The sequence below is a fragment of the Ranitomeya variabilis genome, chromosome 5 (assembly GCF_051348905.1).
Source record: "Ranitomeya variabilis isolate aRanVar5 chromosome 5, aRanVar5.hap1, whole genome shotgun sequence".
NCBI classification, from domain to species: domain Eukaryota; kingdom Metazoa; phylum Chordata; class Amphibia; order Anura; family Dendrobatidae; genus Ranitomeya; species Ranitomeya variabilis.
Genome location: NC_135236.1, coordinates 492,657,845 through 492,729,933, shown reverse-complemented (window position 1 = coordinate 492,729,933; position 72,089 = coordinate 492,657,845).

Genomic DNA, 72,089 nt, shown 5'->3' with positions numbered 1-72,089 from the left:
GGGCCGATGAACCGAGGCTTAAACTTAGGAGAAGAAACCCTCATAGGGACAAAACGAGAAGACAACCACACCAAGTCCCCAACACGAAGACGAGGACCAACACGACGACGGCGGTTAGCAAAATGCCGAGTCTTCTCCTGGGACAACTCCAAATTGTCCACCACCTGTTCCCAAATCCGATGCAACCTTACCACCACAGTATCCACTCCAGGACAATCCGAAGACTCCACCTGACCAGAAGAAAAGCGAGGATGAAACCCCGAATTGCAAAAGAAAGGAGAAACCAAAGTGGCAGAACTAGCCCGATTATTGAGGGCAAACTCCGCCAACGGCAAAAAGGCAACCCAGTCATCCTGATCCACAGACACAAAACACCTCAAATAAGTCTCCAAGGTCTGATTAGTTCGCTCAGTCTGGCCATTAGTCTGAGGATGGAACGCAGACGAAAAAGACAAATCAATGCCCATCCTAGCACAGAACGCCCGCCAAAATCTAGACACGAACTGGGTCCCCCTGTCAGAAACGATATTCTCCGGAATACCATGCAAGCGAACCACATTTTGAAAAAACAGAGGAACCAACTCGGAAGAGGACGGCAACTTAGGCAAGGGCACCAAATGAACCATCTTTGAAAAACGGTCACACACCACCCAGATGACAGACATTTTCTGAGAAACAGCGAGATCAGAAATAAAATCCATAGAGATGTGAGTCCAAGGCCTCTTTGGAATAGGCAAAGATAACAACAATCCGCTGGCCCGAGAACAACAAGGTTTGGCCCGAGCACAAACATCACAAGACTGCACAAAAACTCGTACATCTCGAGACAGAGAAGGCCACCAGAAGGACCTAGCCACCAAATCCCTGGTACCAAAGATCCCGGGATGACCTGCCAACGCAGAAGAATGAACCTCCAAGATGACTCTACTGGTCCAATCATCAGGAACAAACAGTCTACCAGGCGGGCAACGATCAGGTCTATCCGCCTGAAACTCCTGCAAAGCCCGTCGCAGGTCTGGGGAAACAGCAGATAATATCACCCCATCCTTAAGGATACCTGTAGGTTCAGAATCACCAGGGAAATCAGGCTCAAAACTCCTAGAAAGGGTATCCGCCTTCACATTTTTAGAACCTGGTAAGTATGAGACCACAAAATTAAACCGAGAGAAAAACAGCGACCAGCGCGCCTGTCTAGGATTCAGGCGCCTGGCAGACTCAAGATAAATCAAATTCTTGTGATCGGTCAATACCACCACCTGATGTCTAGCCCCCTCAAGCCAATGACGCCACTCCTCAAAAGCCCACTTCATAGCCAAAAGCTCCCGATTACCAATATCATAATTTCGCTCGGCGGGCGAAAATTTTCGAGAAAAGAACGCACAAGGTCTCATCACGGAGCAGTCGGAACTTTTCTGCGACAAGACCGCCCCAGCTCCGATCTTGGAAGCATCGACCTCAACCTGAAAAGGAAGAGTAACATCAGGCTGACGCAACACAGGGGCGGAAGAAAAGCGGCGCTTAAGCTCCCGAAAGGCCTCCATAGGAGCAGGGGACCAATCAGCAACATCAGCACCCTTTTTGGTCAAATCAGTCAAAGGTTTAGCAACATCAGAAAAACCAGTTAAAAATCGACGATAAAAATTAGCAAAGCCCAAAAATTTCTGAAGGCTCTTAAGCGAAGAAGGTTGCGTCCAATCACAAATAGCCCGAACCTTGACAGGATCCATCTCAATGGAAGAGGGGGAAAAAATGTACCCCAAAAAAGAAATATTTTGAACCCCAAAAATACACTTAGAACCCTTCACACACAAGGAATTAGCCCGCAAAACCTGAAAAACCCTCCTGACCTGTTGGACATGAGAATCCCAGTCATCCAAAAAAATCAAAATATCATCCAGATACACGATCATGAATTTATCCAAATATTCCCGGAAAATGTCATGCATAAAGGACTGAAAGACTGAAGGGGCATTTGAAAGACCAAAAAGCATTACTAAATACTCAAAATGGCCCTCGGGCGTATTAAATGCGGTTTTCCACTCATCCCCCTGCTTAATTCGCACCAAATTATACGCCCCACGGAGATCAATCTTAGAGAACCACTTAGCCCCTTTTATTCGAGCAAACAAATCAGTCAGCAGTGGCAGAGGATACTGATATCTGACTGTAATTTTATTCAAGAGTCGATAATCAATACACGGCCTCAAAGAGCCATCTTTTTTAGATACAAAGAAAAAACCGGCTCCTAAGGGAGATGAAGAAGGACGAATATGTCCCTTTTCCAGGGACTCTTTAATATATTCTCGCATAGCAGCATGTTCAGGTACAGACAGATTAAATAAACGACCCTTTGGAAATTTACTGCCCGGAATCAGATCTATGGTACAATCGCAATCTCTGTGAGGAGGTAGTGAACCAAGCTTAGGCTCCTCAAAAACATCACGATAATCAGATAAAAATTCCGGAATCTCAGAGGGAATAGATGACGAAATGGAAACCAAAGGTACGTCCCCATGAGCCCCCTGACATCCCCAGCTTAACACAGACATTGCTTTCCAGTCAAGAACTGGGTTATGAGATTGTAACCATGGCAATCCGAGCACCAAAACATCATGTAGATTGTACAACACAAGGAAGCGAATCGTCTCCTGATGGTCTGGATTCATACGCATAGTCACTTGTGTCCAGTATTGTGGTTTATTACTAGCCAATGGTGTAGAGTCAATACCCTTCAGAGGTTTAGGAACTTCCAGAGGCTCTAGATCAAACCCACAGCGCCTGGCAAAGGACCAATCCATGAGACTCAAAGCGGCGCCAGAGTCGACATAGGCATCCGCGGTAATTGACGATAATGAACAAATCAAGGTCACAGACAAAATAAACTTAGACTGTAAAGTGCCAATTGAAATAGACTTATCAACCTTTTTTGTACGTTTAGAGCATGCTGATATAACATGAGTTGAATCACCACAATAGAAGCACAACCCATTTTTTCGCCTAAAATTCTGCCGTTCGCTTCTGGACAGAATTCTATCACATTGCATATTTTCTGGAGCCTTCTCAGAAGACACCGCCAAATGGTGCACAGGTTTGCGCTCCCGCAAACGCCGATCAATCTGAATAGCCATTGTCATGGACTCATTCAGACCTGTAGGTGCAGGGAACCCCACCATAACATCTTTAATGGCATCAGAGAGACCCTCTCTGAAATTCGCCGCCAGGGCGCACTCATTCCACTGAGTAAGCACAGACCATTTATGAAATTTTTGGTAGTATATTTCAGCTTCATCTTGCCCTTGAGATAGGGCCATCAAGGTTTTTTCAGCCTGAATCTCTAAATTAGGTTCCTCATAAAGCAACCCCAAAGCCAGAAAAAACGCATCCACATTGAGCAACGCAGGATCCCCGGGTGCCAATGCAAATGCCCAGTCTTGAGGGTCACCCCGCAGCAAGGAAATTACTATCCTAACCTGCTGTGCGGGATCTCCAGCGGAGCGAGATCTCAGGGAAAGAAATAATTCACAATTATATTTGAAATTCAGGAAACGAGATCTATCCCCGGAGAAAAATTCTGGTATAGGAATTCTAGGTTCAGGTATAGGAGCATGAACAACAAAATCCTGTAAATTTTGAACCTTCGTAGCAAGACTATTCAAACCTGTAGCCAAACTCTGAGGATCCATTTTAATCAGGTGAGATCAGAGCCATTCAAGGATTAGAAGGAGAGAGAGAGGCAAAGGCTGCAATTAGAGCAGAAATGCAACTGAGTCAACTATAGAGCAAGCTCAGAAGAAAAAAAAAAAAATAAATCTGCAGACTTCTTTTTCTCTCCTTTCTTCTGCCAACGGTTTTAACCCTTGGCCGGCCATACTGTCATGGTTCCCAATGGCAAGGGAACGTCAGAGAACTTAAATAACAGACTAGCTCTTGGGTGATGGAATCTCAAGCTGACCGTGAGCTAAACCTACCACACAACTAACAGTGGCCGGGTGACGTACCTACGTTTTATCCCTAGACGCCCAGCACCAGCCGGAGAACTAACTAACCCTAATAGAGGAAAAAACAGACCTGGCTTACCTCTAGGGAAATTCCCCCAAAAAGGAGACAGAAGCCCCCCACATATATTGACGGTGAGTTCAGAGGAAAAGACATACGCAGTATGAAGGTAGGTTCAGCAAAGCGAGGTCCGCTTACTAGATAGTAAGAAGATACAATAGGGAACTTCACGGTCAGCTGAAAACCCTATTAAAATACCATCCAGAAATTACTTTAAGACTCATGTGTCAACTCATGACACCGGAGTGGTAATTTCGGCCCACAAGAGCTTCCAGCTACAGAAACATAACATAACTGTGAACTGGAACAAAAATGCAAAACAAACTTAGGACTAAGAGTCCAACTTAGCTGATGATAGTCTAGAAGCAGGAACATGCAACAGAAAGGCTCTGGTTACATTGATGGCCGGCACTAGAATAACTGAGCAGCAAGGCTAAATAGGATACTCCCACATCCTGAAGGAAACAGGTGAACAGAGAAAGTGAAGCACACAAGTCCAGTACCACCAGCGACCACCGGGGGAGCCCAAAAACCAAATTCACAACAGGAGAGGCATGCACAGCCATATCAAATTAGAGTGCAACGCAAGTCATGAAGATCAGTAAAGAAACAAAAAAAGGCAATACACATGGCAGTGTGCTCGCCTATTTAAAATGTCTAGATGTTTATTATAAATAGTATATCATAGACAAATACTGGACAACCATTAAAAACAATTAAAACCTATCAAGATTTCATTGATGAAGCTGCTAATAGTGGCGATACGTGTGGGATTCGTACACATGGCATTATAACTATATTCTTCTGATACCTTTCTCTTTATCCTCTCTGTTGTTTGGACATCACATTATTGGTTTTGCATGCTTCGTTGTTAATCCTAGTTCATTATTCTGATGGCAAATTCCATCTTTTTATGAGTATTTAATATATTTATATACTTACCAATGCTACATGTGTAGTGTCAAATTGATTTGCTATATTGTTATACTTATTATTCAGGTCTTTGCATGGTTATTTGTTTATTGCCATCCTATTCTACTTCTAGTATTATTATGCCCAAACTGTATGGGATATATTCTGTGTATTAGCTATTATATACATCATACATTTTTTTTCTACAGTTTTACAAATGGGTTAGTTTATAAGTCTACATCAGATTTTTGTATTTGAACATATCGATATATCATGTCATGATGGTTAGATTTTTTTCAGGTTTTAATTGATTTTATTGGTTGTTCAGTATTTGTCTGTTATACTATTTACAATAAACATGCAGAGATTTTATATACATTAGGTGTGCGCACGGTCATGTGTATTGTCTTTTTTAATTTTCTTTCATGGTCCCATTTAATCACCTTAACCAAAGTAACCCATTTCAGTAAACTACTGAGCCACAGGTCTTGGGACAAACATGGACAAATTCTAAGGACAACATGGTATCCAAGAGTTTGTGTGGTCTACAACTTTGTGACTGAACTGTTGTTGCTTCTCGATTTCCCCCTAATAGCATTTACAGTTGATTGGAAAAAATCTATCAGGTCAGAACTTTCACAAATGACTTCTAGTATTTCAAATAGGTCCAGAACTGGGAGATGCATTTTTATATACATATTGTTACAAATTTATCACAGTATCCAATTTTGCTACATTTCAAAAAGTTCCAGACATGTTTTAATTGTGGCCCAGATTATTTTATTCTTTGTGAAATCTCATTATGTGACACTGTACTTTCTGTAGTACATTTTCTGTGTGAACTCAACGACAGACCCTCCATGTCCGAAAATGGTGTAATATAGATATATTGAACGCAAAGACACTAATAACTAGCGGATCTGTATTTACGGACGTGGTAATTAGTATGTAATGTCAATGATCGCTGCCATTGTGCACATGTAAAATGTATGTATTGTAAAATGTGCATTAAAGTCCTTATTTGTCCCGTATACACTGAAAGTAGTAAGTCCAAACAGCTTATGCAAATTCGAATTTAATCCTCAGAAAGAACTCTCAGAAAAATGAATGTTTCACAAGATTAAAACACACTCTTTTCAGCAAAGGAGGAAATGCAAGGCCAAGTTGTTTCAGCAATTACAGAAGATTTTTAGGTTAGAGCCAAGAGGTTTTTGGTAAATTCATTTTAATCCAGTCCAAAAGAAAAATATATATATTGTGGAAAATTTGCACAAGGCAAGAGGTGAAGTGATGGTTGACTGTGCGGATATCAGGTGCACAAGTGTATACGCCAAGCTCGCAGGTACAGAGGCAGCTGTGACAATTGGTTTCCATTCTGAAATACGACTGATTAAAAGACTGAAGCTTTGCTTTTAGACTGACTCTGCTCAAAATGTGGAGCATAGAAGGATAACAGCATTACTATATATTGTTATGCAGCAAAACCCTCATATTTTTTTGCTGTCCTGCCCAAGTCGACCTGTAGAATCTCTAAAAGTTTAAAGATTCAGGAAGTATTAAGCGTATTATACCCTTTTTAGCAAGTGCCAAATACTTTGGTCAGGTTCTATTTTATCATGTTACATAAGAACAAAGAACTTAAAGGGATTTCCTGGTTTCAGTAAACTATTGTCCCGAGATGCAGTTCAATGTTAAAAAACTAACCGCGCTTTACTTACCATCTCCGGATCTAGTGTTGAGTCTTCACCACTGCCCCGGTCTCTGCTGTTTGTTTGCAGCACAAACATTCCTGAAGTTTGACCTCCTACTGGAGGATGGGAAAGCAAATCCTTTTTCCTCATTCAGATTGTTCAAGATGTTGGTATGTTGAGATCCAAATAGCTTTCTGGAAGGAAGAGAAAGGAACAAAAATTAAGTTTTGAGGGAACATCTAACAACTGCTTAATCCACAGAGCTCTGTGGACTGAGTTCATAAGAGCCAAGGATCTAGAATAGAGCCTGAGCACATCCAAGGGGACATCACAAAGAAATTCACTAGCAGATTTCATGATGGGGATTTCTGAGAAACTTTACTTCCTATCCACCCCATTTTGCAGATAATTCGTTAGATCGTTTAACCAAATACTGAGTATTCTTCCTACAGGAATTATTGCCATGGCTGCCTTAGAAGCTAACGTAGAATATGATTTCTTAAGTAAGGAGTCTGCTTTCCTGTCCATTGGGTCTTTCAAGAGGGGATAATTCATCACAAGGAAAAATAGATTTCTTAGATGCTAGATCCACCTTGGGAAGAAAAAGGAGAGCGCTCCTAAGTGCAATACCCCAGTAGTGAATGAAGGTAGGTGAATACTAGAAACTCACTTGAGGCAGTTGTGAAAAGCACAACACTGATATACATGTATGGATTAGCTGCTCTAGACTACCACAACGGATTACTGAAGATGCCAACAGAGTCCAGTAAGTCAAAGAAAATAAAAACAAAAACGTGGTTTCAGGAACGCTGCCAACCAAAATCCAAATGTGTAAAGAAAAAAAATGTTTCTTTATTCATGGAACGAGTTTCAGAGGGCAGTAACAATCAGAATAACTATCATGACCATTTATAGAGGTCAGTCCTTAATGGGACAACATGATTGGAAATGGGAAATTCAGATAATTATAGTGAACAACAAGGGAAATGACTCCACAATTACAAAACTTGTGTATAAACAACATGCAGAAAAACATAAATTACTTTCAATCATAAAATGTATGTAAAAAACATAAAGAAAACATACACTCACTGGCCACTTTATTAGGTACACCTGTCCAACTTCTTGTTAACACTTAATTTCTAATCAGCCAATCACATGGCGGCAACTCAGTGCATTTAGGCATGTAGACATGGTCAAGACAATCTCCTGCAGTTCAAACCGAGCATCAGTATGGGGAAGAAAGGTGATTTGAGTGCCTTTGAACGTGGCATGGTTGTTGGTGCCAGAAGGGCTGGTCTGAGTATTTCAGAAACTGCTGATCTACTGGGATTTTCACGCACAACCATCTCTAGGGTTTACAGAGAATGGTCCGAAAAAGAAAAAAAATCCAGTGAGCGGCAGTTCTGTGGGCGGAAATGCCTTGTTGATGCCAGAGGTCAGAGGAGAATGGGCAGACTGGTTCGAGCTGATAGAAAGGCAACAGTGACTCAAATCGCCACCCGTTACAACCAAGGTAGGCCTAAGAGCATCTCTGAACGCACAGTGCGTCGAACTTTGAGGCAGATGGGCTACAGCAGCAGAAGACCACACCGGGTACCACTCCTTTCAGCTAAGAACAGGAAACTGAGGCTACAATTTGTACAAGCTCATCGAAATTGGACAGTAGAAGATTGGAAAAACGTTGCTTGGTCTGATGAGTCTCGATTTCTGCTGCGACATTCGGATGGTAGGGTCAGAATTTGGCGTAAACAACATGAAAGCATGGATCCATCCTGCCTTGTATGGAGCATCTTTGGGATGTGCAGCCGACAAATCTGCGGCAACTGTGTGATGCCATCATGTCAATATGGACCAAAATCTCTGAGGAATGCTTCCAGCACCTTGTTGAATCTATGCCACGAAGAATTGAGGCAGTTCTGAAGGCAAAAGGGGGTCCAACCCGTTACTAGCATGGTGTACCTAATAAAGTGGCCGGTGAGTGTATATTAAAACAATTAGATAAGGAAAAATTCAGACAAATGCTGAATTAACCTAGAATGTAAAAAAAAGGGGAAAGCGAAAAAGGGAGAGGAGGAGGGAAAAAATACAAGAATGCAGTAAAATAAAAATAGTAATGATAAGAATGAATTAGGAAAATGTAATAACCTTTTTGGATATGTATTAGGGATGAGCGATCGTGTTCGGTGATATTCGGTTATCACTAGAGTATCACAGTGTTCGGATGTGTTCGTTATTCAGTGAGCAATGGCCAGTGCTCCATGTAAAACTCTAATCCCCAACATGCATCTTTGGCACCAATTAGGCAATAAGCATGTGGGGATTGCCTGTGAGTCACTGTAATGCCGTAGCCATCTTGGTTGTGGCATTACTGTTATTGACTGGCTGTTTGACTTCAGCAAGGATTATAAAAGGACAAGTTGGGCACACTGACGACATTGCACAGCTCTGTGACACTTTGAATTGGAGGAAGTGATTGCTTGTCTAGGCCTCTGTGCAGGGCCGCCATCAGGACATTACAGCCGTGACTGGCGTATGGGGCCCTGTGGGCAGAGGGGCCCGCATCGGGCCCCGTCTCATCTGCTCACCGGGCCCCTACCGGCAGCCGCAGGCTGAACCGGACCCTTGGCGGCGGTCGGCGCTGCAGCTGTTTAAAGCTATTGACGTGCGGGCCCGCGCCCGCACGTCAATAGTTAACAGCCGCCAGCCAATCTGAGGCTGGCAGCTGACATCAGCCGCAGCGTGCATGTCGCCGGCGTCTGACGTCATTGTCAGTCACCGGCGAATGCGTTCTTCAGCTGCGTGCAGAGAGCAGGAGCATGGCCAGGTAAGCAGAACTTTGTTTTTTTCTTTTCTATTGAGAGCGGCGATCCGGGGGGCCCAGGGCAGAAAGCTGGACACGGGGCAGAAAGCTGGACACGGGGCAGAAAGCTGGACATGGGGCAGAAAGCTGGACACGGGGCAGAAAGCTGGACACGGGGGCAGAAGGCTGGACACGGGGGCAGAAGGCTGGACACAGGCAGGGCCGCCATCAGGGCATTACAGCCGTGACTGGCGTATGGAGCCCGGTGGGCAGAGGGGGCCCGCATCGGGCCCCGTCTCATCTGCTCACCGGGCCCCTACCGACAGCCGCAGGCTGAACCGGGCCCTTGGCGGCGGTCGGCGCTGCAGCTGTTTAAAGCTATTGACGTGCGGGCCCGCGCCCACACGTCAATAGTTAACAGCCGCCAGCCAATCTGAGGCTGGCAGCTGACGTCAGCCCGCAGCGTGCATGTCGCCGGCGTCTGACGTCATTGTCAGTCGCCGGCGAATGCGCGCTTCAGCTGCGTGCAGAGAGCAGGAGCGTGGCCAGGTAAGCAGAACTTTTTTTTTTTTTTTTCTATTGAGAGCGGCGATCCGGGGGGCCCAGGACAGAAAGCTGGACACAGGGGGCAGAAAGCTGGACACAGGGGCAGAACGGTGGACATGGGCAGAAAGCTGGACACAGGGGCAGAAAGCTGGACACAGGGGGCAGAAAGCTGGACACAGGGGGTAGAATGTTGGACACAGGGGGCAGAATGCTGGACACTGGGGCAGAATGCTGGACACTGGGGCAGAATGCTGGACATTGGGGCAGAATGCTGGACACTGGGGCAGGATGACAGAATGGAGACACTGGAGGCAGGATTGGAGACAGATGGGGCAGGATCATGGGGCAGGATGGATACGATGGAGACAGATGGGGCAGGATGGGGAGATCATATGGGGCAGAATGGATACTCATGAGGGCAGGATGGGAGAACATATGGCTGATGCCAGGAATGAGACACACGGGGGCTAGGATGGCGAATATTATTACCATAGGGACTAATTTAGGGATATTATTACTGCAGTGATGTATTTATTTTATTTTTTGAGTACACTGTTTTAAATGAGGGGGCGGTCCTGTTACCGTGTAGAGTGATACTATGTCGCCTTCTTCATGTGGTGTAATGTAGAAGTTGGGAAAATTAAGTAATGTGTTCTGCAAGCGGAGCTCGAGATAACTGTGTTATTATCTGCAGAGACGAGTCCTGGCTGGATGAAGTGATGGCGGTCTGTGCTGGATGAAAGATGAAGGACTTCACCTAGAGACGTCACTGGTGAGTCAGTGTTACCTATACACTGACACTATACACTGTATACTATATACAGAGCTCCTGTATATAATGTCACCAGTGATCGCTGTATTATCTGTACACAGACACTGTATACTAAGTACAGATCTCCTGTGTATAATGGCACTTATGGTGATAGTATTGTGGGTTTTTTTTTATTATTGATCAGTATTGTAGTATTCAGTCACTATGTGGTGGTAATATGTGGTCTGGTCATGGTGTTGTGGTATTTTTTCCTTGTATTTGATATTATTCGATCACTGGTGGTAATATGTCATCTGGTCATGGTGTGGCGGTATTTGTGCCTTGTAGATAGTATTATAGGTCACTGTGGTGATAATATGGTGTCTGGTCATGGTGTTGTGGTATTTGTTCCTTGTATGTGGTATTATAGGTCATTTTAAAAATTGAAAAATAAATAAAAATATACCTAAATTGTATTTTAACAAATATTTAATAGGTTACAGTAGAGTAGGGCCCAGCCAAAAGTGTCTACCTTGTCATTTTGGTGGCTTAAAAAAACTTTTGGCCAAAACAAAAGCTGCCGGCTATATGTGTGATCTGGTGATGGGAACTGTCAGTGTGTGATAGATGAGAAGTGGAATTTTTCCAAGAGAGAGCGGTGGGACTGTGGACAGTTTGAGGGGTGGAGCGTGGAGGCGGGGCTGGGGTGGAGCCTGGGCGGAGTCTCAAGGGGGCCCCGAAAATTTTGCCAGTATGGGGCCCCGAAATTTCTAGTGGCAGCCCTGCCTCTGTGCACATTATCGCGAATCAGAGGCCTGTAGTGCTGATACTGGTGCTGAAGCTGAGCCAACATAGCAACAGCCCTTCTAAGGGCTAATCATTTGCTTTGCTGCTGGTAACACATACAATCTGCATTTAGCCAAGGGAGAGAGTATCGCAGGAGCAGGGAGAGTGGCAGAATCTAGTCTGTAGACATGGATTAGGCAAATATATAGCTGCATATTTTTTTGTGGGGGCTGAAAAAAAGGAATATATTTTTATTCATCAAGTATTATGTGTTTTGAGGTCCTTTTTTGTGTTAAATAACAAACCCCAAAGTCGTTTAGGGTATGTGCACACGTTGCGGATTGGTGTGTGGATTTTTCCCGCACTGTTTTTGCAGAATCCGCAGGTAAACTGCACTGCGGATTCCCCCGCGGATTTACTGCAGATTTACCGCGGTTTTTCTGCAGATTCCACCTGCGGTTTTACACCTGCGGATTCCTATTGAGGAGCAGGTGTAAACCGCTGCGGAATCCTCACAAAGAATTGACATGCTGCGGAAAAAAACAGCGCTGCGTTTCCGCGCGTTTTTTTCCACAGCATGTGCACTGCAGATTTTGTTTACATGGTACTGTACAACACATGGAAAACAGCTGCAGATCTGCAGCGCCAAATCCGCTGCGGATCCGCAGCAAAATCCGCAACGTGTGTGCAGCGCCCCGGAGTCCTGGTTGCTGCAGTACTAGTATTCCTCCACCAGGGGGAGTGATATTACGTCTGATGGCAATAAAGGAGATCTTCTGTCCAGGTATCACAGACACACCACACACTTCACACTCCAGTCCACCAGGGGGAGCAAAGGTTCTATCCACTAGGCCACTCCTCACAGTTAGGTAAAACTGGTGGGTTGGTTAGAAAGATAGGGAGTTCCTGGCTGGAGACTGAGAGAGAAAGGTCTCCAGACCGAGCTGGCTGGAGTGATCTCTGTCATGATCTCTGCAGGCAGAGATCATAGCAAGCCTATAGAGGGACAAGCTCTCGGAAGATGGAACTATACTGACCATGAACTAAGCCTGCCGCGCAACTAGAAATAGCCAGGTAGCATTTCCTATTTATCGCTAGATGCCCAGCTCTGGCCTAAGACCTAAATAGCTAGCAGAGGGAAATATAAGACCTGGCTCACCTCTAGAGAAATATTCCAAAGAAGACAGTAGCCCCCCACATATAATGACGGTGAGTTCAGATGAAACAACAAACGCAGCAGGAAAATAGTCTTAGCAAATTTGAGGTCCGCTTACTAGATAGCAGAAGACAGATAGTATACTTTCATGGTCAGCAGAAAAACACTAACAAAACACCATCCAGAGATTACCTTAAACTCTGGCATTAACTCATAACGCCAGAGTAGCAATCCCTGATCAACGAGAGCTTTCCAGACACAGTAACAAAACTTCAGCTGTGAACTGGAACAAATAGGCAAAACAAAACATGGACAAAAGTCCAACTTATCTAGTAGTAGTCTAGAAGCAGGAACAAGCACTGAGAGGCATCAGATAACATTGTTGACCGGCAAGAAACCACCAGAGAAATGAGCTTAAATAGCGACACCCACTACTGATGGAACCAGGTGAAACAGGAAAGAGGATGACAAGTCCAATTCCACAAGCGGCCACCGGGGGAGCCCAGAATCCAAATTCACAACAGTACCCCCCCCTCAAGGAGGGGGCACCGAACCCTCACCAGATCCACCAGGGCGACCAGGATGAGCCCTATGGAAGGCACGAACAAGATCAGAAGCATGAACATCAGATGCATTGACCCAAGAATTATCCTCCTGGCCGTAACCCTTCCAGTTGACCAGATACTGGAGTCTCCGTCTGGAAACACGAGAGTCCAAAATTTTCTCCACAACGTACTCCAACTCACCCTCAACCAACACCGGAGCAGGAGGCTCAACTGAAGGTACCACAGGTACCTCATACCTGCGCAATAACGACCGATGAAAAACGTTATGAATGGAAAAGGACGCAGGGAGGTCCAAACGGAAAGAAACAGGATTAAGAATCTCCAATATTCTATAAGGGCCGATGAACCGAGGTTTAAACTTAGGAGAAGAGACCCTCATAGGGACAAAACGAGAAGACAACCACACCAAATCTCCAACACAAAGCCGAGAACCAACACGACGATGACGGTTGGCAAAACGCTGAGTCTTCTCCTGGGACAACTTCAAATTGTCCATAACCTGCCCCCAGATGTGATGCAATCTCTCCACCACCGCATCCACTCCAGGACAATCCGAGGATTCCACCTGACCGGAGGAAAATCGAGGGTGAAACCCCGAATTACAGAAAAACGGGGACACCAAGGTGGAAGAGCTGGCCCGATTATTGAGGGCGAACTCTGCCAATGGCAAAAAAGCAACCCAATCATCCTGGTCAGCAGAGACAAAACACCTCAGATATGTCTCCAGGGTCTGATTAGTCCGCTCGGTCTGGCCATTAGTCTGAGGGTGAAAAGCAGATGAAAAAGACAAATCTATGCCCATCCTAGCACAGAATGCCCGCCAAAATCTAGACACAAATTGGGTACCTCTGTCAGAAACAATATTCTCAGGAATACCGTGCAATCGGACAACATTCTGAAAAAACAGAGGAACCAACTCAGAAGAAGAAGGCAACTTGGGCAGAGGAACCAAATGGACCATTTTAGAGAAACGGTCACAGACCACCCAGATGACAGACATCTTCTGGGAAACAGGCAGATCTGAAATAAAATCCATCGAGATGTGTGTCCAAGGCCTCTTAGGAATAGGCAAGGGCAACAGCAGTCCGCTAGCCCGAGAACTACAAGACTTGGCCCGAGCACAAACGTCACATGACTGCACAAAGACTCGCACATCTCGTGACAGGGAAGGCCACCAGAAGGATCTTGCTACCAAATCCCTGGTACCAAAAATTCCGGGATGACCTGCCAATGCAGAAGAATGTACCTCAGAGATGACTCTGCTGGTCCAATCATCCGGAACAAACAGTCTATCAGGCGGACAACGATCCGGTCTATCCGCCTGAAACTCTTGCAAGGACCGCCGCAGATCAGGAGAAACGGCCGACAAAATTACTCCCTCCCTAAGGATACCTGTGGGTTCAGAATTACCAGGAGAGTCCGGGTCAAAACTCCTAGAAAGGGCATCTGCCTTAACATTCTTAGAACCCGGTAGGTATGACACCACAAAATTAAAGCGAGAAAAAAATAAAGACCAGCGCGCCTGTCTAGGATTCAGGCGTCTGGCAGTCTCAAGATAAATCAAATTTTTGTGGTCAGTCAATACCACCACCTGATGCCTAGCCCCCTCGAGCCAATGGCGCCACTCCTCAAACGCCCACTTCATGGCCAAAAGCTCCCGATTCCCAACATCATAATTCCGCTCTGCGGGCGAAAATTTGCGAGAAAAGAAGGCACAAGGCCTAATGACGGAGCAGTCGGAACCTTTCTGCGACAACACTGCCCCAGCTCCGATCTCCGAAGCGTCAACCTCAACCTGAAAAGGCAGATTCACATCAGGCTGACGCAACACAGGGGCAGAGGCAAAACGGCGCTTAAGCTCCTGAAAGGCCTCTACAGCATGAGGGGACCAATTAGCAACATCAGCGCCTTGTCTGGTCAAATCAGTCAGTGGTTTAACGACATCCGAAAAACCAGCAATAAATCGGCGGTAAAAGTTGGCAAAGCCCAAAAATCTCTGAAGACCCTTAAGAGAGGAGGGCTGAGTCCAGTCACAAATAGCTTGCACCTTGACGGGATCCATCTCAATGGAAGAGGGAGAAAAAATATACCCCAAAAAGGAAATTTTCTGGACCCCAAAAACGCACTTAGACCCCTTCACACATAAAGAATTAGACCGCAGAACCTGAAAAACTCTCCTGACCTGCTGGACATGAGAGTCCCAGTCATCAGAAAAAATCAGAATATCATCCAGATATATTATCATAAATTTATCCAGAAAATCGCGGAAAATATCATGCATAAAAGACTGGAAAACTGAAGGGGCATTAGAAAGACCAAAAGGCATGACCAAATACTCAAAGTGGCCCTCGGGCGTATTAAATGCGGTCTTCCACTCATCCCCCTGCCTGATCCGCACCAAATTATACGCCCCACGAAGATCAATTTTAGAGAACCACTTAGCACCCTCTATACGAGCAAACAAATCAGTAAGCAATGGCAATGGGTATTGATACTTAACAGTGATCTTATTCAGAAGCCGATAATCAATACATGGTCTCAAAGAGCCGTCTTTTTTTGAGACAAAGAAAAACCCAGCTCCCAAGGGAGAAGAAGATGGACGAATATGTCCCTTTTCCAAAGACTCCTTTATATATTCCCGCATAGCAGCATGTTCCGGCACAGACAGATTAAACAAACGACCCTTGGGATATTTACAACCCGGTATCAAATCTATGGCACAATCGCACTCACGGTGCGGAGGTAACGACCCAAGCTTGGGTTCGTCAAAGACATCTTGATAATCAGAGAGGAACTCAGGGACTTCAGAGGGAATGGACGACGAAATAGAAACCAAAGGTAAGTCCCCATGAATACCCTTACATCCCCAGCTCAACACAGACATTGCTCTCCAGTCCAAGACTGGGTTGTGAGACTGCAACCATGGCAATCCCAGTACCAAATCGTCATGTAAATTATACAGCACCAGGAAACGAATAATCTCCTGGTGATCCGGATTGATACGCATGGTTACTTGTGTCCAGTATTGTGGTTTATTATTAGCCAATGGGGTGGAGTCAATCCCCTTCAGAGGAATAAGAGTCTCCAAAGGCTCTAAATCAAAACCACAACGATTGGCAAAGGACCAATCCATAAGACTCAGAGCGGCGCCAGAGTCAACATAGGCGTCCGTGGCAATGGATGACAAAGAGCAAATCAGGGTTACAGACAAAATAAACTTAGACTGAATGGTGCCAATGGAAACAGACTTATCAAGCTTCTTTGTACGCCTAGAGCATGCTGATATAACATGAGTAGAATCCCCACAATAGAAACACAATCCATTCTTCCGTCTAAAATTCTGTCGCTCGCTCCTGGACAGAATTCTATCACACTGTATACTTTCTGGCGTCTTTTCCATAGACACCGCCAGATGGTGCACCGGTTTGCGCTCCCGCAGACGCCTATCAATCTGAATAGCCATTGTCATGGACTCATTCAGACCTGCAGGCACAGGGAACCCCACCATAACATCCTTAACGGCATCAGAGAGACCTTCTCTGAAAGTTGCCGCCAAGGCGCACTCATTCCACTGAGTAAGCACAGACCATTTACGGAATTTTTGGCAGAAAACTTCAGCTTCGTCTTGCCCCTGAGATAGTGCCATCAAAGTTTTTTCTGCCTGAAGTTCCAAATGAGGTTCCTCATAAAGCAAGCCCAAGGCCAGAAAAAACGCATCCACATCGCGTAACGCAGGATCCCCTGCTGGCAATGAGAAGGCCCAATCTTGAGGGTCACCCCTGAGCAAGGAAATCACAATCCTAACCTGCTGAGCAGGGTCTCCAGCTGAACGAGACTTCAGGGACAAATAAAGCTTACAATTATTTCGGAAATTCTGGAAGCTAGCTCTATTCCCTGTGAAGAACTCCGGCAAAGGAATTCTCGGCTCAGATACCGGAGCATGTACCACAAAATCTTGTAAATTTTGTACTTTCGTGATGAGATTATTCAAACCCGTAGTTACACTCTGGAGATCCATTATTGTCAGGTGCACACAGAGCCATACAGAGATTAGGAGGAGAGAGAGAAAAAAGACTGCAGCAAGGCAGACTGGAGGGAAAAAAAAAAAAAAAAAATTCCAGCAGACTTCTTATAACTCTCCTTTCTAAACCTGGGTCTTTAACACTTTACGTGGCCGGTCAAACTGTCATGATCTCTGCAGGCAGAGATCATAGCAAGCCTATAGAGGGACAAGCTCTCGGAAGATGGAACTATACTGACCATGAACTAAGCCTGCCGCGCAACTAGAAATAGCCAGGTAGCATTTCCTATTTATCGCTAGATGCCCAGCTCTGGCCTAAGACCTAAATAGCTAGCAGAGGGAAATATAAGACCTGGCTCACCTCTAGAGAAATATTCCAAAGAAGACAGTAGCCCCCCACATATAATGACGGTGAGTTCAGATGAAACAACAAACGCAGCAGGAAAATAGTCTTAGCAAATTTGAGGTCCGCTTACTAGATAGCAGAAGACAGATAGTATACTTTCATGGTCAGCAGAAAAACACTAACAAAACACCATCCAGAGATTACCTTAAACTCTGGCATTAACTCATAACGCCAGAGTAGCAATCCCTGATCAACGAGAGCTTTCCAGACACAGTAACAAAACTTCAGCTGTGAACTGGAACAAATAGGCAAAACAAAACATGGACAAAAGTCCAACTTATCTAGTAGTAGTCTAGAAGCAGGAACAAGCACTGAGAGGCATCAGATAACATTGTTGACCGGCAAGAAACCACCAGAGAAATGAGCTTAAATAGCGACACCCACTACTGATGGAACCAGGTGAAACAGGAAAGAGGATGACAAGTCCAATTCCACAAGCGGCCACCGGGGGAGCCCAGAATCCAAATTCACAACAGATCTCCAGTCAGATCCAGACTGACGTCTGAGAAGGACGAGGGTCCATGGAGCTGCGCCTGCCCCACGTGCGGCAGCATCCAAAGAAAGAGACATTGAAAGGAAGCGTGTTGTGAGTGAGAAACAAAGGCATAGCAACAAGTGGATACCAGAGAGGATAGTAGACGAGAGGAGCTGCATCCTTCTGGTGCGTGTTCCGGTAGCCAGAATACCGAGGGAGTAAAGTGCTCTACGCCATTGCTTCAGAGACTGGCAGGACAGTCAATTCCAAGTTGGCTGCCTGACCTTAATACCTTAGAAGACAGGTGGCAACTTGTGGGGGTCAGGGCGTCTCTAGGGTCCCTATAAACAAGCCTCAGGCCATCAGTCATATGGGTTTTGTTCTATCCGACCACGGGGAAGAGAGAGAGAAGAGTAACAACAGTGAGGATCTCAGAGCTTAAGCAAGTGAGGACCTACTGTGTTGCTGTGCGCATAGGAAGGCTATTGCATTCCACCTGGATAAGGAGACTCTGGATTTGCCTTCAGACCAACCGGACTCTGCCTATCCCGTGATCCGGTGCCCAGGACTGTGGACACTGAAGCCTTCAGTAAAAGGTAAAGAGACTGCAACCTTGTGTCCTCGTTATTCACCGCGCTTTACACCATCACCATCTACACTTCTGGGAAGCCCTGGGGATTCACTTCACCTGTGGGAAGGTATACCATCTAGCTGCCATAACACCACCCCAGCGGACCCCTAAGCAGCGTCGGTCACCCTGACCGAATACCACAGGTGGCGTCACGAACACTTCCCCTTTTAATACGGACGCCCCTAGGGCCACGGACCGGGTCAACCACCGTGACATCCCCCCGAACCGAAGGACCCAGTACCGAGTACCCCATTGCCCTTGCGTGGGGGTGCTCCATGTGCACATACCCTTAAACATTTTACTGGGCTACATTTCTCAGCCATACAGTATTCCATAGTGTGGAGTAAATTTCTGTGATCGCTAAAACTGCTAAAAAGCTTTTAAAAAATGCTGTAGGCTTCCATTTTTCAGACAGTGTTACGTGGTCTGTGAAGATTTCTGTGTTCTGTAAAACTGCTAAAAAGCTTTTTTTTTAAATTGTAGACATTCATTTCTCAGTCACACAGTGTTAAATGGTCTGTGAACATTTCTGTGATCTCTAAAAATGATCAAAAGCTTTTAAAAATCTTGTAGTCTTCATTTTCTCATACATACAGTCTTACTTTGTCTGTGATCATTTCTGTAATCTCTAAATGTGAACGAAAGCTTTTAAAAATTTTGCAGGCTTCCATTTCTCAGACATACAGTGTTATGTGGTCTGTTAATATTTCTGTGATCTCTAAGGCTATGTGCACACGTTCAGGAATGTCTGCAGAATTTTCCTGAAGAAAACCGGCAGGAAATCCGCATGCGTTATTTTCGCGGATTTTTCACATTTTTTTTCCCGGAGCTTCCCAATGCAATAATATAGCGGCAAAAACGCAAATTAATGAACATGCTACGTTTTTTACTGCGATGTGTTTTTTTTGCGTAAAAAAGTAGCATGTGCACAAAAATTGCGGAATGCATTAAAAATGATGGGATGCTTATGTATGCGTTTTTTAGCGTTTTTTCCTCGGAAAACGGACAAAAAACACGAAAAATCCTGAAAGTGTGCACAGCCTAAAACAAGCATTGTAACATTTTTCTGGATTGAATTTGAGTGTCAACCATACACTTTTGCATTCTTTGTGTTACATTACGGTGGAGTAATCTCATCAAAACTGCTTTGATTGCTGCAGGTGACCAACTTTTTTTTCTTCTATTAAAAATAAACTTGCTTGCAAGAGACCTAGCAATTACAAAATGCGTAAGGTGTGCGTTAAGTGACGGAGAAGTGCTGATGATAGTGCACGCAAATGTCAAGGACCTGGGGCAGGTGCGAATATGCCTGTTGGTGGAGCACGAGAAACACGCCCATTCACGACACATAGGTTCCTGTCCCACTTTGCAGGGAGGCTCGGTACATCACTTCTGAAGCCAGAGCAGTGCAAAAAGATCGATTGGATAGCTGATAATGCTTCCATCAGGCTTGACAGCACCACACAGTCTTCCACAGGGTCCAGTCTCACCAGCTTAAATTCTGGGTCACTTAATCCTCACCCTGATCCTCCTTCCTCCGTCCATGTTGAGTCTCAGGGGACCAGTGCTCCAAGACTGGAAGAGTCAGTGGGGTGACCAGAAGGAGAAGGCGGGTAACTGTTCCGCAGAGCTAGGTGTTCCTCAGTCTGAGACTATTTTAAAGACAGTTCCGAGACAAACAAAATGGCCATTTGCAACCTGTACCATGCCAAGATAGGCAGGAGCCTGACTACTAAGAATCTAACCACCACCAGCATGATCAAGCACATAATCATCTAACCACCTGATTCGGTGGGCTAAACGCCTGGGTCCATGATTGGTTAGCCTGTGCTAGGTGCTACCCAAAACCCTGGCACAGAAGCCTTCTTCCCTACACCTATCCTTGTACATTCTGACTTACCTTAATCAGGCACTTCCAAGTTCTTGTCCCAGGAATTTAATTCAGCATATGAACTTCCGTCAGTGAGTGTTAGGGGTCAAGTTCCCACCTCTGCACAGGGGGAATCTCGAGCCATCTCTGCTGTGGTCTCCCATTCTTCTCCAGCCGCAGTGGACCCTGCTCAGTGGAGACGTCAGTCCCAGCGTCTGGCTCAGCCTGATACGGTGTGGATGATTACTGCTGCCTTTCCAGGTTCAGCCATTGCAACCAGTACTGGTCAGCGGCGAGCAGACTTCTCTGGGACGAAGTCCTGCTTTTCTCTTCTGAGCATGCCCAGGGTAAGACCTCTCATTGAAGGTCGGGGTCATATGCTCAGGTCACATGCTCAGGTACTGCAGCAGCTCCCATTGGTCCTCTAGGAAGGTCCTGAAGTTGCTCAGGTACTGCAGCAGCTTCCATTGGTCCTCTAGGAAGGTCCTGAAGTTGCTGCAGCTATAAAAGGTTTGCATGGCCTCACGGCCATGCACTAGTATCAACTAACTTATGTGTTCTGCGCCAGTGTGGTCATATGTATGTGGTTTCAGAGTTCGGTTGAAATAAGCCCCTAGAATACCGGCACCTCCGGTGAGGAGTTTTGTGTGAGTGGATTCAGGGCCTGGCAGAAATAAGCCCCTAGAATACCGGCACCTCCGGTGAGGAGTTTTGTGTGTGCTATTCTTACTGCATGGCCACTGTTTGCTCTATTTGGTAGCTGTATTCCTCTGTGAGGTTAACAGGGCACAGTGTTCTCTTGTCTTTAGTGACTCTGTGCAGTAACAGTTCACTTACACCGCCATATAGTACCGTCAGTTACTAGCTGCGGGTTTTACTCCTGCATGGTGGACTAACGTCAATGGATCCAAGAATTTTGACATTCGAAAACATCTGACATGTTCTTCACAGGGTGTTATATACCATGCCATATGCCCCTGTGGCTTAATATACATTGACATGACCACTCGGGAAGTCAAAATCCGAGTACGCGAACACATTCGTGACATTGAAAAAGCCAAAATGATTCACGACTTCTCTCTTCTAAAAACTCTGCCACATCACTTCAAAACTGACCATAATTGTAATCCTAAAAGCCTTTTCTTAAAAGCCATAGATCAAATTGACTTAGGCATACGTGGAGGTGATCTGGCCAAATTCCTAGCACAACTCGAGAGCAAATGGATATATCGCCTTGGCACAATCACCCTAAGTGGCCTAAATGAAAGCTTTGGTTTCAATTCTTTTTTGTAATCTGCATCTCTTTAATTTTTTGGACCAGTTTTTAAGGTGTTTTTAATTTAATTTTTGTATTTTTAATGCCCCATTTTATATATAAGGCGTCCCTTTTCCTTCCCCCTTTTTCTTCCCCTCTTCATGCCTGTTTTTATTATGTATATCTACTATATAATTGCCTAAGGGTCACTTCCATCTTTCTGTCTGTCCTTCTGTCTGTCTGTCTTTCTGTCTGTCACGGATATTCATTGGTCGCGGCCTCTGTCTGTCATGGAAATCTAAGTCGCTGATTGGTCTTGGCAAAACAGCCATGACCAATCAGCGACGCGCACAGTCCGGAAGAAAATGGCTGCTCCTTACTCCTCGCAGTCAGTGCCCGCTCCGTACTCCCCTCCGGTCAGCGCTCACACAGGGTTAATGGCAGCGTTGACCGCGGTGTAACGCACTCGGTTAACGCTGCTATTAACCCCGTGTGACCAATTTTTTACTATTCATGCTGCCTATGCAGCATGAATAGTAAAAAGATCTAATGTTAAAAATAATTTAAAAAAATAAAAAATCGTTATATACTCACCGTCCGTCGGCCCCTCGGATGCACAACAGGCCTTTCCCGCTAGCGACGCTCCGGTAACCGGTCCATGCTGCGATCTCGCGAGATGATGTGGCAGTCTCACGAGACCGCTACGTCATCATCTCACGAGACCACAGCGTCATCATCTTGCGAGACCGCAGCATGGACCGGTTACCGGAGCATGTTGTGGATCCGAGGGGCCGACGGAGGGTGAGTATATAACGATTTTTTATTTTAATTCTTTTTTTTAACAGGGATATGATGTCCACATTGCTATATACTACGTGGGCTGGGCAATATACTACATGGGCTGGGCAATATACTACATGGGCTGTGCTATATACTACATGGGCTGTGCTATATACTACGTGACTGGGCAATATACTACGTGGCTGGGCAATATACTACGTGGCTGGGCAATATACTATGTGGGCTGGGCAATATACTACGTGGCTGGGCAATATACTACGTGACTGGGCAATATACTACGTGGCTGGGCAATATACTACGTGGGCTGGGCAATATACTACGTGGCTGGGCAATATACTACGTGGACATGCATATTCTAGAATACCCGATGCGTTCGAATCGGGCCACCATCTAGTATATTAATAATTATCCTCTATTATAGGCTCATATGTGCTTGTGTTGCTGCTCCTGGTCGTCAGACGCTTTCCCCTTACAAATGTTGCGATTATTTGGGTATTCCTAATTGCGGATTTCCGGTTTCACCTTTGGACACCGATGGACTGAGATGAACTGTATATTGAAAAAATGTATGGCCTGCCATCTTGATGGGGAAAGAAAATGAGGAGGGTCTGCATCATGAAGCATCTTCTTTTTTTTTTTTAAATTCGTTTATTAATTCCAGAATAAAACAAACAGTGCACACATTTGCATTTATCATTATTAATTATACCACAGAATACAAATAATTGCAGAGTATCATCATATCCAAAGTTTACAGGGGTAATAAACTGTGCATGTTAAATCATTAGTACCTATAAAATACCTACTGTACAACTTTAACCGTTAATAGTAAGTCGCCAAAAGGAAAAACAGACTTAAATCCTGCTCCGCAAGCGATGCCCCAAAACCACAAGCCCACCCTCCTGTGTATGTATCTAATCAGTGTAGACTATAGAGTATGATAAGAGGAATTCCATCTACCCCAAATCTTTTCGAATTTACCTGGGCATCCTCTATTTTGGTACAGTGTTCTTTCATACGGAATAATCGAATTCACCAAATCAATCCAAGCTCTGAGAGACGGGGAAGAACCACCCATCCACCTTAACTCCAGTACCTTCCGTACCAAAAAGAGCATCTCTCGAAGAAAGATCCCAGTATGGTGATCCCAGGTCTCTGTATCCCACACCCCGAGTAAGCAGGTCAATGGCTCAAGTGGGACAGGGATCGACAATAAAGACGTAAGTAATGTCGTGACCTCTTTCCAATAATGAAAAATTACCGGGCACCTCCATATCATATGGATAAAATCTGCATCACGTGTATGACATCGTAAGCAATCTGACGAGTGGAGGCGACCCATTTTAAAGAGTCGTGTCGGGGTCAAATAAGTCTAATAAATAATATATAGCTGGGTCATCCTGTTATTAACTGAAGGAGAAACTTTAGTTGGAGATTCTAGAATATCTTCCCATTCCTCTCCCAGTACATCGGGAAGAAGTCCCTCCCACTTCCCTTTGATAGAGTTAATAGTAGACCCATCTCCCACGGATAATAAATACGTATATAAAGAGGAAATGAGTCCTTGAGGACCCTGTGAGTTGAGAATGCCTATCAGAGGTAAAGATAAGATCGCTCGACCTGTACCCACATTTCATATGTGCGTTTGGAAAGCTGACCTTAGCTGTAAATAACGGAAGAATTGAGATCTTGGGATGTTGTAAGTATTCCGTAGTTGTTCGAAGGATACAAAAAACTCCTGGTCATGTACATTGCCCACCGAAAGAACACCACATGAGATCCAGAACTCAGTAGATGGGTGATTCAATAGCTCTGGGAAACAACTATTGTTCCACAGTGGCATTTTGGCTATTATATCTACAAATTTAATAACTTTTTTAATTTGTCTCCATATTAATCTCGCCAGTCGAAGTAAAGGTAGCAAACGGGGAGCACTGACTTTCTCTATTTCCAAAAATCCCAATGGACAATCAATCCGGGCAGAATGGATTAGATGACTCTCTGAATTAGGTAGGGAGTTATTAGGCATCCATTTGCTTATTGCCTTAGCTTGCCTGGCAAGATAGTACAGATAAAAGTCTGGTAGGGCCGCCCCACCTCCCTTTTTCGGTCTCTGTAGAGTAGATAGCTTAAGTTTGGGTCTGGTCTTCCCCCATATAAAGGATGTGATTAGGGAGTTTAAATTCGCAAAGAAAGACTTGGGTATTGGCACAGCACTATGTTGGAAACAGTAATTAAGTTTGGGAAGCAATATCATTTTAATTAGATTAATACGGCCTGCAACAGAGAGAGGGAGTTTGCTCCAGGTTATAAATTTAGATTTGACCAAATCCAGTATTGGATAAATGTTAAGTTGTAGGTCTAGCCGACTATATTGAGACATATGGATACCTAGATATTTAAAATTGGAGACTACAGGTAGCGACGAGAGATTCTCGAGACAGGGCATCGGAGCATGAGACAGAGGCATCAGGGCAGATTTATCTCAATATATATAAAGACCGGAGAATTTACTAAATTTATCTATGGTCGTTATTACTTGTGGTAGTGTCTCTTCTATTTTATCCATAAATATTATCATGTCATCGGCATAAAGACCGATGGCATCCACACGATCCGCGATATTTATTCCCTTAATATCCGTGGAGGAATCATGAAGCATCTTTATAATGGACTTCACACCAAATTATGGTTTTGTCCCCTGCACTTATTGTCTTAACGTATTTCTCATTTCAACATTCACCTTTAATTTAGGTAGTGTTCCCTTTAACTTCAATATACATTTTTCACTTTCACGTCCCATTTTATTGATATCTTTATTTTATAATTTGGTTTCAACCCCAAGTCCCTTTAAGGCATTCCCCTTTCATGCCATATTTTCTATATTATTCCTAACGGGATAAATATTGATGTCACCCCTCACCTTATTCTTTTTGTATACACTAACAAATATATGTCATATATTACTTATTATGTGGTAGCACATTGTACTACCCTATTCACTTTGTATATACTTATAATTATATGCCATGTACCATTCCTCATGCGGTAGTACACCGCATTAATATTGGCGTTTTTCCCTCCTCCTTTCCCTCCCTTTTTTTTCCCCCTTTTTTCTTTTTCTTACCTTATGTGCTATACTATCACATCACTTTCAACTGTTTCCGTATCACTATGGATATATGGGGACCTGTACCGTTCCTCTAGTGTAGTCTTTCACATTCCATTTCATATGTTTTATTCCTAGCTTTTTTCTTTTTTTTCCCCATGGGTATCTACATTGTTCCATCCCTCACATTTTTTCTTTCCAGGTGCGAGTCCATACCCTCCTCTTCAGCCCCTCCCATGTCCTGCCACTCCAGCATGGCCATCTTTGCGCAACGAGCTAGTCTAACATCCTCCTTTTCTCCATTCTTGGTGCACTCTGTGAGTCCCTACTGCGCAAGCAACCAGTTTAACATTCCCCTCTCCTTGGAGCATCCTGAGAGCTCTTCCCGCGCTCGCGCAGGTTCCGAACGCCCCCCTGACTTCCGGAGGCGTCGATCCACGTGACCACAGTGCGTTCCACTGTGTGTCACCATGCGCATGTCCGGAAGTCCCTTTGGTAAGGTGGGACGGCCCTGCATGCGTGCGCATCCATGAACCTCTCAGTGACACTTCTGGGTTCAGTTTCCCTTGGCACACCGCATAAAAACCCTCCTAATACCTTTCTAACTTGTCCACGCCCCAACTGAAGAAGCATAGTAACATAGTTATTAAGGTTGAAGGAAGACTTTAAGTCCATCTAGTTCAACCCATAGCCTAACCTAACATGCCCTAACATGTTGATCCAGAGCAGGGGTCGGGAACCTATGGCTCGCGAGCCAGATATGGCTCTTTTGATGGCCGTATCTGGCTCGCAGACAGCCTGTGGCGTAGGAAGGGGGGGCGGGGGGGGCGGGCCGCCCCGGGCGGCACAATGCGGGGGGCGGCACAATGCGGGGGGCGGGTCGCCGGCGGTGCAGAATTTACCTGTTCGCATCTCGGCTTCAGAAAAATGGCCGCCGCGATCTCCATCTGCGCATGCGCGGCATCCCGCGGCCATTTTCCTGAAGCCCCAGGCAGCAGAGCGCTCCACCTGCGCACGCGCGGCCTCAGGAAGATGGCCGCCCCCACCGATAACCAGACAGAGCAGGATCGCGGTCAGGTAAAACTTGTTTTTTTTTTTTTTATTGAGAGCGGCGATCGGGGGGGGGGGGGGGGGGTTGGCCCAGGGCAGAAAGCTGGACACAGGGGGGCAGAAAGCTGGACACAGGGGGGCACAAAGCTGGACACAGGGGGGCACAAAGCTGGACACTGGGGGGCAGAAAGCTGGACACAGGGGGGCAGAAAGCTGGACACAGGGGGGGCAGAAAGCAGGACACAGGGGGGCAGAAAGCTGGACACAGGGGGGCAGAAAGCTGGACACAGGGGGGCAGAAGGGACATTGGGGCAGAACGCTGGACACGAGGGCAGAACACTGGACACGGGGGCAGAACGCTGGACACTGGGGCAGAACGCTGGACACGGGGGCAGAACGCTGGACACGGGGGCAGAACGCTGGACACTGGGGCAGAAAGCTGGACACTGGGGCAGAACGCTGGACACTGGGGCAGAACGCTGGATACTGGGGCAGAACGCTGGACACTGAGGCAGAAAGCTGGACACTGGGGCAGAACGCTGGACACTGGGGCAGAACGCTGGACACGGGGGCAGAACGCTGGACACTGGGGCAGAACGCTGGACACGGGGGCAGAACGCTGGACACGGGGGCAGAACGCTGGACACGGGGGCAGAACGCTGGACATGGGGGCAGAACGCTGGACACTGGGGCAGAAAGCTGGACACAGGAGCAGAAAACTGGACACAGGGGCATAAAACTGGACACAGGGGCAGAAAGCTGGACACGGGCAGAAAGCTGGACACGGGCAGAAAGCTGGACACGGGGGCAGAACGCTGGACACAGGGGCAGAACGCTGGACACTGGGGCAGAACGCTGGACACTGATGCAGAAAACTGGACACAGGGGCAGAAAGCTGGACACAGGGGCAGAAAGCTGGACACGGGCAGAAAGCTGGACACAGGGGCAGGAAGCTGGACACAGGGGCAGAATGCTTGACACAGGGACAGAATGGAGAAACGGGGCATGATTGGAGACACGGGGCAGGATGACAGACATGGCGTCATGACTGGAGACACTGGAGGCAGGATTGGAGACAGATGGGGCAGGATCATGGGGCAGGATGGATACGATGGAGACAGATGGGGCAGGATGGGAAGATCATATGGGGCAGGATGGATACTCATGAGGGCAGGATGGGAGAACATATGGCTGGAGCCAGGAATGAGACACACGGGGGCCAGGATGGCGAATATTATTACCACAGGGGCTAATTAAGGGATATTATTACTGCAGGGATGTATTTATTTTATTTTTTGAGTATACTGTTTTAAATGGCGGGGCGGTCCTATTACTGTGTAGATTGACACTATGTCGCCTTCTTCATGTGGTGTAATGTAGAAGTTGGGAAAATTAAGTAATGTGTTCTGCAAGTGGAACTCGTGATAACTGTGTTATTTCCTGCAGAGACGAGTCCTGGCTGGATGAAGTGATGGCGGTCTGTGCGGGATGAAAGATGAAGGACTTCACTTAGAGACGTCACTGGTGAGTCAGTGTGTTACCTATACACAGCCCCCGGAAGAAGCCCACGCGAAACGCGCGTTGGGGCTGCTGTGGAGCGCATACTGACAGATACTATCATGGGTAAGTTGCAGCATCCTGTTTAGGGGTCCTCTTAATACTTGTTTTTCACTTGGCCCCATAGAGGACTTATTACCAACATCCTATATGTGGATTGGGTGGCCAGGGTGTTTTCACTAGTTCCCAGCTCTATTTTTGTGGCTTACATTGATTATGGGGGACGTTTGTGAATTTGGATTATATCCCTGCTAGGTATGCTCACTTACCCGGTCTGTTACCTCAGTTTTGCTGCTCTTTCCCCTCAGTTATTGTCTTTCATCTTTCATGTTTGTTGTACATTGTTTTAAATATTTGATATATTAATAAAATATTTATATTGGATAAAAAATGAGTAGGACATTTACTCCTTTGTGGTCTCGTGTAGGATTTATGCTTTTCTGGAGTGTCCTGTATTATCGATTGGCAGTCTATCATTGTGGCAGTTTGCCCTCTGGAGATATTTCTGTATATTTCAGTGGTTTCTGTTTCTATATACTGAGGTCCTGTGTATGTCACCGGTGATCACTGTATTACCTATACACAGACGCTGCATACTAAGTACAGATCTCCTGTGTATAATGGCACTTAGGGCTTGTTTCCACATGCGAGAAACACGTCCGTGTCTCGCATGTGGGAACCAAGTTCTGGCGTCGGCACTCCAGAGCGGAGTGTGCGGCCGCATAGGAACACATGGAGCTGCACAGCTCCGCTCCAATGTGCCGACGCCAGAACTTACGCTGGGTGTGCCTGCTTGTATGTACCACTTTAAGTAGTAAATGCTTTAGTTCCCTATGGGTCTGAGCCTCTCTTTTTTGTTCATTTTCTGTAAGACCAACACTTTTAAAAGGGCCACTGACAGATACAATTGCTCCAGCGGTCACTTAGTACACAAAGGAGTGTTCCTCTCTGCTGCACTAAGCCACCGCTGGACCTAAACAATAATTCGCTGTAAAATAATAAAATAGATAATTGACATAACTGACAATGCGTTGTGTGACATGTCCAACATTCCAGCTTCTTTCTTCTGCGAATGCCTCAAAGCTGGCATTCTCTCAACATCAGGTGGGAAGAATGCCAGCTTCCAGTCATGCGCAGGAAAAAGAAGAAGCCAGACTGCTGGACTGCTGGAATGGGCAGAGCTAGATGAAAGCCCCCCATGACTGAGTTGCCATGGGAGGGTTTTTCCCCATAACAATTTTGAATTAGTGAAAGGGATTGGCTGGGGGTAAAAGGGGGGGGAGGAGTTGGGGGGCTGGGTATTATTCGTTAGGGGGAAAAGTGCGGGAAGAAGGCCAGTCACGAGGAGGAAGCCAATAGAGAAAGACCCCTCACTGCAATCCGTTACCTGGAGAAGATGGATTCCGTGGACGGCATGATGGATCAGCTTCGGGAGATGGCGAGATCGCGCAGGGACGGATGGCTGCAGGAGCAGCTGGCCACCTTGCTGGGGACTGCAGAGCCGAGCGGCACCAGGACGAGGAGGACCAGGCCACCGGAGCGCCTGTCGCCGGAGATGGGTACGCGCGGCAGGAGGAGGCCGCGGAGCCCCACTCGGGACCCTGCGGAGGCCCGGTGCCCCGGCGCGGCTGCTTCACCCGGGGCCGCCTCCGGCAGGAATCCTGGCCCCCGACCTGCCGGCGCAGCGCGGCGCCGCACTATTGAGACCAGGAGCACGGCGGCTGTGCGCGCTTCCCCTTCACCACAGGCCGTACCGGAAGTGAGGCCGGCGTCTGCGCGCCGGAGTGCGGGGCAGCAGGGGAGAGTACGGAGCGGCGTGGCACCGGTGTGCACGGCTCGGGCAGCAGTGGAGCAGAGGCGCCAGGCAGCTGTGACGGCTGCAGGAGGAAGCGGAGAGAATGCGGAGGATCCAGGCGCCCACGGTGATGCAGGAGGGCGGGCGTCTGACACGCGGAGAGGCCGGCAGAGCAGGCTGCAGGGCAGACAGCCTTATGATTCACAGGCTGGGGGCAACAGCGCCACAGGAAGAAACGCAAGGCTGCAAGCGACGGCTGCTGACGCCAGATCCAGATCCGGCAGACGGTCTAGGGAGCGCCACATATCCCCCGCTCCGGTCCCCCCTGGTGACGAGGAGGCCAGGGGCGCGGGCCTGGAGAGGCAGGGCTACGACACCAGGAGTGAGTCGGGGAGCGAACAATTGGAGGATGGAACTCGGCAGGAGTCTGGATGTCCGGCTGGCGGGGACACAGCACCCGCGCAGCCCCGTGAGTATGCGTCCACGTCTAGTCTGTCTCATTTAGGGGGTAGTTTAGGGGGGGTTGGGAATATCGGGGGTACGGCATCCGTTATTAGCTCTTTGGCGGGGGTAGGGGGCTCTGGGATGTCGGGAATTAGTGATATTTTGGCTGGGGTGTCACATTTTTTAAAAAGTTTGGAAGGGGGTGTTGTGGAGGGGGATGGGAGTTCCCCCCTTGGAGCCTGGTTACAGGGTGTGAGGGCGGGATCGCGGTTGGCTAGTGATGCAACTAGCTCTGGGGGGTCAGCACAGGCATCGTCTGCCGGTGTATCGGTGTCGGTACAGACTGAGAAGGACAAAGGGGATAAAGTGAAATTGGACGACAGGGCAAAGGGGGAGGTATACGTCTGCTTCGAGGGCCCGCTGGGGGCGCATTTAAAGAAGGAAGTGAAGGAGAGGATTTGGAAGGATGAGTATGTGGAGATTTTCTCCCTACTCCCTTTGGAAAAATTTAATTTGGACAAGAGTAAGAAGGAGGACAGTAAAAAAGAGGAGGAGGAGAAGCGTAGGTGGCGGTTGATTCCGCAGACTTTTGTTAATTGGCAGCAGGCTTTTGCGATACTTGCTAGCGTCATAGGTGAGAAATTTCCAGATAACTGTTCGGGCCTGTTTTGTTACTTTGACTCGATAGGTGAGGCACATCGGACTTATGGGGGGCAGGCGTGGCTCCGTTATGACGAGCAGTTCCGTCAAAGGAAGGCAGTCAGGCCCGAAATCAAATGGGACCAAAAGGACATCGGGCTATGGTTGAAAGTCATGGCTCCGGTGAGATATTGGCAGTCCTTTCAGGGTAGCGGGGGCAACAGCACTCAGCAATCAGGACAGGCCAGCGGAGGCCAGGGGGCACAGGGTGGGAAAGAGAAGTCCGGTACTTGTTGGCAGTTCAATGATGGCCAATGCAAGTACGGGAACTCCTGCAAATTTAAGCACGTTTGTTCCCATTGCAACGGGAGCTCCCATGGAGCTTCCAAATGTTTCAAAAAAGCCAAAGGTAAGCCAGGAACGGGTAGTAGTCAAAGGGGAGACACCGGTGAGGCTTCAAGGGATGGTCCCTTATCTAAATAGATACCCTGATCAAGATAAGGCGGGAATTCTTTTACGGGGTTTTTCTGAGGGTTTTCGGATCCCGGCCCCTAATCACGTGGTTCCCTTTACTACTAAGAATTTGAGGTCGGCGGATTTGCATGCTGAGGTAGTTAGCAGTAAGTTGGCGAAGGAAGTGGAACTGGGTAGGATGGCTGGGCCATTCAGTTCATTGCCCATTGAAGGCATGGTCCTTTCACCTTTGGGGGTGGTGCCAAAGAAGGAGCCGAACAAGTTTCGGTTGATTCACCACTTATCGTATCCGAAAGGGAGGTCAGTTAACGATGGCATAGATGGAGAGCTTTGTTCAGTGGTGTACACCTCGTTTGATACGGCAGTGCAATGGGTACGGCGGTATGGTAAGGGGGCTTTATTGGCCAAGACGGATATCGAATCGGCTTTTCGGTTGCTCCCTGTGCACCCGGATAGCATTCCTTTGTTGGGTTGTAGTTGGAAAGGTGGTTTTTATCTGGACAGATGTTTGCCTATGGGATGTTCGATTTCTTGTTCACTGTTTGAAATGTTTAGCACGTTTCTGGAATGGGTTGTCAGGGATGTGTCCGGTGTTCCTTCCGCCATCCACTATTTGGATGATTTTTTGTTTATTGGCCCCCCTGATTCAGCTGTATGCAGGAATTTGTTGGCTACTATGGAGTGGATGGCAAGGTTGTTTGGAGTACCGTTGGCGAAGGAGAAGACGGAAGGACCCTGTAGGGTTCTGAGTTTTTTGGGTATCCTTATCGATTCGGAGAAGATGGAATGTAGGTTACCTGATGACAAACTTTCGTTGCTGGTACATGAGGTACACAGGATTGGTCACTTGCGCAAGGTGACGTTGAAAGAATTGCAGTCTCTTTTGGGGCGTTTGAATTTCGCGTGCTGGATTATGCCCATTGGCCGCATCTTTTGCCGTAGGCTGTCATTGGCGACGGCCGGAGTTAGGGCGGCGCATCATTTTGTTCGTTTAACCAAGGAGCATAGGGAAGATTTGGTCGTTTGGCAGCGTTTTTTGTCAAATTATAATGGTCGCTCTTTGATTCAGTTGGAAGCCGTGGATGATTTTGACTGTGAAATTTACACAGATGCAGCCGGTTCGGTTGGATACGGCGCGTATTGTGCAGGTCAATGGAGTGCGGAGGTGTGGCCAGAAGTATGGCGAAGGCAGGGTTTAACTAAGAATCTTGCACTCTTAGAACTGTTCCCAATTGTGGTGTCAGTTGCGATTTGGGGTGACATTTTTCAAAATCGGAAGGTCAGGTTTCATTGCGATAATTTAAGTGTGGTTGCTATTATCAATAGTTTAACCTCTTCCTCCCCCCCGGTGATTAGGCTGGTTAGGGAACTTGTGTTGCGCTGCTTGGAGTTAAATGCATACATTTCTGCAGTACATGTACCAGGGGTACAAAATTGTTTAGCGGATGCTTTGTCTCGTTCACAGTTGGAACGTTTCCGGGAGTTGGCCCCAGATGCGGACGCCTCAGGAGTGGTATGCCCTTCACGTTTGTGGAAAATTGTTGCGGACGAGGAGGAAGGTTGATTCAATCCTCGGTCTCGAGGTCGACGTGGCGGGCTTACAAATCGGCTTGGGAAATCTGGGAGAGTTGGTCTGGTCAATGGGGAGTGGCTGAGTCGGACAGTGATAGGACAATGGCGGTATTGTTTTTGGTGGGCAAGGCAGCTGAGTGGAATTGGTCAGTATCGAAGTTGAATAAATTTATGGCGGGTTTGGCCTTTGGTTTCAAGCTGCAGGGGTCGGTCGACGTTACCAAGAATTTTCTCGTAGTTCAGGCCCTACGGGGTTTTCGTAGCGGGAATACCAGTGTTGACAAGCGTAGACCCATTTCTTTTAGTTTGTTAGTAAGGTTGGGAGACGCAGTTGGGAGAGTTTGTGTTTCTCAGTTTGAAGTTGCCTTGTTTAGGTTGGCATATTCTTGGGCGTTTTTTGGGGCCTTGAGATTGGGTGAGCTGGTGTCCCCGAACAAGGCTAGGGCGGGAGGTTTGTCAGCAGAGGATGTTGATTTTTGGGTGGGCGGTGTTTCCTTTTTGATTCGGAGGTCAAAGACTGACAGGTTCGGTAAGGGTACGCGGGTGGCTTTAGGGAGGGTAAATGAATGTTTGATGTGTCCGCAGCGATGTTTGGAGGCCTACTGGGGTTTGTGGTCGGGTAGGTCTGGCCCGTTACTTTGCCACCAGGACGGGACTTTCTTGTCACGTTTTCAATTCTCGGCGGTTTTAAAGAAGGTTTTGGTCGAGTTGGGAATGGATCCCCAGTCATACGGGTCTCATTCTTTCAGAATTGGGGCGGCAACGGTTGCGGATGGTTTGGGTTTAGGGTCCGATGTGATTAAACGAATCGGGCGCTGGAGTTCTAATCGTTATTTGACGTATATACGGCATTAGTCGTTGTGGGGCCATGTAGCTTTCTGGTTCCTTTAATTATTGTTTTGTTTTTCAGGTCGGCCCCCGTTATTGACATGGATTTTCGGACATTCGTTCGTGTATTGGGGTGCGGCGCGGGCTGACGCGAGACCGGACGGCAGACAGTTAGGTTTTTGCCGCGACACGGTAGTGATTCGATGGTTGGGGTTCCGGGGTATGTTATGGAACCGGGTGTTGCCCGAATTTTCCCGGGCGGTTCGTCTGGATAGGGCGCCCGATATCTTGTTGGTGCACATAGGGGGGAACGATTTGGGTACGAAGCCGGTTAGGGAACTCATCAGGGATATCCGCTTCGATTTGTTGAGATTGTGGGTCTCTTATCCGGGAGTTACGACGGTTTGGTCCGACATTGTGCCTAGGAAACGGTGGAGGTTGGCTCGGTCTTTGACAGGCATTAATAGGGCCAGGATTAAACTTAATAGGGCTGTGGGGAAGTTTGTATCCAGGAATGGAGGAATTGCAGTGAGGCACTTCGAGTTGGAGGCCGGGGTCGGTAACTTTTGGAGAGAGGATGGTGTGCACCTAAATGATATCGGTATAGACTTGTGGGCGCTTGCCATACAGGAGGGTGTGGAAAGAGCGTTGGCGGTGGTGGGGCACTCACGAGCCTGAGGTGGTCAGGGCTGTTCGTGGTTGGCGGGGGGGCGGGGTTCTTGGAGTTGGTGATGTTTATTGGAGGAAGGTCAATTAAAAGGATGGGGGTGGATCTGGCTTGTGGTTACGCGCTCTGGACGGGGATTGTCCTCGGGAGCTTTCGGGTTTTTGGTCTGCCCTGAAATAGGGTTACATGGTGCCCTCGAGCTGGATGTCACGGCTGAGGGTAAACAGTGTTGGGTTTTGCCCATATATATATATATATGATGCCAGATCTTTTAGCTCCAAGAACCCTCCCCCTTAGGTTTTCAGATAATTCTGTATGGTTATAATGTTTTAACTGTTGTTTGTTAATAAACTGGCCGCTGTGGCCAAAAATTTCCAAAGAATTTAATGTGTCATGTTTTATGTGCATATGTAGCATGAGACGGGGTGGCAGAATTTGGTCTGGGGGTGGGGGTGGGGGGGGGAAAAATGGTCCAGATGGGCTATACGCGGTCAAGGGGGGGGCTGGAATGGGCAGAGCTAGATGAAAGCCCCCCATGACTGAGTTGCCATGGGAGGGTTTTTCCCCATAACAATTTTGAATTAGTGAAAGGGATTGGCTGGGGGTAAAAGGGGGGGGAGGAGTTGGGGGGCTGGGTATTATTCGTTAGGGGGAAAAGTGCGGGAAGAAGGCCAGTCACGAGGAGGAAGCCAATAGAGAAAGCCCACCCACCCTCCCTTTGCTTACAGGGGTATCAAGTAGGGCTTTTGTTTTGGGTATGTAATGTGATTAATTAGTAGGTGAGGACGGTGCTTTGTTATTTTTACGAGTTCTCATTGTCGCAGTGGCAAGTGTGGCGGGGGGGCGGGGTTCTTGGAGTTGGTGATGTTTATTGGAGGAAGGTCAATTAAAAGGATGGGGGTGGATCTGGCTTGTGGTTACGCGCTCTGGACGGGGATTGTCCTCGGGAGCTTTCGGGTTTTTGGTCTGCCCTGAAATAGGGTTACATGGTGCCCTCGAGCTGGATGTCACGGCTGAGGGTAAACAGTGTTGGGTTTTGCCCATATATATATATATATGATGCCAGATCTTTTAGCTCCAAGAACCCTCCCCCTTAGGTTTTCAGATAATTCTGTATGGTTATAATGTTTTAACTGTTGTTTGTTAATAAACTGGCCGCTGTGGCCAAAAATTTCCAAAGAATTTAATGTGTCATGTTTTATGTGCATATGTAGCATGAGACGGGGTGGCAGAATTTGGTCTGGGGGTGGGGGTGGGGGGGGGAAAAACGGTCCAGATGGGCTATACGCGGTCATGATGTCATGCATCGCAAGCTCACAATGTAAGTTATTTATTTAATTTTTTTACTGCTAATTACCATTGTTTCAGTCCAGTTGTGGCTTTATACAGCAGGGAGGAGCATTCCTTGCTGTACTAAGTGAACATTGGAGCGATTGATCTGTCAATGGCCCTTTAAACATATTGTACGGCTCTCGCGGAATTATATTTCAAAATATGTGGCGTTTACGGCTCTCTTAGCCAAAAAGGTTCCTGACCCCTGATCCAGAGGAAGGCAAAAAAAACCATGTGGCAAATAGTAAGCTCTACATTGGGGAAAAAATTTCCTTCCTGACTCCACATACGGCAGTCAGACTAGTTCCCTGGATCAACGCCCTAACAAGGAATCTAGTATGTATAACCTGTAACATTATACTTTTCCAGAAAGGTATCCAGTCCCCTCTTAAATTTTAGTAATGAATCACTCAGTACAACATCATACGGCAGAGAGTTCCATAGTCTCACTGCTCTTACAGTAAAGAACCCGTGTCTGTTATTATGCTTAAATCTTCTTTCCTCCAGACGTAGAGGATGCCCCCTTGTCCCTGTCACCGGTCTATGATTAAGAAGATCATCAGAAAGGTCTTTGTACTGTCCCCTCATATATTTATACATTAAAATAAGATCACCCCTTAGTCTTCGTTTTTCCAAACTAAATAGCCCCAAGTGTAATAACCTATCTTGGTATTGCAGACCCCCCAGTCCTCTAATAACCTTGGTCGCTCTTCTCTGCACCCACTCTAGTTCAGCTATGTCTTTCTTATACACCGGAGACCAGAACTGTACACAGTATTCTAAGTGTGGTCGAACTAGTGACTTGTATAGAGGTAAAATTATGTTATCCTCATGTGCATCTATGCCTCTTTTAATACATCCCATTTTTTTATTTGCCTTTGTAGCAGCTGCCTGACACTGGCCACTGAATATGAGTTTGTCATCCACCCATACTCCCAGGTCTTTTTCATTGACGGTTTTGCCCAGAGTTTTAGAATTAAGCACATAGTTATACATCTTATTACTTCTACCCAAGTGCATGACCTTACATTTATCCCCATTAAAGCTCATTTGCCATTTATCAGCCCAAGCTTCTAGTTTACATAAATCCTCCTGTAATATAAAATTGTCCTTCTCTGTATTGATTACCCTGCAGAGTTTAGTGTCATCTGCAAATTTTGAAATTCTGCTCTGAATGCCCCCTACAAGGTCATTAATAAATATGTTAAAAAGAAGAGGGCCCAATACTGACCCCTGTGGTACCCCACTGCTAACCGCGACCCAGTCCAAGTGTGCTCCATTAATAGCCACCCTTTGTTTCCTATCCCTGAGCCAGCTCTTAACCCACTTACACATATTTTCCCCTATCCCCATTATTCTCATTTTATGTATCAACCTTTTGTGTGGCACCATATCAAAAGCTTTGGAAAAGTCCATATACACTACATCTACTGGGTTCCCTTGGTCCAGTCCAGAACTAACCTCTTCATAGAAGCTGATCAGATTAGTCTGACATGAACGGTCCCTAGTAAACCCGTGCTGATACTGGGTCATGAGGTTATTCCTCTTCAGATACTCCAGCATAGCATCCCTTAGAAAGCCCTCCAGGATTTTACCCACAGTAGAGGTTAAGCTTACAGGCCTTTAATTACAGAGTTCAGTTTTTGTCCCCTTTTTGAATATTGGCACCACATTTGCTAAATGCCAGTCCTGTGGTACTCACCCTGTTATTATGGATTCTTTAAAGATAAAAAATAATGGTCTATCAATGACTATACTTAGTTCCTGCAGTACTCGGGGGTGTATCCCATCCGGGCCCGGAGATTTGTCAATTTTAGTTATTTTTAGACGCCGCCGTACTTCCTGCTGGGTTAAGCAGGTGACATTTAATGGGGAATTTTTTATCACTAGTCATATTGGCTGCCATGGGATTTTCTTGTGTAAATACTGATGAAAAAAAGTCATTTAGAATATTGGCTTTTTCCTCATTCTCATCCACCATTTCACCCAGACTATTTTTTAGGGGGCCAAAGAAGCGTTGGTGAAACTGCGCTCGTCGGGTTTGGGATAATAGCATTGGTACTCCAACCCTAGTGCACGGCTACTCCTGATCTATATCTGCACCACATGTAAATTAACCCTATTATGCGAATCTCCTTTTTCTTCCTTTTTTGGCATCCTTAGGCATATGTAGTGAATTCACTTTCCAGTTCATTAACAATTTCTTGTTGTACTGTCTGGACATATATCCTATACTAGCCTCCCCTTTAACGAATAACCAATATTTGGGACATATTTATATGTTTAAGATTATTTCCTGTATGGGCTTACATACAATCTGCTGTGCCTTGACTGTTTATTTACAAATATAACCTCCATCTTTGTATAGCACAGATGGCAATTGGTTAAATTATACTATATTATACCCTTGGAATTGTACCTTGCTACCTCCCTTCTTAGTACTGATGGTATCAAAACCCCTCCCCCTCACTATTTTTTGCCTCTATGTTAAACTTATTTTTATTTTAATTATTTATCAATAAATTTACCATTTTAATACATATGATCCTCCTTCACTTCTTTCTTCTATGGTATTCCATATTAGAATATGTATTTGCAAAATAGGCAGGAGCCTGACTACTAAGAATCTAACCACCACCAGCATGATCAAGCACATAATCATCTAACCACCTGATTCGGTGGGCTAAACGCCTGGGTCCATGATTGGTTCCATTATTTCATATTAGACATGCTTTGGCACGATAGAGTGCAACCTTTTTTTGTATATTATATATGGAGGTAGCTGCTCCTGGTATGCACCTATTCACACTAGTTTGGATGTGCGAGTCTTTTTTCTGTCATTTCTATGTTAGCTGTCTGACTGAGCACTCCTCCCATCACCATGTGGTTTTTAATTACATCTAGTCACACTTGGTTCCAGCCAACCCATATGTAGGCTTTGCTGAGAGAGGTGTCCATATTCACCCAAGCATACAGACATTAGCCTTCGGTAAGTGTTCACATTTGGACAGGGAGGTCAGGTACCCATCAGTTTAATGAGACCACCATGACGATGGTTGATGGGCTCACACTATTTGATTAAATCAAATTCTGTGCAAAGTGTCTCTTAAATATTTTTCTAATGTTCAAAAGCCATTTTGCTATTCAAATTTCATGTATTTCATATTAGACATGCTTTGGCACGATAGAGTGCAACCTTTTTTTGTATATTATATATGGAGGTAGCTGCTCCTGGTATGCACCTATTCACACTAGTTTGGATGTGCCAGTCTTTTTTCTGTGGTTCCATTGGGTGACACCACTGCCTCTTCCCCTGTGCTAGGTGCTACCCAAAACCCTGGCAAAGAAGCCTCCTTCCCTGCACCTATTTTTGTACATTCTGACTTACCTTAATCAGGCACTTCCAAGTTCTTGTCTCAGGAATTTAATTCAGCATATGAACTCCCGTCAGTGAGTGTTAGGGGTTCAATTTCCCGCTTCTGCACAGGGGGAATCTCGAACCATCTCCGCTGCGGTCTCCCATTCTTCTCCAGCCGCAGTGGACCCTGCTCAGCGGAGACATCGGTCCCAGCGTCTGGCTCAGCCTGATACGGTGTGGATGATTACTGCTGCCTTTCCAGGTTCAGCCATTGCAACCAGTACTGGTCAGCGGCGAGCAGACTTCTCTGGGACGAAGTCCTGCTTTTCTCTTCTGAGCATGCCCAGGGTAAGACCTCTCATTGAAGGTCGGGGTCACATGCTCAGGTACTGCAGCAGCTCCCTTTGGTCCTCTAGGAAGGTCCTGAAGTTGCTCAGGTACTGCAGCAGCTCCCATTGGTCCTCTAGGAAGGTCCTGAAGTTGCTGCTGCTATAAAAGGTTCGCATGGCCGCGCGGCCATGCTCTAGTATCAACTAACTTATGTGTTCTGCGCCAGTGTGGTCATATGTATGTGGTTTCAGGGCCTGGCTGAAATAAGCCCCTAGAATACCAGCACCTCCGGTGAGGAGTTTTGCGTGTGCTATTCTGACTGCATGGCCACTGTTCACTCTGTTTGGTAGCTGTGTTCCTCTGTGAGGTTAACAGGGCACAGCGATCTCTTGTCTTTAGTGACTATGTGCAGTAACAGTTCACTTACACTGCCATATAGAACCGTCAGTTACTAGCAGCGGGTTTTACTCCTGCATGGTGTACCATGGGTTACGAACGCACCAATTACTCTTTAAATATATATTTGGTGCGTTCAGCCAAACCCTAACATAACACTAGCGCCAGGGTCTGGCTAGTAAATGGTGGATAAACAACAATCTTTGTGGTACATCCAGCAGCTGGAGGGTAGGTTGGCAGCTCTCGAGCGCTCAACCTCAGCAGTGGATGTTACCGCAGTTGCTGTTCAGGCTGCCAGCGTGGCTGCAGCAACCTTGTCCACTGCCACCCCTGTTCCAACTCTTTCTCGCTTCCCACTGCCAGAGAAATTTTCTGGAGATAGTAAATCTTGTAGGGGTTTCGTGAGCCAGTGCTCTATACATCTCGAGCTTCTGGCCACACGTTTCCCCACAGAGCGGGCAAAGGTGGGATTTATAGTGTTCGAAGCAAAAAAGAGAAAGTTGTAACCGGCACTGACAACATAGTATGTTCAAGCAATCTTCTGTGTGATCTTATGTGGAGAGATCGCCTTTGCCTCGAATCAAGATTCAGTGGTGCTCAGCATTATATCTGTGTGAGTCCATAAATATATCAAGTGAAGAAAGAAAATGCGGCACTCACCATTTATCTTCAGCTAAAACTTGTCCTTTATTTAGCACTTTACATTTTCCAAAGCATGTTACGCCATCGGCAGCGTAAGACGAGGGAGCGGGGAGTGAGAGGGGTGGACGACGGCCGTTTCGCGCTTGAGCGCTTCTACGGGTCCATGTGTGCCACACAGGTGATATCATTTCCTTTTATAAGGGCAAATGTACCATAGTGATTAAAAACAACATTTCATGGCATGATAAAATAATAAAACAAACCTTAATTGCAGACTGTATTTCAAAGTAAAGTTAGATAAATATTGCCATGTCTAATTTGTCGTTTAATCCTAAAGGGCCCTGTGCGTTAGTTTTTAGGATCCATTTGGCTTCACGCTGTAGTAACAGCTTACCATGGTTACCCCCTTGTTCAGAGAAATTAACCCTCTCGAGCCCTGCAAATCGTAATTAATTAGGATTGCCAGAATGTGCTTCTTGCATATGTTTTACAACACGCACTCGTCCCTTTCCGGTTAGTATAGAATTAAAATGTTCTCGGAACCGGACCATTAATGATCTTATAGTTTTTCCGACATAAAACCGGTTACAAGGACAGAAAATGACATATACAATAAACTTACTCTTACAAGTTATAAAGTCTCTTACTGTATGCTCTATAGGTCCCAGATTAAGGGGATTATTGGTACTATGCAGATGACAAAAATTGCAACTGCCTCTTTTGAAGTTACCCTGTGGCGAAGTTTTTTTAATCCAATTATTCTCCAAATGAGGAAGCCGGTTTTTAACTACTAGGTCACCTATGTTTCTTGACCTTTTATAGGCAAATAAAGGGGCAGCTGTAATTAAATTACTAAAATCCGGATCCTTCTGAAGAACATGCCAATTTCTTCTTATAGCTGCGTGGATTTCTTTATCCATCGGGCTATGTTTGAATGTGAAGGTAAAGCGTCGAATTTCATTCGAATTATCTGCTATATTATCTATTGGATTTTTTAGTTTATTTTTATTTTTACCCTTTTTGCCTTTTTCCAAAAGATTTAATTGGGATAAATTCACCGCACGGCGTTCTGCTTGCTGCAAAACATGATCAGGGTACCCTCTATTAGAGAATCGTGTTTTTAATTCCTTAATTTGTTTTTGGTAAGTAACCTCATCATTATAAATTTTTCTCAGCCTTACCATCTGACTGTATGGAATACTTTGTTTAGTATGGCTGGGGTGGGCACTTTGAAAATGTAAAATATTATTCGTGGCAGTTATTTTTCTGTGCACACTTGTCTTAATTGATTTATAGTGTCTCTCCTGTCGGACAGGGCATTGTGGGACAATTACTATAGGCTCATTCTCCCACTCGGTAGAACTCTGCGTGGATTCTGGGGCGGAGGGCAATTTTATGTCTTCAGCCTTCGCCCAACGTCACGCAATTCCCCTTGTAATGCTTGCTCAACCAGTTACCGTACGAGTAGTGTTGAGCATTCCGATACCGCAAGTATCGGGTATCGGCCGATACTTGCGGTATCGGAATTCCGATACCGGGATTCCGATACTTGCCGCGTATCGGATACCGGAATCGGAAGTTCCCAGATTCAAAATGCACAAATTCAGCCAATTAGAATGATTCCAAGTGTGGGCACATCCTGTTTAGCATGGAGGGCATGAAACTACTGGCAAGGCTGTGATTGGCTGCTGAAATGATGTCATGATGCAGTTTAAAAGTCGCTGGCGCCATTTTGCGCTCACTCTGCTGTGAATTCAGTTAGTGACAGGACGCTGTTTGCTGACTGAGGGACAGTTTAGAGATAGCGATTTGCTTCTTTGTGCTTTCCAAAGGCTAATTTAGCAACCGCTGTGTTCACCTACTATTCACCTTGCTTTTGCCTTGTAGCGCTGTTTTCACAGCGATCTGCAAGGTCTGTGTGTGTGTGTGTGTGAGTGCAGCCCACTCTCTAGTCTGAGTGCAGCCACATAGGCCATCCATAGCTGGTTGTATTCAGTTCAGGGAGGGTGGTTCATTGCCTCATACTGTTCTTTTTTTTTTTTTTTTTTCAAGTAGTGTAGTCTGCTGCTAATTTATTCAAAAAAATCCTATTAGTGTCTTTCCACCCGTCTCCAGCTAATTTGTGGAAAAACACTACATAGGATAACGTAGAGGAGGGTTTTTGGGCCTTGCAGCGCCGTTTACGGCTGTCTGCACGGTCTCCGTGTGACTGCAGCTCGCCCTGTAGTCTGTGAGCAACCATAGCCTGGTTGTCTCCAGCTCAGGGTTCTTCACTGCGTCATACCGCCAAATCAATTTTCATTTTGTTTTAAGTAGTGCAGGCTGCTGCACATTTTTTCAAAAAATTCCTATTAGTGTCTTTCCACCCGTCTCCAGCTAATTTGTGGAAAAACACTACATAGGATAACGTAGAGGAGGGTTTTTGGGCCTTGCAGCGCCGTTTACGGCTGTCTGCACGGTCTCCGTGTGACTGCAGCTCGCCCTGTAGTCTGTGAGCAGCCATAGCCTGGTTGTCTCCAGCTCAGGGTTCTTCACTGCGTCATACCGCCAAATCAATTTTCATTTTGTTTTAAGTAGTGCAGGCTGCTGCACATTTTTTCAAAAAAATCCTATTAGTGTCTTTCCACCCGTCTCCAGCTAACTTGTGGAAAAACACTACATAGGATAACGTAGAGGAGGGTTTTTGGGCCTTGCAGCGCCGTTTACGTCTGTCTGCACGGTCTCCGTGTGACTGCAGCTCTATCTGTTGTCAGTTCAGCCCCCCAAAAATAAATAAATAATAAAGTTCACCAAACACACCAGTTACACCACTTTACATTTGTGTAGGCCACATTAGCTCATATTAAAGTCTAGTCCACACTTTAGAAAATTAGTGTTTCTTATACCTGTTAGGAGGAGTTGCTCAGGAATAAGCACACAAATCCGTTAGTACTTTTCTGCTTATCTTAATCAGTCAACCAAGATGAAGAAGGCAGTGAGTAAGGCACGTGGGCGTGGGCGTGGGCGCGGAGCAGGGAGGGGACGTGGGGATTCTGTGCCTGCTGCGGGCACCGGTGACTCATCAGCACCCACTTTCACCAGGCAACAGTCATTCATGCGCAGCTTTGTGTCAGAGCGCCGTACACCGCTGCTGCGTGAAGAACAAATTGAAGCCGTTGTCGGATGGATGGCAGCTAATGCATCAACTTCAATTAGTGCCACATCCTCTCAGACACAGAGCACTAGAGAGCAGCCATCTGTCTCTTCACCACCTGCCAAATTGCCCAGGCAGACAGAGAGCCCAGGACAGGAGCCGTCTCTACTTCTGTTCTCTGAATCTCTTGGCTTGGAAACAGGGGGCCAGCCAAGCAGCATTGGAGAAATGGAAGAAGAGGCAGGGTGCAGTGATGCCCAACAGCTTTTTCTCTCTGAGTCTGAAGAGGCGGGTGGGCCAGTGGCTCCGGTCACCACATCGCAGGCCGCATCAGCTGATGATGACACTCAGGTGCCACTTACTGGTGCGTGCTCTGCTGCTGAGACTACCCAGGAGGAGCAGTTGGGGGCAGAGGGTAGTGTAGATGATGAGGTCCTTGACCCATCTTGGCGTGAGGGACAGGAAGGTGGTGAGAGCAGCTCTGAGGAAGAGATTCCCCGTACGGCCCAAAGAGGGAGAGGGAGGGGGAAGACTGCGGATCCTGCAGCCTCCGCTTTGGCACCCGTTAGGAGCATGTCTCTTCCAAAAGCCAAAAAGGGCGCTCCCAAGACTTGCAGTGCCTGGTCCTTTTTTGACACAGTTGCAGATGACATTTGCTATGTCAGATGCAAGGTGTGTCATCAAAAAGTCAAAAGAGGGAAAAATGTCAGCAACCTCAATACCTCCAACATGTGGAAACATGTGCGCACCAGGCACCCGGCGGAGTTAGAAAAACACACTGAAGAGCTAGGCCAACCAACAGCGGCAGCTACCACCTCTTCAGCTCGTGTTGCCTCTTCCTCCAGCTCACACGCAGCTGGTTCGGCTTCCTCCCAGGATCGCCGTGGAAGAACCTCTGGCCCTGTTGTCCAGAGACCCGCTGTAATTCCACCCGCAGCACCACTTTCCCAGTCATCCACACACTCCCAGCCCAGTGTACAGCCATCGGTAGTACAGGCATGGGAGAAAAGGCGGCCTTTCTCGTCAAACCACCCACGAGCACAGGCTCTGACTGCAGGCATTGCCAAACTTCTGTCACTGGAAATGCTGTCATTCAGGCTGGTGGAGACTGACAGCTTCCGTGACTTGATGTCATTGGCAGTCCCACAGTACAATGTGCCCAGCCGCTTTTACTTCAGCAGGCAAGCCGTCCCTGCCCTGCACAAGCATGTGGAGGGACACATAAAACACGCGCTACTGAACGCCGTCAGTAGCAAGGTCCACCTTACCACCGATGCGTGGACCAGTCAACATGGACAGGGGCGATACCTTTCCCTCACTGCCCATTGGGTTAATGTCGTTGAGCCGGGTACAGACCGTGCGAGTGGCGCAGGACGTGTCCTGCCCACTCCAAGGATTGCAGGAATCCATTCTGTACGCATTGACTCCTCCTCTTACACCAGTTCCTCAGAATCATCGCTGCAGGAGCCGTCACAGTCCACCTCCACATGGACCCGTGATGAACGTGTACCTGTTACGACCGACATGAGCACAGCCGTGGCCAAACGTCAACAGGCCGTCTTGAAATTAATTTTTTGGGGGGAATCGTAGCCACACAGCGCAGGAGCTCTGGAATGCCATCAAGCAGGAGAGCGATGTGTGGTTTGTGCCAGCGAATCTCCAGCCAGGCATGGTAGTGTGTGATAATGGCCGAAATCTGGTGGCAGCTCTGGGCCTCGGCAACCTCACTCACATCCCATGTCTGGCACATGTGCTCAATTTGGTCGTGCAGAGCTTTTTGAGGGACTATCCGGATCTTGATGCACTGCTGCACAAGGTCCGCCTAGAGTGTGCTCACTTGTGGCGTTCCAGCACGGCAAAAGCGCGCATTGCGGCTCTGCAGCGCCGACACCGCCTGCCGGAACATCGCATCATATGTGACCTACCTACCAGGTGGAATTCCACGTTACATATGTTGGAGCGGTTGTGTGAGCAGCAGCAAGCTGTAATGGAGTACCAGCTGCTTCAGGCGCAAAGAAGTCGCAGTCAGCGCCGTACAGACTTCACAACCACAGAGTGGGCCACTATGAATGACGTCTGCCAGGTTTTGCGTCCCTTTGATTATTCCACGCGGATGGCGAGTGCAGATGATGCACTAGTCAGCAGCATGACTGTCCCCCTTATCTGCCTGCTTGAAAAATCACTGCAAGCGCTAAGGGATGATGTTGTGGAAGAGGTGGAGGATGAGGATTCACCATTTCCATCATCTTCTGGACAGTCAGCGCCACGTGGTTCCTCACAAACGCGTAGGCAGGGGACAGTTTGTGAGGAGGATGAGGAGGAGTCAATGGAGGAGGAAGACATCCGTCCAGAGGAGGGAGTTACACAATTGTCCAGTACTCAGTGTGTACAGCGAGGGTGGGGTGATGACGAGCGGGCAGAGATCACGCCTCCAGCAGGGGACAGCGTTTCTTGGGCAGTTGGCAGTCTGCAGCACATGGTGGATTACATGCTGCAGTGCCTGAGAAACGACCGCCGCATCGCCCACATTCTCAACATGTCTGATTATTGGGTGTTCACCCTCCTCGATCCTCGCTACCGGGACAACGTAGAAAGCCTCATCACACCGTTGAACCGGGAGCGAAAAATGCGGGAGTACCAAGACACACTGGTGAATTCCATCATCTTCTCCATTCCAACTGAGAGAAGTGCTGCTAGTGCATTCCAAAGCAGCTCAGTGCGTCCAGGCAGTGGTGGAGGCTCTGCACAAAGAGGGAGCAGAAGCAGTGCCTCTGCCCAAGGCAAGACCAGTATGGCCCAACTGTGGCACAGTTTTCTGTGCCCGCCACAAAAGTCTACACCATCACAGACGGCTCCAGTCAGCAGGAGGCAACGGTTCCGTCAGATGGTGACAGACTACATGTCTTGCCCTCTTGCTGTACTCCCAGACGGCTCTTCCCCTTTCAAGTTTTGGGTCTCAAAGCTGGATACATGGCCAGAGCTAAGCCAGTATGCATTGGAGGTGCTGTCTTGCCCTGCGGCCAGTGTATTATCGGAACGTGTCTTTAGTGCTGCAGGTGGTGTACTAACTGACCGTCGCATGCGACTATCCTCCGATAACGTTGACCGGCTTACTTTCCTGAAAATGAACAAGGCCTGGATCTCGCAGGAATTTGCCACTGCTCCTCCTGATTAAATAATTAGGTCACTGTATACGTTATCCAGGTCTCCTGTTGTGTTCATCTTTCTACCACCTGAACTTAAATTCCTGGGCTCCAACACTGCCAGTTGAGGCTCAGAAGTGCCGTCTGCACAGTCAAAACATACGACCCAGTGTTATTGGGTTTCAGTAACGTCAGCTGATCCCCAGCTGTGTAGCCGGCAATGTGTCATGCGACCGCCATGCTGACACAACAACTGAAATGTAAGGGAATCTGTCCCCCCCCCCCCAAGGCGTTTGTTACTGAAAGAGCCACCTTGTGCAGCAGTAATGCTGCACAAGGAAAAGGTAGCTATTTTTGTTTAGCTCCTTGCACACGCAGAACTTAACACTTATAAAATGTGTCCACTGATACCGTAAAACCGTCCCGGAGGTGGGACTTTCCTTCGTAATATGAAGCAGCACAGCCGTCATTCCTACCCCCCCCCCCGGCGCCGCGCCCCGGCTCCTCAGCTTTGTTTGATTCCGTCCCGGAGCCTGCGCTGTTATGTTATCCCGTGGCCAGGCACACTTAGCGCTGCCTGTCTTCTGGCATCATTTGGTGTCAGGATGGCTGCGCCTGTGCGGCCGCGCTGGCCGAGAGCCCGCCTCGCAGTGTCTTCTGATTTAATCCCACTGGGGGCCTGGGATCCATGGACATGCGCAGTGCATATCTGAACCTCCACCTCTCACTCATCTCCCTATGGCTTCTTCAGACTGTTCGGTGTCAGCTGGTCCCTAATAGCATGCCACGGCCGTGACACCGCACAGTCTTAAGAAGCCGTAGGGAGGGGAGTGAGAGGCGAGGATATGCACTGCGCATGGCCATGGATCCCAGGCCCCCAGTGGGATTAAATCAGAAGACACTGCGAGGCGGGCTCTCGGCCAGCGCGGCCGCACAGGCGCAGCCAGCCTGACACCAAATGATGTCAGAAGATGGGCAGCGCTAAGTGTGCCTGGCCACGGGATAACATAACAGCGCAGGCTCCGGGACGGAATCAAACAACGCTGAGGAGCCGGGGCGCGGCGCCGGGGGGGTAGGAATGACGGCTGTGCTGCGTCATATTACGAAGGAAAGTCCCACCTCCGGGACGGTTTCACGGTTTCAGGGGACACATTTTATAAGTGTTTAGTTCTGTGTTTGCAAGGAGCATGATGAAAAGAGCCACCTTTTCCTTTTGCATCTTTTGTGCTGCACAAGCTGGCTCTTTCAGCTACAAACGCCTTGGGGGGGGGGTTAAAGGTTCCCTTTCGACTTTCTCAGGCTTCGGCCTACATTGTGTTCCTCTGCTTTTCCACCTGTCCCTGGGCTCCAACACCGCTAGTTGCCGTCCAGAAGTGCTGTCCGCACAGTCCCAACAGTCGCTCCTCTGTTATTGGGGTTCAGTAACGTCAGCTGTTCCCCAGCTGTGTGTGTGGCAATCCCTCCTACCTCCTCCTACCTCCTCCTCCTCCACCTGTCCCTGGGCTCCAACACCGCTAGTTGCCGTCCAGAAGTGCTGTCCGCACAGTCCCAACAGTCGCTCCTCTGTTATTGGGGTTCAGTAACGTCAGCTGTTCCCCAGCTGTGTGTGTGGCAATCCCTCCTATCTCCTCCACCTCCACCTCCCCCTCCTGTCCCTGGGCTCCAACACCGCTAGTTGTTGCCTGGTAGTGCTGTACGCACAGTCCCAACAGTCCCTCCTCTGTTATTGGGGTTCAGTAACGTCAGCTGTTCCCCTGCTGTGTGTGTGGCAATCCCTCCTATCTCCTCCTACCTCCTCCTCCTCCACCTGTCCCTGGGCTCCAACACCGCTAGTTGCCGTCCAGTAGTGCTGTACGCACAGTCAACAGTCCCTCCTCTGTTATTGGGGTTCAGTAACGTCAGCTGTTCCCCTGCTGTGTGTGTGGCAATCCCTCCTACCTCCTCCTACCTCCACCTCCCCCTCCTGTCCCTAGGCTCCAACACCGCTAGTTGCCGTCCAGTAGTGCTGTACGCACAGTCAACAGTCCCTCCTCTGTTATTGGGGTTCAGTAACGTCAGCTGTTCCCCTGCTGTGTGTGTGGCAATCCCTCCTATCTCCTCCACCTCTACCTCCCCCTCCTGTCCCTGGGCTCCAACACCGCTAGTTGTTGCCTGGTAGTGCTGTACGCACAGTCCCAACAGTCCCTCCTCTGTTATTGGGGTTCAGTAACGTCAGCTGTTCCCCTGCTGTGTGTGTGGCAATCCCTCCTACCTCCTCCTACCTCCTCCTCCTCCACCTGTCCCTGGGCTCCAACACCGCTAGTTGCCATCCAGAAGTGCTGTCCGCACAGTCCCAACAGTCGCTCCTCTGTTATTGGGGTTCAGTAACGTCAGCTGTTCCCCAGCTGTGTGTGTGGCAATCCCTCCTACCTCCTCCACCTCCTCCTCCTCCACCTGTCCCTGGGCTCCAACACCGCTAGTTGCCGTCCAGTAGTGCTGTACACACAGTCCCAACAGTCCCTCCTCTGTTATTGGGGTTCAGTAACGTCAGCTGTTCCCCTGCTGTGTGTGTGGCAATCCCTCCTATCTCCTCCACCTCCACCTCCCCCTCCTGTCCCTGGGCTCCAACACCGCTAGTTGTTGCCTGGTAGTGCTGTACGCACAGTCCCAACAGTCCCTCCTCTGTTATTGGGGTTCAGTAACGTCAGCTGTTCCCCTGCTGTGTGTGTGGCAATCCCTCCTATCTCCTCCACCTCCACCTCCCCCTCCTGTCCCTGGGCTCCAACACCGCTAGTTGCCGTCCAGTAGTGCTGTACGCACAGTCCCAAAAGTCCCTCCTCTGTTATTGGGGTTCAGTAACGTCAGCTGTTCCCCTGCTGTGTGTGTGGCAATCCCTCCTATCTCCTCCACCTCCACCTCCCCCTCCTGTCCCTGGGCTCCAACACCGCTAGTTGTTGCCTGGTAGTGCTGTACGCACAGTCCCAACAGTCCCTCCTCTGTTATTGGGGTTCAGTAACGTCAGCTGTTCCCCTGCTGTGTGTGTGGCAATCCCTCCTATCTCCTCCTACCTCCTCCTCCTCCACCTGTCCCTGGGCTCCAACACCGCTAGTTGCTGTCCAGAAGTGCTGTACGCACAGTCAACAGTCCCTCCTCTGTTATTGGGGTTCAGCACCGCCAGCTGTTCCCCTGCTGTGCAGCCGGCATCGTGTCCTGCAAAAGCCACGCAGACACCAGAACTGAAATTGAAGGGAACCTGTCCCCCCTCCCCCAGGCGTTTGTACGTTTTCCAGCCACCTTGTACAGCGGTAATGCTGCATGTGTGCAAGGTGGCTCATAAACGTATTCTCCTCGCACATGTGGAACTGAAAACACGTCTAAAATGTGTCCTCTGTGTGACCATTTAACCGTCCCGGTGGTGTGACTTTCCTTTGTAATGACACGCTGCAACCCCCTTGGTAGCGCTGCCCGTCTTCTGGCATCATTGTTTGGCTGCCTGCGCCTCTGCGGCCGCCCTGACCCACACAACGCCCCTCGGTGTCTTATTTATTGGGACTGCGAGGGTGTGATTGATGGGCATGATCAGTGCATCAGTTCGCCTGTCCCTCATCTCCTTCCGCCTTCTTCAGACTGTGCGGCTTCATGGCCGTGGCATGCGATAAGGGATCAGCTGACGCCGCACAGTCTGAAGCGGGTGTAAGGACCCGAGTGTGAGAGGCGAACATATGTGCTGCGCCAGGCCATGAATCCCAGCACCGCAGTGTTTTAATAATGTTAAGACACTGCGGGGCTGGGATTCATGGTCATCGCGAACCGCACCGGCCGACATTAAATGATGTCAGAAGATGGGCAGCGCTAACAGCGCTAGGCCAGGGGATAACACGACAGCGCAGACTCCTGTACAGCAAATAACAACGCTCAGGAGGCTGCACCCAGCACCAAGGTGGGATTCTTGACATCTGTGCTGCGTCTCATTACAAAGGGAACTCGCGCCTCCAACACAGTTTGACTGTATAAAGGGCTAAATGTTATACGTGTTTCATTCAGCGTGTGCAAGGAGCAAAATTAAAAGAGCAACCTTTGACTTGTGCAGCACTACTGCTGCATAAGCTGTGGCTCTTCTACTTTGTAACCCCTGAGGGGGGGTTAAAGGTTACCTTTGAAATTGGTTCAATTAGGCTTCGGCCTACACTCTGCTCCCCCTGCAGAGCCCGGGCTCCAACACCGCCAGTTGGGGCCCGGTACTGCTAGCTGCACAGAGAAAAACACCAGCCAATGTGTCAGTGGGGTTCAGCACCGCCAGCTGTTCCCCTGCTGTGCAGCCGGCAACGTGTCCTGCAACTGCCACGCAGGCACAACAGACCCAAAGCTGCCGCCAGTGCAGGCTTCGGCCTACACTCTGCTCCATCTCCTCCTCCTGCTGACCGCGGGCTCTAACACCGCCAGTTGGGGCCCGGTACTGCTAGCTGCACAGAGAAAAACACCAGCCAATGTGTCAATGGGGTTCAGCACCGCCAGCTGTTCCCCTGCTGTGCAGCCGGCATCGTGTCCTGCAAAAGCCACGCAGACACTTGCTCTTGTACCTTCTGCTCCCCATCCTGGTTCCAGTACCGTCAGCTGGTTCCGGGCAGAGCCTTTGGCTTAGGTGCCTCCCTCTGGGTATCCGAGTTCCACCAACGTCAGGTGGTCCTTGGTAGTGCTTTCAGGCACGGGTACCTCCTGCTTAGTAACCGGGTTCCAGTAACGTCAGCTGGTCCTCGGTAGTTCCATTGGCTCTTGGACCTTCGGCTACCCATCCGGGTTCCAGCACCGTCAGCTGGTTCTCGGCAGTGTCTTTTGCTCTTGTACCTTCTGCTCCCCATCCTGGTTCCAGTACCGTCAGCTGGTTCCAGGCAGAGCCTTTGGCTTAGGTGCCTCCCTCTGGGTATCCGAGTTCCACCAACGTCAGGTGGTCCTTGGTAGTGCTTTCAGGCACGGGTACCTCCTGCTTAGTAACCGGGTTCCAGTAACGTCAGCTGGTCCTCGGTAGTTCCATTGGCTCTTGGACCTTCGGGTAGCCATCCGAGTTCCAGTTCCATCAGCTGGTTCTCGGCATTTTCTCAGCCTTCTTGTACCTTCTGCTACATTTCCAAGTTCAAGAGACTAAACACGATGACCCGGAAGACCACCCCTAAGATGACGACGACACCAGAGACGACAACCACCGTGATGACGACGACCCTGGAGACGATGACCCTGAAGACCACCCCGATGATGACGACCCCGGAGACGACGACCCTGAAGACCACCCCGATGACGACGACCCCGGAGACGACGACCCTGGAGACGACGACGACCTGGAAGACCGAGAAGCAGAAGAACAAGAGGCTGCAGAACAAAGAGCAGAAGAACATTAAGCATAACACTAAATATCAGAGCAAAAAATATTATCTAAATTATAAGCAGAAGAAGACTAAGCAGTGTATGGGGGTGAGTCCGTTCCTCCTCGTGGTGCCCCTGGATAAAGCCTGATGCTGCAGGCCAAACTGAACGCGGACAAATGTAACTGTTTTGTGACAGGCAGAACGGAAGGTGTAATCTTCAAACTTTTATAGATAACAACTACGGGAATGCCTGTCACAAATAAGAATATGATGAAGAAGTAGAATATGATGAAGATAATAGTAAAATAAAAAGAATATGAACAATGTAACCAAAAAAATAATAGGTAGAAGATGAAGAAGAAGATGAATAAGGTGAAGAAGTTGATGTCAAAGAAGCTGATGATGAGGATAATGAAGAAGAAAGTGTGGGAGAAGTAAAAAAGAAGGTGAAGGGTGTGGAAGTAGTGAAACATCAATATCTGACAAAATAAAAAAAAAATTAACATAGTCAAAATCTTTCTAACGCCGAACGTCATAAAAAAAAAATAAAAATCCTGCTATTCTATTACATTGGGCTAAACCTCTGTGCCTTTAATGTCTCCGCCACGTCCCCCAATACATCCTACATTATTCTTAGTTGTTTTCCTTCATGTAGAATGAACCTACAAGTTTATAAAGGGTTTATTTTAATTCCGATATTTTCGTCCCATTGACTTGCATTGGGATCGGGTATCGGTATCGGATTAGATCCGATATTTTGACGGTATCGGCCGATACTTTCCGATACCGATACTTTCCGATATCGGAAGGTATCGCTCAACACTACGTACGAGTGGTGAATGGGTCCACACTGCCCTCTCAGATAACACACCAGACCATCCCTTTCACTCTGTCCATGTCGCCATCTCATCAGGAGTTTATATCTCTGCTCGTCATTCCTGAGGGAATTGATGAGGTCCTGTTAGGGATACCTTGGCTACGGTACCACTCTCCTCATATTGAGTGGTCCACAGGCAGAATTTTGGGATGGGGTGAATCTTGTGGGGGTAGATGTCAGAGGGAATGCGTTCATGTTGCTACTACCGAGGTACCCGCAGATCTATCCTCTCTCCCCAAGCAATATTGGCCCTATGCGGCCGTGTTCTCCAAAAGGGCTGCGGAGACCCTGCCACCTCACTGCCCCTATAACTGTCCTATATATATGAAGTTGCTGCAGCTATAAAAGGTTTGCATGGCCGCACGGCCATGCGCTAGTATCAACTAACTTATGTGTTCTGCGCTAGTGTGGTCATATGTATGTGGTTTCAGGATTCGGCTAAAATAAGCCCCTAGAATACCAGCTCCTCCGGTGAGGAGTTTTGTGCGAGTGGATTCAGGGCCCGGTTGAAATAAGCCCCTAGAATACCGGCACCTCCGGTGAGGAGTTTTGTGTGTGCTATTCTGACTGCATGACCACTGTTCGCTCTATTTGGTAGCTGTGTTCCTCTGTGAGGTTAACAGGGCACAGCGTTCTCTTGTCTTTAGTGACTCTGTGCAGTAACAGAGTTCACTTATACCGCCATATAGTACTGTCAGTTACTAGCAGCGGGTTTTACTCCTGCACAGTGGACCCCGGGTTGCGAACGCACCGATTACTCTATAAATATATATTTGGTGCATTCCGCCAAATCCTAACAGTGAGTTTTTTCATGTTTCGTGTTTCATGTATCATATTTTCCGGATAATTTAAGTCAGCATTTAAAATGACGACACCCCCTCCCTTGTCAGCTGGACGAATTAGGAGATCAGCATTATCATCAAGTTGTTTCAGTGCCATTCTTTCCATAATGGAAAAAAGTTATTTTTTTAAAGTTTTTTTTGTTGTTTTTTTTCTTTTCTTTTTTCTCTTCATACCGCTTTTCTACATTTACAGTATGTATGATATATGTGTCTATTTTCTTCCAACTTCATGTGTTAAAGGGAACCTGTCACCCCCAAAATCGACGACGAGCTAAGCCCACCAGCATCAAGGGCTCATCTACAGCATTCTGGAATGCTGTAGATAAGCCCCCGATGTATCCTGAAAGATGAGAAAAAGAGGTTAGATTATACTCACCCAGGGGCGGTCCCACTGCGGTCCGGTCCGATAGGCATCGCTGTCCGGTCCGGGGCCTCCCATCTTCTTACGATGACATCCTCTTCTTGTCTTCACGCTGCGGCTCTGGCACAGGCGTACTTTGTCTGCCCTATTGAGGGCAGATCAAAGTACTGCAGAGCGCAGGCGCCGGGTCTCTCTGACTTTTCCCGACACCTGCGCACTGCAGTACTTTGCCTTGCCCTCAACAGGGCAGACAAAGTATGCCTGCGCTGGAGCCGCAGCCTGAAGACAAGAAGAGGATGTCATCGTAAGAAGATGGGAGGCCCCGGACCGGACCGTGAAGCCCACCGCAGCGGGACCGCCCCTGGGTGAGTATAATCTAACCTCTTCTTATCTTTCAGGATACATCAGGGCCTTATCTACAGCATTCCAGAATGCGGTAGATAAGCCCCTGATGCTGGTGGGCTTAGCTCATCGTCGATTTTGGGGGTGACAGGTTCCCTTTAAATTTATGTGGCACTTTATTGAGTTAATTTTTCAGATGTTTTGTTATCTTCATTAACTCACACCTGTGCAGCACTAACTTGTGACCTATATTAGAAACCTGTTCAGTCCAGGGTGTTACATACCATGATTAAGTCTCTTAGCTGAAACGCTTTGATTTTTCATCCCAGGTTGTGGCGATCAGGATCCATGTCTATTTTAATGTACTATTGTACCGAATAAAAGTTTTTCATTTTTTTTTACAAAAAGATTACTTTCCTTTTTGATTTAATTGCTGGAGGTTCTTTTCCCCCACCCTTTTCTATTTGCTGACATCCAAGACAGATTTGTGGTGTTTCCTGCTGAACCTTCAGCCAAGCATGGTCATGTGTAATAATAGGTGTAACCTGGTGGCGCTGTGAAGCTTGGCAAACTCACACACATACCATGCTTGGCACATGAGCTCATCTTGGTAGTTCAGCGGTTTCTGATTTGCCGGAGCTTCTGGCCAAGATTCACCATGTCAGCGCACATTTGCGCAAGTCAGCTACAGCTGCTGCTGCTTTGGCAGTGTGTGTGACGTCACCATGTGCTGGAACTTCACACTGCACCTGCTGGCAAGGCTTTGTGAGTAGAAGAGGCCAGTAGCTGAGTACCAGCTCTGTCACGCCTGTCGGTATTCTGGTCAGCCTCCGCATATAACAACTGAAGAGTGGGCATGGATGTCTAACATTTGTGCGGTTCTCCAAGACTTTGAAAACTCTACACAGATATGAGCGGCAAATAGACCATAGGCAGCATAACTATCCCACTTCTCTGTCTACTTAAACAGTTGCTGCTAACAATTAAACATGAAGCCTTGCATGAGGAGCAGCTGGTGATGGAGGAAGACATAACACAGAGAGATTATAGTCAGCCCAGCCTCATCTCATCTTCTTGGAATTTGTATCAGTGAGGAAGTGGACACTGAGGAGGAGGAAAAGGAGGAAGTGGACACTGAGGAGGAGGAAAAGGAGTCAGTGGCTATTGCAACAGAGGCTAGTAGCCACAAAACCTTTGTCCCATTTCTCCTACATGGATGGGCTGAGGATGTGAATGCAGAGGAAGGAGGAGGAAATAGAGTCGTCATTATGGTGGAGACAGGGAAGTGTTAGCTGTATGGAGTTTGGCACATATGGCCGACTTTATGTACCACTGCCTTTCCTGTGACCTTCGTATTACATTCATCTTGGCGAAAAAAGAGTACTGGTTGTTAACCCTGCTAGACCCACGCTACAAGGAGAACTTTACATCTCTTTTTCTTCAGGTGGAGAGGTCTTCTAAAATGGTGCTATACCAGAAGGCCATTATGGAAAATAGGGTTAAAAAATTCTCATCGGACAATGCTAGTAGCAGGGGGCAAGCTTCCTTGTCCAACCAAGAAGGACAGGCCAGGGAGAAACATACCAGAGGAAGGTGTACACTGTCAAAGTTGTGGGTCAATTTCATGACACCAGCCCAGCACCTAGGGCCTGCTGAACAGGTATTTTTTGACAAGGAGGGAAAAGTTTTTAAAGATAGTCAAGAAATTCCTGGATGACCAAACCAGTGTACCCCCTAATTCCTTTGCAACTTTCAACTATTGGGTCTCAAAGTTGGACAGCTGTCTAGTCTGTGTTAGGCCTCTTTCACACGTCAGTGTCTCCTGTACGTGTAGTGACAGTTTTCTCACGTACCGGAGACACTGACACCCGTAGACCCATTCAAATTAATGGGTCTATGCACATGTCTCCGTGTTTTCACGGACCGTGTGTCCGTGTGCAAAACACGGAGACATGTTCGTTTTTCTTCCACAGCACGTACTGCAATACGTCCTGCACACGTGCACACGGAGAACAGTGTGCACTCTCCTCCGTGTGCACGTACCGCCCGCAGGAGAGACAGCGCTACACTAAGCGCTGTCCCCCCCGCATGTGGTGCTGAAGGCAGAATTCATCTCTTCTCCCCCAGCGTTCGTTGGAGAGAAGAGATGAAAGATCTTTTTTTTTTTTTTTTTGGGGGGGGTGAAAAATAAAGTTTGCATGTGCCCCCCGCCTCCCCCCCCAGTGCGCCGCCTGGCCCCTTGCTGTAGAAATACTCACCTAGCTCCCGCGATGTCTCCTCTGTCCTCTCCGCGCTGGCAGCTTCTCCTGTGTGAGCGGTCACGTGGTACCGCTCATTACAGTCAGGGAATATTCACTGACTGTAATGAGCAGTACCACGTGACCACTCACACAGAAGCTGCCAGCGCGGAGAGGACAGAGGAGACCGCGGGAGCTAGGTGAGTATTTCTTCGGCAAGGGGCCAGGCGGCGCACTGGGGGGGAGGCGGGGGGCACATGCAAACTTTATTTTTCACCCCCCCCCAAAAAAAAGAAGATCTTTCATCTCTTCTCTCCAACGAACGCTGCGGGAGAAGAGATGAATTCTGCCTTCAGCACCACATGTGGGGGGGACAGCGCTTAGTGTAGCGCTTTCTCTCCTGCACGGTCCGTGTGGTCCTCAGGCAGCACACGGGCGGCACACGGATGCCGCACGTGTGCCACACTGATGTGCCACTTGAGCACACGGACACACGGACACGGATAACTCCGGTACCGATTTCTCCGGTACCGGAATTATCCGGACGTGTGAAAGAGGCCTTATACAGGCCTCATCCACAGGCCGAAAAAAATTTCTTCTGTTACTAACGTTCTACAGTAGGGAAGATCTCACTTTGAAATTGTTTGGAGTATCTAGTCTGTGTTATACAGGCCTCATCCACACCCAAAAAAAAATTCTTCAGTAACTAACGTCAAATAGTAGGGTATATCTCTTTTTGAAATTGTTTGGAGCATCTAGTCTATTTTATACAGGCCTCATCCACACATTTAAAAAAAATTTCTTTTACTAACGTTCTACAATAAGGGTGGTCTCACTTTGAAATTGTTTGGAGAATCTAGTCTATGTTATATAGGCCTCATCCACACAAAAAAATTCTTCTGTTACTAACGTTCTACAATAGGGGAGATCTCACTTTTAAATTGTTTGGAGCATCCACACTCAAACAATTCTTTCTTCTGTGACTAACACGATTCAGCACGTCATATTTCACCTTGTCCTTTAGTGCCACTGAAATTCAGTTGTTTCCAGAAATGGTGCAGAGTAAAAAATCAAATTTTTTGTTGTCTAATACTATGCTCCTACCACATCTGAGCAACATGACTGGGAAAAAGCGAGGTCGAGGTGGAAGGGAGATTAGGCTTGGTGTTCAAGGTGTATGTGGGGTAGGTTGTAATGTTTGTGAAAGCACTAGTGAACCAACAACGTCACATCCTATACATAGACAACTGACAACTTATGTTGCTCGATGGGCTTCTCCACTACATTTTTTGGCAGATGCTCAGCTGTACGTCTTCCAGATGAAGCCCAGAAAGAGCATGTGCTCGAGTGGATGGCAAACGCAGCTTCAAGTGGCCTCTCCTTCTCTTCCTCCACCTCAACATCACACCCAGTACAGTCCACAGAGGTGGCACTCCAATTACCCTTGCTTTCCCCCACATCACAACTCTCCAACCACCCAACTGACTGTACTGAACAACAGATGAGTAAGTCTGCAGAGCTGTTCACACTTTCTATGCCATGGGAATCAGAAGTGTACTGAAAAGTTTCACAGAGTCAAGGGGAGGAAATAATTTGCACTGATGCTCAACATTTTTTAGCTTGGATCCGGGGCAGGATGAAGTAGGGTCTGAGAAGCATCCTGACCCTCCTCACCAGACGTTATCGCCGGGGGGTGATCTTGATGAGACTCAGATATCTGAGGCTCATGCAGACTGTATTGTTGTACTGTGCTGTCAGGGCAGGAAGAGGAGGAGGGTTATTCTCAGAGTGAGGAATGTGATAACACAGGTGGATGATGATGAGGTGGTAGATGCCAGTTGGCATGAACACAGAGGCACGTAGCTGAGTAGGTCATCTGAGGAGGTGGAGGAGGAGGAAGACGAGGTTACATTGCGCCGTATGGCGCAGTCACGTAGTGATGCAGCCATGAAGAGCAATGCATCCTCAGCCACAACTGTGGCTGTGGCCAGCAGCATTTGTGGGTCTGCAGCTCGCAGGGGCGGCAAGGGATGCCTAGTCTGGGCCTATTTTGACACCACAAAGGATGAGGCAACTCACGTAATCTGCCAACTTTGCAAAAAAAAACCGAGTAGAGGGAAAAAGTGCAATTATTTGACTACTACATGTATGAACCTTCACATGCGCAATCAACATGCATTACTCTGGGAATCCCACAGCGCTAAAATGTTTACCTCAACAACTATCAGTCGTCCCATCAATTGCATTTGCTGCTTCTTCTTCCTCCTCTGTTACGGTGCTAAATATTGTATCTCCGACTACAGAACCTCAGGTCTTTACCTTCTCCAGTTAGGCTGAGTGAGAGCCCATCAGCTGTAATGGAAGTGGACATTACTGTTGTTTTTGACCGATCTGAAAGAACGAGCACACTACAACTTTCTCAATCCACCGTAACATCTCTGCCTGCACCTCCCTCACGGTCCAGCAGTTTGTCAGGTTCACTGTACTCCCCCCTTTCTCGGCACTGCAGCCAGCCAACGGTCCCGCAGTTGTGGTCACGTAAAAGATTGTTTCCTCCTGCACATGACAAAGCTAAGAGGTTGAGCTCCACCATCTCCATTATGTTGGCCACGGAAATGCTGCCTTTCCACCTGGTAGATACAGACAGTTTCTGAAAGCTTCCTCAGGGGGTATGGCTTATGCATGTATAGTGTCTGGCATAAATATGTGGCTATTCTGGTCACATGACCAGATGCCCATGCACCACTTGTCAGGACCTGGTCTCCCCCCACCCACCTCAGCACGTCCACATCATCACATGAGGCGGCCGGCATCAGGTCGCACATCACGCAGGTGCTGACAGGAATGCAAGATTAATGGATAAAAAGGGAGCCTGACACACAGCGCATGCGCACCTCCAGTGCAATGTAAGTGATGAAGACTGCCAGATTTCCCATTTATTTCTCTCTCCTCTGGCAAGATCTAGCACATCAGAGGAGAGAGAAATGGGGTCCTCCGAGACCCCCCCCCCCCCCCGTTACCTCTGGCTTCTCCTGCATCCCCCGTTCCTGTTCCCCAGCTCTTGCCGTCTTCTTATAAACAAATGATGTGATATACTTGTGTTCATTTTCCCCCTTTTTTATTTCACCATTTCATTATAAATGTTTTCATGTTATACATTCATCATGACAAACATCTACATCTTGCATAAGATGTTTACACATGTTTTTGGTGTATAATCTTGTAAATCCTTTTGTCCACACATAACATAGCATAAGCACTTTCAATATCTAATAATTTGTCTATTTGCATATTTAAACCAGACACTACACATGTACAAAACTACGCCCCCTGAGGAAGCGACACTGCACGAAACATATGTTGGGGAATGGGACCGACATCAAGTCAGGACTTAAATGATGGGTAAATATCACAAACTATGCTGATACCTTTTTCCCTTCTCTTGAAAACTTGCAATGTGTTCAAACATGGGTTCTGATTAATGTGATTGAGACTTGTCTATGTCCCACCTTATTAGCACGGAAGGTTTGTTGCCCATCAGGACAACATAGTTCTATAAAAAAAAATACAAATCACATTCTTTGATACATCTCAATTATACTATTTAACAGTTTGGATACAAATTATCTTGCTCTTGTCTTGTCCTTGGTCCGTTTTTTTTTTACCTTGGGTCACGATCACGGATCTACATATGTACCCATAAAACTCTTGAAATTTTAATGTGTTCAACATGATTGTAATTCTTGTTCTAATAAAATTTTGTACTGAATTTTAATGACATAATTGACTCAGATTCTCCTTGCTTATTCAGATTTTCAAAAATGCCTGTAAACGCACTAAAGTACTCATTCAAAAAGATTGCCTGATTAGGAAAAATACTGAACCTAGTGATCCTGGGATGACGAATAGGATAAAATATAGTTTCATCACCATCCACAGTCAATCCCACAAGTGTCACAACTCTGTTGTCTGGTGTCCCGGGACCAATCATGCAAATATACTCACACAAACCGGGGAGTGAAGGATGGGGTAAAGCCAAAGTAGAGAAGGAAGGGAATTATCACACACTCAAAACCTAGCAACAGTCACAAATAACTCCTCCAAACACCTTTCTCTAATAATACCCACCAACACCCTCCAGTCATGTAGCATAAGCTATCTCAGAGGACAATGAGAGCTAGACAGGGCCCACATTATATAGGAGATGGGAGTGACTAACAGTGCACAGCTGAGAACCTTAATGCAGGAAAGCTTCCAGGAGTTCTCAACTGAGCAGAATAATCCCTGCACTGCTAAAAGAAACTTATACCGTTTAATATGAAAGTGAAGTGCTTCTAATCAGTGCTGGAGTAGGAGAAATCAGACGCTGCGGTCTTCTGGCTCCTGTCTGCTATGGTAAGCCCAAAAGTCATTATCTCAGGAAATTAGAACACTTTATAACACCAGCTTGAAAAATGATTTTAAAATCCGAACTGTTGGCCTCCTGAAATGTATGTTCAGTAGTGTTGAGCGATACCGTCCGATACTTGAAAGTATCGGTATCGGAAAGTATCGGCCGATACCGGCAAAATATCGGATCCAATCCGATACCGATACCCGATACCAATACAAGTCAATGGGACTCATGTATCGGACGGTATTCCTGATGGTTCCCAGGGTCTGAAGGAGAGGAAACTCTCCTTCAGGCCCTGGGAACCATATAAATGTGTAAAAGAAAGAATTAAAATAAAAAATATCGCTATACTCACCTGTCCGACGCAGCCGGGACTTCAGCGAGGGAACCGGCAGCGTTGTTTGTTTAAAATTCGCGCTATTACTTGGTTACGTGAATTCCCGGCTTGTGATTGGTCAGGTCGGCCATGTTGCCGGGACGCGGACCAATCACAGCAAGCCGTGACGAAATTACGTCACGGCTTGCTGTGATTGGTCCGCGTCCCGGCAATATGGCCGCCCTGACCAATCACAAGCCGTGACGTCACGGGAGGCTGGACACGCGCTCATTTTAAAATGGGCGCGTGTCCAGCCTCCCGTGACGTCACGGCTTGTGATTGGTTGCGCCGCGGTCAACCAATCACAAGCCGGGAGGCTGGACGCGCTCATTTTAAAATGGGCGCGTGTCCAGCCTCCCGTGACGTCACGGCTTGTGATTGGTTGCGCCGCGGTCAACCAATCACAAGCCGGGAGGCTGGACGCGCTCATTTTAAAATGGGCGCGTGTCCAGCCTCCCGTGACGTCACGGCTTGTGATTGGTCAGGGCGGCCATATTGCCGGGACGCGGACCAATCACAGCAAGCCGTGACGTAATTTCGTCACGGCTTGCTGTGATTGGTCCGCGTCCCGGCAACGTGGCCGACCTGACCAATCACAAGCCGGGAATTCACGTAACCAAGTAATAGCGCGAATTTTAAACAAACAACGCTGCCGGTTCCCTCGCTGAAGTCCCGGCTGCGTCGGAGAGGTGAGTATAGCGATATTTTTTATTTTAATTCTCTCTTTTACACATTTTAACATTAATGTTGTTGCGATACCCGATACCCGATACCACAAGAGTATCGGAATCCCGGTATCGGAATTCCGATACAGCAAGTATCGGCCGATACCCGATACTTGCAGCATCGGAATGCTCAACACTAATGTTCAGTAAATGCACTCAATTCTTGGTCGGGGCTCCTTTTGCACCAATTATTGTATCAATGCGGTGTGGCATGGAGGCGATCAGCATGTGGCACTGCTGAGGTGCTATGGAAGCCCAAATTGCTTTGATAGCAGCCTTCAGTTCATCTGCATTGTTGGGTCTGGTATCTCTCATCTCCCTTTTGATAATACCCCATAGATTCTCTATGGCGTTAAGGTCAGGCGAGTTTGTTGGCCAATCAAGCACAGTGATACTGTTATTTTTAAACCAGGTATTGTTACTTTTGGCAGTGTGGACAGGTGCCAAGTCCTGCTGGAGAATGAAATCTCCATCTCCAAAAGCATGAAGTGCTGTAAAATTTCCTTGTAGATGGCTGCGCTGACTTTGGTCTTGATAAAACACAGTGGACCTACAACAGCAGATGACATGGCTCCCTGTTATGACCCCAACGGCGAGGGTCTCAGAAAAATAGGTAAGTCTGTGAAGTACAAAAATCCAGCTCATAGGGCAGTGGTAACTGGGTTGACCATATATCTACTCCTAACGCCAACACTAGAAGTAGCCGGGGAACATGCCTACGTTGGTCGCTAGATGTCTCGCGCCAGCCGGAGAACTAACTACCCCTAGAAGAGGAAAACAAAGACCACTCTTGCCTCCAGAGAAAGGACCCCAAAAGTAGGATACAAGCCCCCCACAAATAATAACGGTGAGGTAAGAGGAAATGACAAACATAGAAATGAACTAGGTTTAGCAAAGAGAGGCCCGCTTACTAATAGCAGAATGTAGTAAGATAACTTATATGGTCAACAAAAACCCTATCAAACATCCACGCTGGAAATTCAAGAACCCCCGAACCGTCTAACGGCCCGGGGGGAGAACACCAGCTCCCTAGAGCTTCCAGCAAGGACAGGATGCAGATTAAGTACAAGCTGGACAAAAATGCAAACAAAAACAAATAGCAAAAAGCAAGAAAGCAGACTTAGCTTAATCTAGCAGGAACCAGGATCAGTAGACAAGAGCACAACAGATTAGCTCTAATTACAACGTTGCCAGGCATTGAACTGAAGGTCCAGGGAGCTTATATAGCAACACCCCTGAACTAACGGCCCAGGTGAGCATACAAGGGATGACTGACATACCCAGAGTCAAATCACAAGTAACCACTAGAGGGAGCCAAAAAGCAAATTCACAACAGTACCCCCCCTTAGTGAGGGGTCACCGAACCCTCACCAAGACCACCAGGGCGATCAGGATGAGCGGCGTGAAAGGCCTGAACTAAATTGGCCGCATGCACATCAGAGGCGACCACCCAGGAATTATCCTCCTGACCATAGCCCTTCCACTTGACCAGGTACTGAAGCCTCCGCCTGGAGAGACGAGAATCTAAGATCTTCTCGACCACGTACTCCAACTCGCCCTCAACCAACACCGGAGCAGGAGGCTCAGCAGAAGGAACCACAGGCACAACGTACTGCCGCAACAAGGACCTATGAAATACGTTGTGAATGGCAAACGACACCGGAAGATCCAGGCGAAAGGACACAGGATTAAGGATTTCCAATATCTTGTACGGACCAATGAAGCGAGGCTTAAATTTGGGAGAGGAGACCTTCATAGGAACAAATCGAGAAGACAGCCATACCAAATCCCCAACACGAAGTCGGGGACCCACACCGCGGCGGCGGTTGGCAAAACGCTGAGCCTTCTCCTGTGACAACTTCAAGTTGTCCACCACATGATTCCAGATCTGCTGCAACCTATCTACCACAGAATCCACCCCAGGACAGTCAGAAGGCTCCACATGTCCCGAGGAAAAACGAGGATGGAAACCAGAGTTGCAGAAAAATGGCGAAACCAAGGTGGCGGAACTAGCCCGATTATTAAGGGCAAATTCAGCCAACGGCAAGAAGGTCACCCAATCATCCTGATCAGAAGAGACAAAACACCTCAAATATGCCTCCAGAGTCTGATTAGTTCGCTCCGTTTGTCCATTAGTCTGTGGATGAAAAGCGGACGAAAACGACAAATCAATGCCCATCCTACCACAAAAGGATCGCCAGAACCTGGAAACAAACTGGGATCCTCTGTCCGACACAATATTCTCAGGAATGCCGTGTAAACGGACCACGTTCTGGAAGAACACAGGAACCAGATCGGAAGAGGAAGGCAGCTTAGGCAAAGGAACCAAATGGACCATCTTGGAGAAACGATCACATATCACCCAGATGACAGACATGCCCCGAGACACAGGAAGATCAGAAATGAAATCCATAGAGATGTGTGTCCAAGGTCTCTTCGGGACAGGCAAGGGCAAGAGCAACCCGCTGGCACGAGAACAGCAAGGCTTAGCTCGAGCACAAGTCCCACAGGACTGCACAAAAGACCGCACATCCCTTGACAAGGACGGCCACCAAAAGGACCTGGCCACCAGATCCCTGGTGCCAAAAATTCCCGGGTGCCCTGCCAACACCGAGGAATGAACCTCGGAAATGACTCTACTGGTCCACCTAGCAGGTACAAACAATCTGTCAGGTGGACAAGAGTCAGGCCTACCAGCCTGAAATCTCTGCAACACACGTCGCAGATCAGGAGAAATAGCTGACAGGATAACTCCTTCCTTAAGAATACCCACAGGTTCAGCGACTCCAGGAGCATCAGGCACAAAGCTCCTAGACAGAGCATCGGCCTTCACATTCTTCGAACCTGGTAAATACGAGACCACAAAGTCAAAACGGGAGAAAAACAATGACCAGCGGGCCTGTCTAGGATTCAGGCGTTTAGCAGACTCGAGATACATCAGATTTTTGTGATCAGTCAAAACCACCACACGATGCTTAGCACCCTCAAGCCAATGACGCCACTCCTCAAATGCCCACTTCATGGCCAACAACTCCCGATTGCCCACATCATAATTTCGCTCTGCAGGCAAAAACTTCCTAGAGAAAAAGGCACAAGGTCTCATAGTAGAGCAACCAGGACCTCTCTGAGACAAAACGGCCCCTGCCCCAATCTCCGAAGCATCCACCTCAACCTGAAAGGGCAGTGAGACATCAGGCTGGCACAAAACAGGCGCCGAAGTAAACCGGCGTTTCAACTCCTGGAAAGCCTCCACGGCAGCAGGAGCCCAGTTAGCTACATCAGAGCCTTTCTTGGTCATATCCGTCAAAGGTTTAACAACGCTAGAAAAATTAGCGATAAAACGACGGTAAAAGTTAGCAAAACCCAAGAACTTCTGAAGACTCTTAACTGACGAGGGCTGAGTCCAATCATGAATAGCTCGGACCTTGACTGGGTCCATCTCCACAGCAGAAGGGGAAAAAATGAACCCTAAAAAGGGAACCTTCTGTACACCAAAGAGACACTTTGAGCCTTTAACAAACAAAGAATTTTCACGCAAAATCTTGAAAACCATCCTGACCTGTTCTACATGCGAGTCCCAATCATCAGAAAAAACCAGAATATCGTCCAGATAAACGATCAAAAATTTATCCAGATACTTCCGGAAAATGTCATGCATAAAGGACTGAAAAACTGAAGGCGCATTAGAGAGCCCAAAAGGCATCACCAAGTACTCAAAATGACCTTCGGGCGTATTGAATGCGGTTTTCCATTCATCTCCCTGCTTAATGCGCACAAGGTTGTACGCACCACGAAGATCTATCTTGGTGAACCACTTGGCACCTTTAATCCGGGCAAACAAGTCTGACAACAGCGGCAAAGGATACTGAAATTTGACAGTGATCTTATTTAAGAGCCGATAGTCAATACAAGGCCTCAAAGATCCGTCCTTTTTGGCCACAAAAAAAAAAATCCCGCACCAAGAGGTGAAGAAGAAGGACGGATATGCCCCTTCTCCAGAGACTCTCTAATATATGAACGCATAGCGGTATGTTCAGGTACCGACAGGTTAAATAATCTTCCCTTAGGAAACTTACTGCCTGGAATCAACTCTATTGCGCAGTCACACTCCCTATGAGGAGGCAGTGCACTGGACCTGGACTCGCTGAAAACATCCTGATAATCAGACAAATACTCCGGAACTTCCGAAGGCGTAGAAGAAGCAATAGACACGGGCAGGGAATCCCCATGATTTCCACGGCATCCCCAACTTGACACTGACATGGCCTTCCAATCCAAGACTGGATTATGGGTCTGCAACCATGGCAACCCCAAAACAACCAAATCATGCATTTTATGCAAAACAAGAAAACGTATAACCTCCCGATGTTCAGGAGTCATACACATGGTAACCTGTGTCCAAAACTGCGGTTTATTTTCTGCCAACGGCGTAGCATCAATACCCCTAAGAGGGATAGGATTTTCTAATGGCTCAAGAACAAAACCACAGCGCTTGGCAAATGACAGATCCATAAGACTCAGGGCAGCACCTGAATCTACAAACGCCATGGCAGGATAAGATGACAGTGAACAAATCAAAGTTACAGATAGAATAAATTTAGGTTGCAAATTACCAACGGTGACAGGACTAACAACCTTAGTTAGACGTTTAGAGCATGCTGAGATAACATGTGTAGAATCACCACAGTAGTAACACAAGCCATTCTGGCGTCTATGAATTTTCCGCTCATTTCTAGTCAGGATTCTATCACATTGCATTAAATCAGGTGTTTGTTCAGACAGCACCATAGGTGAATTTGCGGTTTTTCTATCACATTGCCTTAAATCAGGTGCCTGTTCAGACAACACCATAAGGGAATTTGCGGTTTTGCGCTCCCGCAACCGCCGGTCAATTTGAATAGCCAGGGCCATGGAATCATTTAGACCTGTGGGAATAGGGAAACCCACCATCACATTCTTAATGGCTTCAGAAAGGCCATTTCTAAAATTTGCGGCCAGTGCACACTCGTTCCACTGAGTCAGCACGGACCATTTCCGAAATTTTTGGCAATACACTTCAGCCTCGTCCTGGCCCTGAGACATAGCCAGCAAGGCTTTTTCTGCCTGAATCTCAAGATTGGGTTCCTCATAAAGTAAACCGAGCGCCAGAAAAAACGCATCAATATCCGCCAATGCCGGATCTCCTGGCGCCAGCGAGAAGGCCCAATCCTGAGGGTCGCCCCGTAAAAAAGAAATAACAATTTTCACTTGCTGAGCGGAGTCTCCAGATGAACAGGGTCTCAGGGACAAAAATAATTTACAATTATTCCTGAAATTTCTAAACTTAAATCGGTCTCCGAAAAACAATTCAGGAATCGGTATCTTAGGTTCTGACATAGGATTTCTGGTAACATAATCTTGTATGCCCTGCACACGAGCAGCAAGCTGGTCCACACTTGTAATCAAGGTCTGGACATTCATGTCTGCAGCAAGCTTGAGCCACTCAGAGGTAAAGGGGAAAAGAAAAAAAAAATGAGAGAGAGGAAAAAAAAACTCCGAATTTTCTTTCCTATAATCCTGCTTCTGCAATGCATATAACATTTAATACTGGGGGCCTGGCAAACTGTTATGACCCCAATGGCGAGGGTCTCAGAAAAATAGGTAAGTCTGTGAAGTACAAAAATCCAGCTCATAGGGCAGTGGTAACTGGGTTGACCATATATCTACTCCTAACGCCAACACTAGAAGTAGCCGGGGAACATGCCTACGTTGGTCGCTAGATGTCTCGCGCCAGCCGGAGAACTAACTACCCCTAGAAGAGGAAAACAAAGACCACTCTTGCCTCCAGAGAAAGGACCCCAAAAGTAGGATACAAGCCCCCCACAAATAATAACGGTGAGGTAAGAGGAAATGACAAACATAGAAATGAACTAGGTTTAGCAAAGAGAGGCCCGCTTACTAATAGCAGAATGTAGTAAGATAACTTATATGGTCAACAAAAACCCTATCAAACATCCACGCTGGAAATTCAAGAACCCCCGAACCGTCTAACGGCCCGGGGGGAGAACACCAGCTCCCTAGAGCTTCCAGCAAGGACAGGATACAGATTAAGTACAAGCTGGACAAAAATGCAAACAAAAACAAATAGCAAAAAGCAAGAAAGCAGACTTAGCTTAATCTAGCAGGAACCAGGATCAGTAGACAAGAGCACAACAGATTAGCTCTAATTACAACGTTGCCAGGCATTGAACTGAAGGTCCAGGGAGCTTATATAGCAACACCCCTGAACTAACGGCCCAGGTGAGCATACAAGGGATGACTGACATACCCAGAGTCAAATCACAAGTAACCACTAGAGGGAGCCAAAAAGCAAATTCACAACAGCTCCCCAAACCATCACTGATTGTGGAAACTTCACACTAGACCTCAAGCAGCTTGGATTGTGTGGCTCTCCACTCTTCCTCCAGACTCTGGGACCTTGATTTCCAAATGAAATGCAAAATGTACTTTCATCTGAAAACAACACCTTGGACCATTGAGCAACAGTCCAGTTCTTTTTCTCCTTGGCCCAGGTAAGACGCTTCTGGCGTTGTCTATTAGTCATGAGTGGCTTGACAAAAGAAATGCGACACTTGTAGCCCATGTCCTGGACATATCTGTGTGTGGTGCCTCTTGAAGCAATGACTCCAGCAGCAACAGTCCACTCCTTGTGAATCTCCCCCAAATTTTTGAAGGGCCTTTCATTAACAATCCTTTCAAAGCTGCTGTTATCACTGTTGCTTGTGCACCTTTTTCTACCCCACATTTTCCTTCCACTCAACTTTCCATTAATATGCTTGGATACAGAACTCTGTGAACAGCCAGCTTTTTTACCAATCATGGGGAAGACTGCTGACTTTACAGATGTCCAGAAGGCAGTCATTAACACACTCCACAAGGAGGGTAAACCACAAAAGGCATGATTGTGGAGCTTACTGAAACAGACTAAGGGACCTTTTTAAATGCTTAGGAAGCCTCTTGTTAGGGCCAGCAGAAAGCACCAAATAATTAGAAGGATGGTATAAGGTGCGTTCGCAGCCCGGGGTCCACTGTGCAGAGAGGAACCTGCTGCTGAGTAATGACAGACTATATGGCGGTATAATGTGGATACTCACATGGGTTAGCTTTACCCGGTATGAAGGAAGCGAACCCTGTTGCATCACAGGGCTGCGGTAACCGCACAAAGAGCGCAAGCAAAGAGTCACAGAACTCTGTCCCAAGACTAAAGGAAAGAGTTCCTCTTGACCTCTTGTGCTCAACACCGCAACTGGGGTGTCAGAGATAAACAGAAATAATAATTTAATGCACAAGAGTGCGTGCAGTGCCACTCTGGCGGACGCCACTAACCTCCCAGACTTGGGCCAGGAAAGCGCTCTATTAGCGCATGGCGCCGCACTGGTGGTCACTGCTATCAGACGCTGTATCGTGTGCTAGCTGTGCAGAATAGCACTGTCAGGCGCTAGGTAGCTTCCACCATTTGCGAGCAGTCAACAACACTAGGGATGGGAATGATTCAGAACTTTCATCCATCGACAGGCATACATCCACACACACACACGTTACTAAGTTTATACTAGCGCATGGCCATGTGGTCATGCGAATCTTTTATAGCAGAAGCTCTCAAGGACCTTCCTAGTTGTCCAATAGGAGCTGCTACAGGACCTGAGCATGTGACCCCCGACATCCAATGAGAGGTCGTCCCTTGGGCATGCTCAGGAGAAGAAAAGCAGGACTTAGTCACAGGGCTGCCTGCTCGCCGCTGATCAGTACTGGTTACAATGGCTGAGCCTGGAAGGACAGCAGTAACCAGCTGCACAGTATCAGCTTGAGCCAGATGCTGGGACCAACGTCTCTGCTGAGCAGGCTCCACTGCGGCTGGAGGAGAATGGGAGACTGCAGCGGAGATGGTTCGAGATTCCCCTGTGCAGCGGCGGGAGCTCAACACATAACACCTCTTCAGGTGTTTTTTGTTAATTTTTCTAATTTACTGAGATAATGACTTTTGGGTGTTCATTGGCTGTAAGCCATAATCATCAATATTAACAGAAATAAACACTCAAAATAGATCACTCTGTTTGTAATGACTCTATATAATATATGAGCTTCATTTTTTGTATTGAAGAACTGAAATAAATTAACTTTTTGATGATATTCTATTTATGTGAGAAGCACCTGTATATGTCACATAGGAGACACTGCGACTGCTGCAAAAAGGTTGGAGCATAGAGTGTGCTATATTTGCCCACAAAGAACATCCTGATGCTGATCATTGAGTATACCGCTGCATTCAGTAGCGCATGCTATGTTCGTGCTGCTACAGAAAAATTAAAAGGCCAGCAGCAAAGAAAACAAAGCCAGAGGCACACCAGGAGTTTGGTCATGTGTCGGTTCAAATGGCACTGTAGGCCGCAAATAGCCCACGGGCCAGATTTTCCTCACCCCTGATATAAAGGTATTGCTGGACTCGTCTTTGTAAAAGGTACATGCATATATAAATAGCTTGGGGTGTGAAATCCTGCTGTTGGGTTTCCTTTAAGAGGTTGATAAAGTGCTCCTTATATACTCTAGGGATAAATACTTCTGTCAGGTTCCCTTTAAAGCACCAGTCCAGCGGCTTTTATTTTACCACTGGAGTGGTGCTTCTAATCTAAGGTCCTTGACCCTACTTTTATACTACTTTGCAGCCATCCTCATTTTTTAACTCCACCGCTCCAGTCAGTCACCAGCAGTTTGTGACCTGATGGCTGCGCCAGTGTTTCATGGAGCGAGCCGACTGTCACAACTCAATACAAGTCTATGAAAGCCTTGTTCTAGACTTATTGTCATGACACAGCTGTCGGGTGACCCGGGACCAAGGGCTCCTTCCCTGTCCCTAACACTAGGGGGTGCCCTAGTTCACCCTACTCCTGGGGATACTTCTGAAGGTGAAGATGCCTGGGCCTCCACCCTTGCCTTATCTCCTGAGTTAGCCCTCATCTGTTCTCTTCCCCCACCCAGGGAAAAGGAGCGCTACTGTGCACCGTAGTACAACAACCCTACAAACAAGGCAATACAAACAAGGGTTAACAGTAGTGTTGAGCGATACCGTCCAATACTTGAAAGTATCGGTATCGGATAGTATCGGCCGATACCCGAAAAGTATCGGATATCGCCGATACCGATACCCGATACCAATACAAGTCAATGGGACACCAAGTATCGGAAGGTATCCTGATGGTTCCCAGGGTCTGAAGGAGAGGAAACTCTCCTTCAGGCCCTGGGATCCATATTAATGTGTAAAATAAAGAATTAAAATAAAAAATATTGATATACTCACCCGTCCGGAGGCCCCTGCACCTTACCGCTGTTAACCGGCAGCCTGCTTTGCTTAAAATGAGCGCATTC